The sequence below is a fragment of the Haemaphysalis longicornis genome, unplaced genomic scaffold (assembly GCF_048455015.1).
Source record: "Haemaphysalis longicornis isolate Haplotype H1 unplaced genomic scaffold, Haemaphysalis longicornis Haplotype H1 scaffold_3, whole genome shotgun sequence".
NCBI lineage: Eukaryota > Metazoa > Arthropoda > Arachnida > Ixodida > Ixodidae > Haemaphysalis > Haemaphysalis longicornis.
The window spans coordinates 120,417,259-120,489,096 of record NW_027526335.1 but is presented as its reverse complement, the minus strand read 5'-3'; the positions used below and the strand labels follow the sequence as shown (position 1 = coordinate 120,489,096).

Genomic DNA, 71,838 nt, shown 5'->3' with positions numbered 1-71,838 from the left:
CGTTAGCAGAGGTCATTAGTCCTGAACGCGCGAACTGGGCAATAGCTCCTGCTGTAATAGACTGCAGGCTACGAATTCGCTTAACGTGCTCCGGTGCCTCAAACAAACGGTCATTTCTAATTTTTTTCAATATTGAGAAAGTAAAAAAACACCAATAACTGGAATATAAAACGTCTGCTAATCAAGAGAATCCCGCACCAAAACTGCGATCTAAAATAAGTGGTAGCACCCACAACGCGAACAAAAAAAAATATAACGGAAGAAAAATGGCCGCCTCTTTTTTTCTCCGGCTGATTCTCATTTCTTTGCACTTTGTATTCTACAAAATTGTACCGGACCACAAAACACAAATGCTGCTTGTCTCAGTCGGCTGCTGTAGGCGGGAAGGCGCAGTGAACTTGAATGCAGCCAGCGCCGCCCGCCTTGTATCACTTTCTGATGGCGCGCACCCGTACCCTTTTTTTCCCTGCCCTCTTCTCGCGCCGTTTCCCTCGAAAGGAACGACCGGTTAGACGCCTTGACAGCGCAGCCGCACGAAGCGCTATCTTTACCTTGGTTGACCTTTGCGATCACATTGACGCTACGAGGAATGAGCCGTTCTACAGGATTGTACTCGGAGTAACAAAGCTTTCGCTGTAGAATATCTCTTTGGGAGCAAGAAAAGGTTTCCCCGTGTTCTTGCATGAGGCAGCTATCTTGGTTCTTGTGCGCGTTGTTGCCAAGCTGCACCACGATCTTGGAGTTGCGCATATTGCCGGGTTTCAGGTATCTGAATCAACACGCTTCATTACGCAGGGAGAAAGAATGCCACGACGGCTTAAACAACAAAAACTGGGGCTCCCTAAAAAACAAAGAAAGGTAGACGAAATAGCCACGGGAAGAACCCGTAGTGCACACTAACAAAAAGTGAAGGCGGATGTGCAATAGTCGTCCTTTACCCTAATCCTGATTTATAGCTTGCTGCCCCTGAGCAGAGTCCCTTGAAATCGTGTTAAGTACGTTCTGGCCAGCGCATAGGGGCCTTGGATGTCCGTATGGCGCATTTCCGGTGCGGAACCTCGACAATATATCACTTAAGTTTTCCATTACGGCGTCCTTGGTGGCTCTGTTCGTTTGTTTTTTTTTTCTCCGCACTGGCCTACACTTCTGTGAACCTTGGGTACTATGGAAGAATAAACCTTTCCCTTCGGGTACCCGAAAAGGTGCATTTCGGTTGTACTGAAAAGCGCAAGACAATTGGAAGTACGAGACATATTTCGGGTGGAGGTCGCACTGGCCCTTTCGGCTGTTCCAGACAAAAAAACAAGTGGTTTGTATTTTGAGTAAACGCTTTTCACGCGCAGACATTCCAATTTATATTTTTGGCCGGTGTTCGTTCCGCCATTTTAGTTTTCTACTGCATCAATGTTTTTTAGATCCGCTTGCCACAATTGCAGTGGTGGTACCTTGGACACTTCTTGTTAAGGCTTCACAAAGCGATGGGGTTCTATAATCCTAAATGTTACATGAAGAAACAGCCTACCGCGGGGACTAGAAAAACTGTGTTCAGAATTATTGCGCAGTGCTGTCTATCCTGACGGTTGACACAAATCAGAAGGGTGAATTTTAGGCACAAAACCGTAGAAGATCATAATGGGACTAATAGATATTCACAAATTTAAGCAAGCGAGTTTAACCCTCCTTCCATCCCTACTCGACACATATGTAAAGCTCTCGTTTTACGTGCCCTGTGCGCAACGGGGGGATTTCGCTTGCCTAGAATACGGTTCCTTGGCGGTTCCACCAGACCGGGAGACTGATTAACTAGTTTAACGAAAAATATTCTCCAAATGCTGAAAATTTTGCTACAGTTGTGTGGGTAAGCTGTAAACCAAAATAAGTCACATTTTCCCAATTGCTCAAACTTATTTTTATAATTTTTTATGACTAGCATTGAGACGCAAGAACGAATTTTATAAATATTTAGGCGTTATAGATACTGAGGGATCTTTAAAATATATTTCCACCTTTATCCTTGTAAAGATTAACGTCCCCAAATCATCCTTTAACTGCCATTGAGCCATCTATATGGGCAAAACTCCATAAGAAAACATCGCGAGGGTTTTGTATATTCTTTCAACCATCGGCTTTCGTGTGGGGAAACCACCATAAAATGCCCCGAAGTATCTGTTACATAATTGTTTGAGTAACCCTTTGAGATAATCACCAGCAATTTAACTTTTTCGTACCTTATTGAAAAGATTTGCTCATCCGCCCGTAGAAAATAAGAGTTACTATTGAACACCCCCAAAAGCTGTCCCCTCAAAACAAAGCTCCTCGCGTTTAACATAATAGTTCGGTGTTGTTTCGAACATGGGTGTAAGGTTTGGGATCCGCACATTGAAAAAGATATTAAAAATCTTGAAATGATCCAAAGATTAGCTGTTCGTTTGATTTTCAGTTACAGTCACACTCCGTGACAGAACTGAGGAATAATATTGAAATTCCAACTTTATAGTCCCGAAGAAAACTAGCACGGCACTTTTTTCTTTACCGATCAAAGAAAAAAAGTATTATCCACCCCTGACACGTCCTCACTCCGCTATCTTCGCGTCGTGCAAGAGGATACCATTCCTTCAACATCACACATATCTCTGCACGCACTAACACCTTTATACACTCTTTTACCCTCGCACAATAACACACTGGGGCAAACTGCCGCATCATAATTTTGAGTCTATAAATGCACTAAACTTTATTTTACTTTGAAGTGTGATTTGGATCTTGTGCCGTAATATGTTGTATGCATGTCTGCTGTATTGCCCGTCTGTACGATTGCGTATTTCTCCATATTATCATTGTAGCCCCTCCCACTCCTGCTTGGGCCATTTTTGTGGCCTGCAGTATTTCTTAAATGAGAAATAAATAAATCAGGTTCGGTTACTTTACGGGGTAAGGGGATGAGCGGTTGCTAAAGTGCTAGCTTCAGCTATAGGCTATTCATAATGATCCTTATCGTCAATTCTATGACATACGTGAATTCATTTGAGGCACATTTACCAGATATCTAGGGGTAAATAACAGAAATAAGATGCATTTAAAAAACTGTCATTTGCTACCAGTTGCCTTATTTGCTGTCATTAGCATATACTGCTTAAACTCATTACGAGTAAATCTTCTGGAAATCCGTCATTTCGTTTTTAGAGATTCTTGTGCGCATTCCATAGGCGTGAAAACCTACTTGAGAAATTCCGGATTTTTAAAGAACCCTGCAACACCTTTTCAACTTTCTTTCTATACCTGAAATCATTTCATAACGTAGTCAACCAACCTATCAAGTACTTGATTAGGTGGTCGCCAGGTACCTCAGCCAAAAATTGGTACTCCATGTCCATCAAATAACCGGGAAACCCGCTCAAAAGATTATCACAGTGGAGCTGTTAAAGCTCTTCGTTCCGCCGTACAGGATTACCACAAAACTACCACCATTGTGGAGAGCAGGAACCGGAGAGGGTGAAAATGCTAAGGCAAGAATTGTAAGGAAAAGTGGTAAGGAGGCAAGGAGCCCACGAGCAGGTGCTGGGAGTTCGCAACGCAAGAACAAAATGTGGTTAGGGAGGGCGCGGAAATAGTACCCGGGACCTTTACGGCGTGAAACCACCCGACAGGACAGCCAAGCGAGCCGCACTGCACCACGTCACCCACTGGGACCTGTTCCGGCGCCGCCTTGCCGAGCAGGACCTAGGGGAAGGAGCCGAGCTGTTCCGGGGCCTGGTTTGCTGCGCCAGACAAGCCACGCAGAGCTGCACAGTAGCAGAGGGGGCCACCACGCCGGACCTGAAGCTGCTGCAGCTGCGGGCGGTGCGCAACCGTGCGGAGAGGAAGGCCCAGCGCTCGGGGGAGCGGGCGGACTGGACAGCATACCGGCGAGTGGATGCGGCTTGCCGCCGTCACGCCAACCGCCTGAGCCGGCAGCGCTGGGCCGAGCTATGCGTCAGCTCGGAGGCCGACCCACGCTGCCGCCGCCTCTGGGGCATCGTCAACGCCGTCCTGAAGCCCCAGAGAAACCGCAACCCCCTGGCTGCCATGGCCATCCGCAAGCAGGCCAGCTTTGCGGAGTTGGCCAACCTCTTCGCTGCACACTTCCTGCCGCCACACCAGGCGGAACCAGGGCCCGCTGCTGCTGTTGCTGAGACGGGGGAGCTACTTCACCCCCTCAACAACGCCCCTATCACGGAGACTGAGCTCCGCAGTGCCCTCCGCAGCTGCAAGCGTAAGTCGGCGCCAGGGGCGGACGGCCTCACCTACCAGATGATGCGCAATCTGGATGAGGTGGGGTTCGGCCGGCTCCTGGCCGCCTACAACGTCATTTGGGACGCGGGCCGGCTGCCACCAGAGTGGCTGCTAGCCATCTTGCGGCCCATCCCAAAGCCAGGCAAGGGCCTTGTGGCAGTCACGGCGTACCGGCCTGTGGCCCTCACATCCTGTGGCTGCAAGCTGCTCGAACGGGTGGCACTGCGGAGGATGGAGGCCATCGCAGCGGAGGAAGAGGCCATCCCCGAGCAGCTGACGGGCTTCCGGAGGCACCGGGCAGCCACCGACTCCATCGCCGACGTCGTGGCGGCCCTTGAACACGCCATGGCCTCTAAGCAGGTGGCGGCCTTGGTGCTGCTGGACGTGAAGGGCGCCTTCGACAACCTGCAGCGTCATGCCATCTCCCTGGCCATGGAGGAGGCTGGCATTGGGGGCAAGCTGCGGGGCTTTGTCGAGGCGTTCCTGACGGGCCGCACGGCGCAGGTGCAGGTGGGAGACGCCCTGTCGGCCCCCCAGCCGGTGGACGTGGGCACCCCACAGGGCTCCGTCATCAGCCCCTTCCTCTTCAACCTGGTGATGGCCGCCCTGCCAGGCTGCCTGCCCAGAGGAGGGGGCCACCGAGTGTACATTTCGGTGTACGCCGACGACATCGCCCTGTGGGTGCTGGGGCCTAAGGGTCAGGGCCGAGCCATTGTGCGGCAGCTGCAGGCGGCCATGGATGCAGTCCGGGCCAAGCTGGCGGGCGTCGGCCTACAGCTGTCGGCGTCAAAGACAGACGCCATGCTGGTGCATCCAGACGCCGCCGCCCGTGCACGGACCCGGCGCCTGACCATCGATGGTGAGGAGCTCCAGTGGAAGACCAGGGTGCGGTACCTGGGACTCACCCTGGACCACCGGCTGAACTTCCGGCAGGCAGCCAAGGAGCTCCGAGCCAGGGCGCAGCTGGCCACCACGGCGGTGCACAAGATGGTGGCCCGGGACAGGGGTTGCTCACAGCGGACAGCTCTCCGGCTGTACAACGCCTCCGCTGTGGGTCTCCTCATGTATGCGCTGCCGCTGGTGAGCCTGCGGAAACCGACCTGGCGGCAGCTGGAAAGGGATCACCGCAAGGGGGTCCGCGCTTGCCTCGGCCTGCCCCAGAGCTCGTCGTGCGAGAAGACGCTGGCCGAGGCGGGGGCGTGGACCCTCGAGATGACGGCTGACCGGCGGGCGCTTGGCCAAATTGACCGGCTGCGGCGCGCCGAGGGGGGCGGCCCGCTGCTGCAGCGACTGAGGGGCCATCACCGCTCGCGCATGGGGCGCATGCTCGCGCTCTACGAAGAGGTGGTGGCCCCCGTGGATGCGCAACCTGGTGGCCCGGCTCCTGCTCTGACAGCTGAAGTGAGGCTGGACATCCCAGGTCTGCGCAGCAAGCGGCGGACACCCCCATGCGGACAACTGCAGCTGACACGGGGCGTCATCTGGGGCGACCTCGAAAGCCACACCCTTGTCTACACGGACGGCTCGGTGCGGCAGCAGCAGGGGTCGGCCGCAGCGGCAGCCGTGCTGGGAGAGGCCACCCGGCAGGCGCGGCTGCCCTATGCCTCATCTTCGGCCACTGCCGAGCTGGTGGGTGTCGGACTGGGCCTGGACCTGCTGCTGGAGGTGGAGCCCTTGCCCGAGCGCTGTGCCCTGCTGTGCGACTCCCGGGTGGCCCTGGCGCGTCTACGGGACGGCGACTCGCACTCCCTGTTGGTGCGGGGCATCCGGAAGAAAGCGGCGCAGCTGGCGGACCGGGGCACTCGGCTGTGCCTTCAGTGGGTCCCCGCCCACATCGGCCTGGACGGAAACGAGCGGGCAGACGAGCTGGCCGCCGGGGCTCACGCGCTGCCTCCCTCGGACATGTTGGCCCAGGCGGCAGCGGACGACGCCCGCCTGCTCATCCAGCGACACCTCCGCACCGGGCATCCAGACCCGCGGCTGCGTGTCGGAGGGGGTCTGCCGCCTGTGCGGGCATCACGCCTGCCTCGTCGACTGCGCTCGGCCGTCCTGCGCCTCCGCGTGGGGGCCGCATGGACGTCAGAGCGGAAGCACCGACTGGGGCGGGTGACCAGTCCCGCCTGCACGCACTGCCGAGCGCCCGTGCAGTCCCTGCCGCATGTACTGTACGAGTGCCCCAAGTTTGCGGCAGGGCGGGCGGAGCTTCTGGCCGTGCTCCGAGGGGTGCGGCCGCTCGAGGAACTTCTTTGGCCCCCAGGAAATGCCAGGGAGCGGGACAAAGTGCTCGAGGCCCTGGGAGCATACCTGGGGGCCTCGGGGCTCCACAATGCACTAAGCTACAACTCTACGTAACTGCCCGGGTCGCAGTGGAGTGTAGCTGTTAGGGTAGAATTCCCGTGTGTGTGTGGGTGTGTGAGTGGGTGTGTGTAAGTGTGCAGGTGTCCTACTCCTTCGTGTCCTGTATTTTGATATTTCTTTATTTGTCTGGTGTTTCGGTTTTTTTTTTTTACTCTTTCACCTAACGTTGTATATAGGTTATTCTTGCCCATGTTTTATATATTTATGTTAGCCCTCTACCCTGTCCCCCTATGCCTATGTACTCTTTCCTCCCTATCCCACCTCCCCCACACCAGCAGGCGTTCCGGTGTCCGCCCCTAGGCGAGACAATTAACGCCTGTTGGTGGACCTTCCTTTCTTGTTTTTGTGCAATAAATACATACATACATACATACCGGCAACCTAATCCCTGGGCCACCCCAAACACCCGAGGGGTACGGGTTTAGCAGCGGTGAGGGGCAATAACATGCGTAGCCAATTGGGAAAAGAAAGCTGTGTTGGCACGCAGTATGCAACATCTACAAGGAAAAAAGGCAAGATGGGAGTTTCTGCAAATATTACAGCCAAACGGGTTCATTTTGGAGCGAATAACAACTAAAACTAACGAGGAATATCGGCGCCCATAGCACGCAAAAGCCATTCCTTCTCGCCTTTCCAGGGCGCCTCATTACGAAACGGGAAGGCCAAAGCACACGTGGGTTTGGGGGGGCTATAAATAAATAATAAAAGAACAAAAAAGCGATAACTTAAGCTCCCTAATTAAGCACAACAGAAAGCAAATAAAACACCGCCGCCGCATGGAACAAAGAGGCGAACGAGGGGAAAAAACTCTCCCTGTGGTCGGATTCTAACATGGGTTTCTCACGTTATGAAACCGGCTTCAATGCGACTGCCTTCGTGGCGGGATATCGCGCGTCCTGTTCTCCTCGACAGTTCATGTGCGTTCGCGCCTGAAGTAGGGAGTGCAGACGCCGAGTTTGTGAAGCCGGTTGGCGTGGGTTCTAACGCGTGTAAGGCGGTCACCTTTGGGAGAAATGTGAAGTCCTGTGGACAAAACGATCCGGGCCCGCCAGTCATGAGGACCTTTCAGCGGCGAGTTGGGAAATTGTGTGCGGTGCAACAGCCGGGTCTCTGATGAAGGGGGAGGAGCGACTATCTCTGCTATTTCTCGGCCTTGCGCCCCTAGTGCGAGCTGCGGCAATTTTTTTTCTGTTTATGCCGTGTCTTGGCTTTCTTTGAGTGCTCGAATTACATCATTACAGCAACGTAGCGGCTTCTGGCCGCTTACTTTTTCTTGCAACAATGAACGCATCCGACAGCTACTGTAGAACAAAGCTCCAAAGCAAAACAGAAACGGAAGGTGGAAAGTTCTGCTGCGACGATTAAATCAGGCAATGTCGCTCCGTATTGCTGATAGCTGTTGCTTTGACAATGCTTCAAGTGGCCATGAAAATAGTGAAGCAATTTATCAGAAGGGTTACGTAGTCCCTTTCGGTAGCTCTCTATGTTGTTTTTGGACAATAGGATGCGACGTACTTCCACAGAAAACAGATGCGATAAATTTACGTGTTTAATATATATGTTGTCACGTAGCCAAAAACAACGCAGCTATCTTGAAGGAAAACAAGGTTATTGGAGCGAACTTGTGATCCCCTAACAACTCAAAGAATACACGGGCGGCGAAGCGGCAGTCAAGAAAGTGACATGCGCAGGCGGGTGTCGGGGAATCGAGTGCCGCGGCGTCTGCTCTTGCGCGCATTTATCTCTAGGCGCGGGTGTTTCTCGAACCGTCGATTTACATCGAAAACACTGTAGATAAAAGAAAAATATTCTAGGCTTGTCGCATTAGGGCGAAACATTCTCCCTATCAAATGAGTAGACCCGTGCGTGCGGCATAAGAAAGAATGAAAGGAACATGCGCTTCACTAAAGGCGGTAAAAGGGACAATATAAACAAATCCAATGCATGACTCGGGGCAATACACTGTTAGAGTGCAAAATTGTAGTTACCAAAATTGTAGGAGAAATTTTCGAAATTATTTTCCGATATTCGCTTTGGGCAATCTGAGGGCGCAGGAACTAATGACGTGACACAACGAGCTAAATTATTTTACGTATATTTCTGAAAGCAGGTTGGAGAACTGATTCTTTCAGGCTCAACTTCAAAAAAAGATCGCCTCATTTACCGATGTCACGGCGAGAAGTACATTGCAAATTTCAAGTCTCCCTCTCCACTGGTGTAGAATTGATTAATGAGTGAGTGAGTGAGTGAGTGAGTGAGTGAGTGAGTGAGTGAGTGAGTGAGTGAGTGAGTGAGTGAGTGAGTGAGTGAGTGAGTGAGTGAGTGAGTGAGTGAGTGAGTGAGTGAGTGAGTGAGTGATGGAAGTAGAGAGAGAATTGATTCGGTCGGCCGGTTGGTAACTTGGTCGGTTGGCTGGTTGGTCAGTCAGTCAGTCAGTCCGCGAGTTAAGGAATTTACCATACTAGCGCACGTTAACACAGTGAAAAAGTTAAAGAGCAGACGAAATACAGCGCGTGTTTCGTCTTCTCTTTAGCTTTGTCCTTGTGTTAATGTTCATTAGTACGACGAAGTCCTTAGTAACCAACTGGCTCAACTTAGCACTATTGTAGTTTCCGATCCTTCCCATTGCCATCATTCCAGTAGCCTTCTGGGAATTGATGAGGTGTTGGAGTAGCGAGTAGGCTTTGCCGTCTGTTTGTTCTCCTTTATCCGCGTTTCTGAATGTTCTGTGTAACCGAACCTTCGGCGTCTTCAGCCTAGGACGCGAATGTCGCGTGATACGTCACTTCTGGTAGCAGTGCCATCGCCTATCAGTCCTGCGCTAATTGACTACGACTTCTAGAGCATTAATGAAGGCCTGCCATTTATTGCAGAAACTAATAGTTCAGGTTGGCTACCTAAACGGAAACTTTCAGCCACTCCACCTTGTGAAGACACCAGCAACGCAGCTGTAAACTACACAGGTGGTACTTCTTAGAGGAACTACAAATACGAAATGTAAATAAAATACAAAACACCCAGTCTGTTTATGTATTTTGGTACTTTGCCTCATCACTGAGTAGTAACTATGATGCCTTATAATCGCTGTTATACGCACTATTTTAACACCATACATATGTACACTGTTCCGACGTCTTTCGGAAAGATAAAGCCTGTGCGCCTATGCTGCACCATGGTGGGTGGTGTCGGTTCACTGCAGCAGCGGCACCCTACTTTGCGCTACATCAACTGCGCGAAAAAACGTCTGCCCAATCAACATTACAGTCTGCCTACTCAATAGTCTGGGTGATATCAGCATTTGAGCTCTCGACCACGACGTCAACCGCAGTATCGTCCCGCGCGACGCACAAGAGGTGCGCGCGCGGAAACCTCCCGACAGCTCCAGATGCGGCCTGGGGCGGTATGCACATGGGTACTTTCTCCACTAAGGGTCAAACAGCATATGTCTTAGCAGGTTTGCTCTGCCTCCCCATACAGGGCGCTAGAAGGGTTCAGGCGCGTACATAAAAAATCTCTGGGAGTGTAAACGAACACAGCGTCTCTGTAAAAGCCGATGGGAAATCTACCCCTAAATTTGGTGATACGTTCCAGGGTTTGTGGACACGGCGCTACCCTATTTTTTCCGCCTGTAAAATTAATCATTGGACGGATGAAAATCGGCCCCATTCAGAGTGAAAAAATGAAGGAGCCCATCACCCACCTGCCTTTTATAGGACCAGGCAACATTCAGCAGCATTGACCACTACTATAATGGTTCCACATCATTACTACGCCGCCTGAACTTTTTCACTCTTCTTGTTTCCCTTCCAGTTCTTGGGTGTTTCCTGGTTGGTTCTTGGGTCTCTTGACAGTTTTAGCGTGTCTCGGCTCGATGCCAAGAGGCAGGCTTAGTTGGCCATCGCATCTGATCGCAGGCCAGTATCGCTTTCATACACCACCACCTAGTATTAATGCGCTGCATTTTTTGCGGAGTCACCCACAGCCAGGACCATGTAAAGCCCCGCATGTCCGCAAAAATGCTGATATCGCGAAAATTTCCCCTGTCATCATTATAATACCGTCCATTTAGATAATTATATGAACTAAATTTTGAAAAACTAAAAAAATAAGAGAAATATAAAAATTACGGAAAACGGCGAACTGTGTAACGCCCTGCATTTCCACAAAAATGCATATTTCACCAAATTTCTTTCTGTAATCGTTGTAATAGCGTAAATGTAGATAATTTTCGAACAGAATTGTGAACAACTAAAAACAATATGAAAAGTAAGAGAAAAATTTGAGAAATGGCCACCCGTGTAACGCCGTGCATTTCCATCATAATGCATATTTCACCAAAGTTCAATAGTTTTAATAGCCCAAATGAAGATAACTGTTCGAAGGCAATTTTGAAAAACAAAAAAAATACGGAAAATTTAAAAATTACGGTAAATGGGGAATCGTGTAACGCCCCCCCCCCCCCCCCCCACCCCCCCATTTCCACTAAAATGCTGATATCGCGGAAGTTCCCCGGTAATTGTTATATTAGCGTCAATAGAGATGACTGGTCGAACAGAATTTCGAAAATCTAGAAAAAATACGGAAACTGTGGAACCGTGTTACGCCCTACACTTCCAAAATAATGCAGATTTCGCGGAGGTTCTCTGTAGTCGGTATAGTAGCGTAAATGGGGCAAATTCGAACAGCATTTTGCAGAAGGAAGCAGGAAAGAAAAGTATTTAAAAAAATATGGAAAATCTCGAACTGTGTAACGTATTTCCTTTACAGAAAATGGACGTTTGGCGCAAATAACACCTGTAATCGTTATAATAGCGTAAATGGAGATAATTGATCCGGCAGGATTTAGAAAAACCGAAACATTTGGCTGGAAATATCTTACACTCAAGACATACGTGTTGCGATTCAGCGCGCCGCTATAGTTTTCGCGCATACGGCTTGCTTCATGCAGTGCTTACGTGCTTTGTGTCAGAGCCTGCAACTACGTGTGCCTGGTGAGTGGGTGCCTCCTTGGCGGTGATTCAAGCTGTTGCAGCAACAGCCGACGGTTCAAATTGAAACTTGTTCCGGCGGGGTGGACGCCGCGGCAGAGTTCTCTTTTGCCCCTCCCTCAGACTCAATGAGCACCACTACTGCTGGCTCCTCACGAACTAGGAAAGAATGTCGCGTGTGTCTGTACTATTTGCGTGCCATCTGCAGAAAAAGCGCGGGAAAAGGCGCGCAGACGTTACGGACTATTGTGCCGCCCTCTGGGCGGATAGTTCGCAGTCATTTTGCAGCACCGAATTCACGCTGTCGCTCTGTTCGAGTATGCTGCAAGCTTAACCGGAATGTTGTTGTTCCTGTTTTGCTTCGGCTCATTTCTTGCCATATAGTAAACTAGTTGAGTTTGCCTACGGCTTCTTGTCGTCATCACCAAGGCAGCAACCTTTGCTGGCCGCTCACCACCGAGCTACCATGCGCATGACGGAGGCTGCATAGCCCGGTTCGGAGACGTCTCCCCATCGGTAACAACCGATTGCCAGTGGTGGGATGGCAAATGCGTAACAAGCGGCATAAGAATGGTACGCTTCAGTAGACAGTTCTCTCCATTTCTGCAGGTTTGTTACGTCACTTGGACACCTGCGATGGCATCTACTGCACCACCATGGCAGCTCTATAATTCCGGGACTGCGCTGTTGAAAACTGCGAGATGCAACTGAGTAATCCTTAAAGCGTCAACCTGACAACTATCACTTTAACATTGAGGAAACCAACCAGTGAAGGCACGACCGTGCTGTGACTAACTAGCCGCGGCCATGTGTGTGCTGCCACTTGGGCGTGAAACAATGAGTAGTTATAGGGAAAACATGAATGGGTTGATGGTAAACGGTTGTCCCGAGGTTTTCTGTTAAAGTATCTTGAGTAAGTGGGTAAGGGGCTGTCCGCGTGGTTCTCTCTGACAGAGCTGTGCTAATCAGATTCCAAAAGATCTGCATTTACGGGTCAACCGTTACAAATATTGCAAAGCAGACAACAAGAAAAGAGCGGATGATGACCCGTAAACCAAGTCAATTATGAACCAACTACCTCAGATTGTGCCTATCCAAAGGATATCCTGGGTGAATTGTCAAGTAAGCTAGTGTGATTCGACATTAATACAAAAGCTTGTATAGGGTGCCATGCTAGGAATAATGTTCAACATCCAAGCCATTTCCACAGTATTCCGTATCAATGCCCTCGATGGGGGGTGTGAAAGTTACGAAACTGAAGGTCCTCATGAGTCACATGCAACTGACTGATACGTAGAATAGACGTATTTTGTGTTTCCCTGCACGTTGGTCGAGAGAAGCGGGACCTGGTTGTTGGGGGGTTTCCCGCTAAACTATTCAACCGCGTTAAAGCTAGGCACTTGTGTAAGGATGGCCCCCAATTTTTGACGACTGTTGAAGAGGTAGGTTAACACTTAAATGAGAACAAACGGGTGTCTTAAAACACCTTAATGCTATAGGACACATGTACAGCTTAGTACTGGGCCTTGTATCTATGTGAACAGGTCACGTGCCTCTAATGAAACGAAATAGATAGTGGCGTAAAGCGGCTTGAACAGCTGGATGCATTTATAATGAGGGCGAAACAGTGAGGGACCTCGAAGAGAAAGCGTTTTCAACAGAAAATATTCGAAAATAACTGCAGGTATACGAGCAGTATTTCATAAAAGATAAACTTGGACGCGCAATTCGAACGCAAATCAACGAAAGTGCTACTATACAAGATTGTCAAATTTGAGCTGACAATGTCAAGGAGGCAGCAGTGGGAGCTTATGTTGTCCAACACTTTGACAGTGAACACACGATAAAAACTTTAGTGCTTTGGAACCTGGGAATGTACACGTCCGCAGAAATAATTCCTGCCTCAATCAGTGACCTTTAAGGAAGCGGTTGTGATACGTTTCGTCATGGTAAGGCTTTTCTTGTTTCCTTTTGAAAAGCCTTTGTCTACTTTTTCGCCAAGTCATAATGGTGAGTGTCCTTCAATTGTGAGGCAGTTTTTTCAAAAGTAAGCTTATGTTTGGTTTCTTCTGGTTTGGTTGGAAAAAGACAGCCCGTGTACTTGATCTTGACGGAGGATACTAACTTATCCTTCAGACAAAAAAAAAGCACATAAAAATGTATTTCTAATCAAAGTCCACGCTACATGTACGTCAGTCACAACGGATTACTATCGGTTAATCGAGTGGCACTCCTTAACTGCGAATTTCACCTAAATCCAGGTTTCTGTTGCGGAATGCCATTACCTTAAGGATCCCTTGCGCGGAAGGCGTTGGAAGAATATAGCTGGTGACATTTAAAATTACAGGAGCGTACCCATGGCTTCGGTTTCTTTCTCCTATGTGGCATGCACCTGCCTCAATTTGAGTTCGGCTTCAGAAGACTTTTTTGAGCCGTATCCGCACACTTTCTTTCTTTCGATTATTCCTAGAACAGCGTCTTTCTATTGCAATATGGAAGAAGACTTATATTTTGTTTGTATTTTAACTAGCGCCTAGAAAACCGCTAACACTTTTACCTCCCTATTCATAATTTTTTCCTTCAAAGCGTACAAGCGCAGCGACCTGTCGAATACTGAAGCAAAGTTTCAGTATTTAAGGCGATGTGGCGAAGAGGAGTAGCCTTTCCGGAACAGAGAATGGCTTATGGTGTCTTTATCCTTTATAGTGAATAATTAATTTACAAATAGCCAAACGCGGATTACTTGTGTTATCAGGCCAGGATAAAGGCACGTTTAGGGCGCCTTTCTCTTCAGGATACTAATATCCGAAATACTCTTCGTGGAATAGATGGACTTTAGTGCAGCGCACAAAATTCATTTCGAGAACTTTGAGTATTTCTATATTTTTTTACAGCCTTGAAGGTTCCCAATATCGAAATGCGAAGCATATGTTAAGCGTAATTTGTAGTTTTTGATTTTTATGTTCCAACGAGTAATTTCCTCGCGAGAAGAACGGAACACTCTTATTATTGCAATGCAATGTACATGCCGCAGGTGACGTAATAACTAAGGGGGAGCGGAACAGAGGTGTGCAAGTGTGGAATGTACAACTTACAATGGACCTTTTACCACTATCCCTCTTGCGGCGGCCACCCGAACCGCAGTTGGGGGATTATGGAAGCACGCGCCCCCACCCTTTTTTTCTCCTGCCCCGTGTGGTTGAGGAAGCCGTCCCCAGCGCCACCCATGGTTTTTGCGGCAGAGAAATTTTTATATGGCAGCCGTAGCGCCTATTTGTTGGCCCATTTCAGGCCTCGGAGAACGGAGCAGCACTTAGCTGGCTCGGCGTTCGCAACTGACTAATCCAATACGGCGCCGTTTTGTTAGCGTTTTGCCCTTCAATAATGGCGGATCAGTCGCTGGGAGCCAGAGTAGCGCATGCGCAGAGCGCTACTGGAAAAAGGTCCATTGACGAAACCTGTAAGCATGGCAGACTCAGCCTAAAAATTTTGCGGTACAAACTGGCAGTACCAGCGCTGTAACGCAAGCTCTTGGTCCCAGCCCGCCCGTGCGCTACTCTCTTAGCGGAGTTCATGCCGCTACGCGGCGCCTCGCCGCGGGAAACCGTCGGAAGAAGGCGCAAACTGTGCGGGGCTCCCGCTGGCAGCCCGCGCCCTTATCGCCCCTTCACGCTACATTATTTTCTTCCCGATTTTCCCCCATCACGGCCGGCTCAATTTTCTCACCGCCGCAGCAGCAGCAGTTTCAAAGCACGCGCAGTCGAGTCTGACTGCGCACTTTATCGCTTCCCCCGCTTTCAAACGCCCTCCACTCCCGTGCCACGCAAGCATTATGGACGACTCCCTGCCTGACGCGTCGAGAATCAAGATCGCGGCAGGTGTCTGTCAGCGGGATCACCAAAGAACGAGGAACAAGGCTTACCTCACAGCCACCCAAACGCACGTACGCGCAGGAAGCTGTGCTTTATCTTAGTTTTTATTGAGACGAAAAAAAAATAGCCGATGATTTATGGCGGCCTTCAGGCTGTGTGAGCTTTTGTTGCTGTTTGAGGGAAGACTGTTCCGAATTGCCAGATCGCGAATGATTGTTTAGCGTTTTAGGAACATTGTACTGTTAGCTATCAGCGCAGAGCCCAGTCTTGCTTGTCTGAAACATCGTTTACTTGAGCGTTCGAGTTGAAGTTGTTGAGAAAATTACGCCATCTTCCCGTGGGGAACCATGAGGAGGATGCGAAGCATCATGGGGGTTCCATGTAGGTTTCATTGTGTTGCCTTTATGTTGTTTCATTTATCAGAGAACGAATGGAAGCGTAGTGTTAACCCCCATGTAGAGATACAGAAATGTAGAGAAATGTAGAGACAACGAAGAGACCGCCACCCGCGTTACTTGATAGAACACCTCCTGGTTCTCGTCTTTCTTTATTGCGTGCTCATGCTCCTACCCCGCTGCCCGCCCTCTTCGTCCTCTTCGCTGGTTGAGCTGCAAGGCGCGTGGCGCTTCTCGCCACATCTTTCCCGCAGGAAATTCAACATCCTCCTCTAAAGTTTTCTGTTCGTCATTTCCGTTGACGTTCAGCTTCGCGTGCCTTCGTTGTATCAGTAACTTCTTGACGTAGTTTTAATGAGTGAAGGACATAAGGCGCGTTCGTAGCACATGCTCCCGTTTCGATTTGTAGCGCAGTGGGATGAGCGCCACGTTGCTCCCGTTGCGGCCAGAGAGTCATGGGATCGAAACCGAGCGCCGCCTAACTATTTCTTTTTATAGTGGACTGAGCTGACTTCAGCCCAAACGCTGACGGGGCTGAAGAGAGGCGCATGCGCAGTAGAGTGCGAACGGCGGACAACAACAAGGGAGGGAGGGACACAGGCCCGAGCATGAGATTCTTTGCATCTAAACAGTTGTCCGCACATAATGTGAAAGCGTGTTTTGGAATGAGCACCCCCTAAGCAACCGAACAACGCTGCATTAATTGCACGATCTTCTCTGATCAAATCAATTCTCAGTCAACTCCAGCGTGAATATGTGGGTCAGAGGACGCGGCGGTTAACCATTCTCAACTGTAGATGCCGTCAACCACCCAAACAACAAAATATTGGCCTAGCAGTTTCAGTAACGAAAGCCAGTGTTGTGATCGCAACATAGTGGTGGGGGCCGTAATCATTTCGTTTCTCGCCTGAATGAACACGGGTGGCTTCTCGGCGAAGAGGTGAGGAGAAAAGGTTCCATACGGCGAAAAGCACTTTGGGACGACGAAATGGGAACAGCATGCAATTGATTCACGTTGATTCTAGCCTACCCGTGGTATTCGTCAATTTTTGGTTCATCGCCGTCACCGCTGGGCATGGGCACCCACAAAACGTATTTTGCGTTGCTTCTTATCAGGTGAGGCTAACTTTACGAGTAATTATAAGTTTTTTCTTCCATCCTGTTGACTTAATAACAGACTCTAAGGCTCATGTACAGAAGTACGAGGGCACCCAAGGCCTCCTTTCAATGTAGCGCTTCCGAAAGCGTGAGTTTCCATTGGAAGGCCCTGCACATGTCCTCTAATTATAATCATCATTCTTTACCTTTTTGTATTTGCCTTTTTTGGATGCTATTTCTGAAAACATAGCCGCATTCACTTATCCAAGAACTGATGAATTTGGCAGGAACATGCTCTGGTACTCGTCCATTTCTAGTGGTATATTAAGCATGTTCGCGTGATGCTGCACCACGGAGCGGGCTGCACCGTGTGCGTTTCATCCAGCGGCCACGCACAGGCCCGTGAACGTCGCTCACTACGCGAAGCTAAGACCTCATGCAAAAATTCGCGTTTTTGTACGGCGTAAGCATTATTTTTAAAGCGAAGCTTGCAGCCTTTCACTGATGTCGTTCGAAGTCCACCCAAGACGCACTGCACGAAAGCCAACTTAGTCTGATGATGATGAATGTGAGTGAGGGAAAGGAATATTAAAACGCTTCCCCTGGCTGGAGTCTAACCTGGGTTCCTGACGTTATGAAGCCGACGTCTATGCGATTGCTCCATGCCGACATGGTCGGAATAGTTTGGATTTGGAGAGAGGTGCATGGAAGTGCAAAATTACACAGAAAATTCACTCCTCCGTCTAAGGACGACGATGGTTGAACTCCACAGAAAGCAATAGAATGCCCGTATTAGTAAAACACTCGAGGGCACATTTGCACTGCAGTTACCCTCCCCGGTAAAAAAACAGGTTCTCGCATAAAGTGCGGCGAGTCTTAACATCTTACTCTCGAGCAACATCATCTGCTTTTTTTCGTTGCGTGTTAGAATTCAATTTGGAGAGCTGCATGCTGCCCCATCGTTGTCGGTTCGAAAGACAGCCAGTTGAAATGATTAGACGACAGTCTTTCTTGCGCTCTTTAAACAAAAAAAATGTTGCTCTGTTTCTCTTTATGTTCCTCGATTCAGCCTCCTGGGAAAGGATAAAAAAATTCCTAAACAAAACATTCATATTGCCGAAAATTTTCCAGAAACTACATCTAATGACATACTTCATACTTTTAAACATTGTTGAGCAAAAGAAAAAATCGCGGGCCATCTCCACTAACGTGAAACCTGGAGGGTGACGAAGAATGCAGTGTATACGGTGTTGTGCCAACGGAAATGAAACCGTTGGGGGGTAGAGGTATACAGATTTGCCGCAAGTATCGCGTCTTTGAAACACGACGCGTTCTAGCGCGAGGCGTAAACGAGTGTCCTGATGTTTTTTTGGTACGTGCTACGAAGCGTTCCAGCGTGAGGCGTAAACGAGTGTCCCGGTGTTTTAGATCCGTGACTACATCAGACGACAATGACGACGACGACATTAGACGCCGACAGCCGGAGCCCCTAAAGGGCTTCGCTCGTAAAAGAAATAGGCGTGTTTGAGTGAAGATGTCCATGGACAACTGGTGGCAGGCTGTGTTCTTTTGATTAAAAATAGATTTGCGCTTGATATTTTCGATAGAAAATGAAAAAAAAAATGGATGGCGGTTAGCATACTCCCTAATGCAATATTTGGATGCAGCTGTTTAGCTGGTTTGACTGCGTAAAATATGTTGATGCAAATAATTTCAGAGGGATATATTTGTATGGTTACAGAACACCATGTATTTGCAGTAGCCGACGAAGCACATACGCCGGTTGCCTCGCTCGTTGTTCAGCGCTCACTCGGGGTTCTGGAGTCGGCGGCGCTGAGCCTCCGCTCTGGAGGTTCGTTTAGCTGCAGCAGGAGACGAAGCGCACGAGCAGTTGCACCACTCACAGTTCATCCCTCACTCTTGATGGCTCCAGTGCGCTGAGGCAGCACTCACTCGTGGGTTCTCTCGACAGCAGCTATTGTGAGCCTCTGTGGTTGCGGCTCGAAGTGCGTCTCAGGAAAGGACCGGGAACTGCGCCTTAGGAAGCGAACGCACATCATCGTAACGCGCACGCCCCGGCCCCTCACGTTTTCGCCCAAAGTCGCGCGATCGAGCGTCTCGTGCGGGAACAGCACACTTCCCCCTCTCCCCCGCACACTTTCGGAGAAGCGTCTCGCGCCGCCGCGGCGAACCACCCTCCCCTCCCAATTTCTCGACAAGTCTCCTCCTGAGCTTTCTTTCACTCTTCGGACTTAACATCGTTCGCTCATGACAACGACGGCGACGATCTTAGGGCAGCGGCCGACAGATACCCCTTGCAAGCAATATTTTGACTCAACAATATGAAAACACTCCTGCCCGAGCTGCTAACTCGCAAGGGCTTCCAAGTTGAACGTTGACGAAAAGCTCCAATAGAAGGCGCGCAAACAGTAGAGTACGGGAAAATTGAATTGTCCTAAAGAAATCTACACCGAGCATATAGTGGGAGGAGCGAGAAGGTTGGCGGGTAAGCAAGTGAGCAGATAAGAAACCATTTCTTTGGTTTTTAAATTGCGACTAAAACGCGCTTCTAGCCTACGCAGCTTAACGAAAAAATGCTCCTAGATTGTTATCGCGGCAGAAGGGGATGTCAAGTGATTTAGAGGAAGAGTTGGTGAACGATGGTTCTGGCCATTTGATGTTATTATGCACGAACACATTCACTTGATCTCCAGCTGGTCGGGCAAGCCCGTCGTCGCTTCAGTCACCCATCAGTGGTGGAATAGCTCTGACGTTTTATCCAATTGGTTCCCTTGCGCCAGTTAGCCTCTGCCGTAACCGGACATACAACCGCCGCAACGTGTCTTTGTTCATCGCCGAGAGAAGACTTATGTCGAATGATCTACCGTTGAACATCCGCTTGCGCTGCAATTTCCGTCCAATGGCAGGCCTCATTTGGGTATGCGCACTCTACAGCCGTAATCGCCGGGCATAATGGTACACCATGAACGGCACGCGCATAGATGTTAAAGTGAAGTAAGATTAGTTTTGAGTACTGGCTAAGCTGTATGAGCAGTACGTGAGAGATGGTAATATGGCATTTGGGATGGACAATGCTTCAAGCCCTTAGAATGAGCGTTATTGGCCCGTATACACCAACTTTTCCCAGAGCTACCGCCTCATCTCGGCGCCTTAGTGCTTTCGCATACCCTTGCGCTGCACGGAAAAGCGGGCGGCACGTTTCGTCGTCTGTCACACGACTCATTTCCACCGCATTGGTCGCAGTGTCGCACCAGCGGTGCTGTCAGCAGCCAGAGGCGGAATTATGAGTTTCGTCCCCTTCCACTAAGCCTCCCACGGTCTGACGCAACTCTTCTTTGCCGTCTCTGGATGGGGGTTGCAATCACAAATGCCTACTCATACTTAATAGGAATGGGAGCAAATGAGGAGTGCGAAACATGCGGCACGCAGGAGACGATACGCCACGTTCTGTGCGAGTGCCCAAGCTACTCGCCTGAAAGAAAGAAGCTGTCGTCAGCACTGAGGAACCTCGACACTCGGCGGCCAGTTTCGGAGGAGGAGATTCTGTGTCACTGGCCTTCTCTGCCATCCGCTCACAAGGAGATTAAGGAACTCTTACGCTTTCTACGGGCGACGAATTTAAACTCCAGACTATAGAATGGAAGTCTTCAGGGGCCATCATTAAACTTTAGCGTATAGTGATCCAGCGCTAGGCATACCTGCCTGCTGCAATTTTTATTCATTCTTTCCTTTCTCTTTTCGGCCTTGTTCCCTTTGCCACGTGCAGGATAGCAAACTAGGCTCTACCCAGGCTACTTTTCTTGCTTTCCTTCTGCATCCTTTCTTCCTTCCATTGTGGGTAGAAAAGGCGTCCCTTTTGCGTCCCTTTCAAGTCGTTCCCTAGTTCCCATACCTCGACCTCTGACGTATGCATAGCTGTTGATGCTCAGCAAAGTGATTATTGTGATTTTTCGTGGGCAATATGGAGTTCAACACGTCCTAAACTTGTGTCTTTCACTGTTGTTTTCCAGTTACCTTGAGTGGTCAAGAACGATGGTAAGCTTGGCGTTCTTGTATGCGTTGCTGTGAATGCCGTCGATGTTGAACGAACTGTTCACTCCAACTCAGTGGGAACCTCAAGAGAGTGTGGGGTGGGTGAATGGTCCGTAAACTGCTCCGGACAAGCAATTGAATGCCATTTCAATGGGTTATGAGAAGAGTTTCGAAACGGAACAGAATCGATCTGTAAACCGGAACCAAACCGGCAATTTTTCCAGAACTGAGCCTGAACCCGAATGATTATTTTTTGAACCCGCTGAACCTGAACTGGAACTGAACCTAAAAAATAAATAACGGTTACCTGTGCACCATGAAACGATTCGGCCACCCATTGATGATAATTGGTCATTTAATATCATTCAGGTTTTTCTTTTTCACGTAAGATAAACTTCGTAACTTCTCACGAACTTTTCTCCTTCGGAGCAATCAGAATACTCGATACATGGTCGCCACTTGGGGAAAGTTACAGGCAGCGATGTTGCAAAGATATTGTCGCGTAGCCAAAGACGACGCAGCGAACTTGTGCTCACATAACAACTCAAAGAATACACAGGCGGCAAAGCAGCAGTCAACAAAGTGACGTGCGCAGGCGAGTGTCGGCGAATCGAATACTGAGGCGTCCGCTCTGCGGGCATTTATCGCCTGGCGCGAGTGTTCTCGAACCTCCGAATTACATCCAGCCCACGGTAGACCGAAGAAGATTATTCTAGGCTGGTGACGTTAGTTCAAAACACTCTCCCTATCAAAGGAGCTGACACGTGTGGTATAAAAAATAAAGAATGAACACGCGCTTCACTTGGCCCACGGATAAGACAGATAACACAGCACGGCTGAGCCGGTGGCCATAAACAAAACAAATAAACAAACCCATTGCAAGGTTCCTGGCAATATATTGCTGTTGGGGGTGCGTGTAGAATGCAAAGCTGATTGAAACGAAACTGACACGAAATTTGTCATTCTGGAGGCGATATGGGGATGAAAATTTTACTTGCTTTTGCTCATTGCGACTGAAAAGGAGCACTCAGGCTGCAAGAGTGCGGCACTCGGCAATAGCGAAGGCGGCCGACACTCACGCTAAATGTGTCTCCTTGTGGCATTTCATGAATTGCCAAAAAAGGTCGCACACCTGGAAAGTTTAAATACCTGAGAAGGGCTATCCCTAGGAGTGGTTCAATCACTGTGCCGCTGGAAAGGTTTCAGGTGCGCCCAATGCCCTGGAGGCTGTTTTTCTGCTGCAGACGAAAAAGGAAAACGCTTATGCGTCGACAATTCGACGTTCGTTAAACATTCCCACGTAATGAAAATTTTTCTGCCACCGTGCAATATACAGTGCACTCCATATATACACAGGCATATACCGAAGAATCAGACGAGACAATATTGTAGTTTTTATTAACCAACGTACGTTTTTGTGCAAGAAAGCACTGAAGATTGCTATAATATATAACGGGAAATTTATGGGCAGAGCTAACTGCAGCCCTCTCGGTCATGATGCATATCTTCTCCGCTTGTGAAAGTGATCACGTAATAAGAGAACGCAGGCCGCGCGCGTTACCCTGCTGTTATCTCGCAGCGCAGCGCTGCCGCCGAGTATGTTCTTAGAAATTGTCTTTGAACCACCCGCGCCAATGTCACGTGGTTCGGATGAGTGGCGAATGGAGGAACATTGGTGACAATGTGATAGGGAGGCAGTGACAGACATCACACCATACCAGCACCGGTCGCTCTCCCCCTCACACTTTCGCCACTTCCTCCTCTCCATTTTCTTTCTGTCCTCGCTGCCTCGTTCGCTCTCTCGCTTATGCGGATATCGACGCCGCTGCCGCTACCGCCGCTGTCGTCAAACCCCTGAACCCCGCCCCAAAATGTTGAGCACTAAAAGAAGAAAAATCTTACCTGTGGAGAAGTTATTTCAGCCTAAAGATTGGTTTTTCTTTTAGCTGGCGCCCACGTCGGCGTCCGCACAGAATGTGTGCGTTTGGCCGTCTCCGAAATTTCGCAATTGGCTTCAGTTTCAAAAATAAAACGCGCTACCGCAACACCGGACCCACAACACCTAAATCGCACGGAAATTCGTCCCACATAGCGCCGTTGCTTGTGTTTTCTCGATCTTCAGCCGGAAATGAAGTGATAGAAACTCGCCCGACTTACAAGTTTGCTTATAGCATATTTCCACTCAGCGCGGCACAAGAGCACGTGGGACATTGTGTTCAAAGGAAGACATATTTTCGAACGTTTTTCCCAACGCGCCTTACAGAGAGGTCCGCGCGGGACCGTCTCATCGGTTACCACGACTTTACTACCTGTTACCTTCTCTCCCGCCGGATCTACCCTCAGGCAGCAAATTCTTTCACATTAGAACAAAGTCCCGTCTAGCGCCAACTCCAGACGGGAGTCTTCCCCAATCCCGCAATTTCCACCCCATCCTTTACCCAACCTTGGCGTGCTCCTTATATGGCGCCCATGCCAACCTGGCTCACATCATCTGGGCATGTTGGCAGACGATTAGCCTAGCTATCTCCCTTTTCGTTTGAGTCGAAACGCTCACACTGTGTTACGCGCTCGCAAAACACGCACCTGCTTTATCCGGCGCCGCCACAATCACAAGCGAGTGAGGTGACCTGCACTACAGCACGCACCGCACTGGTAGGAAATCGGAAGCATCTGCGTCGTTGGCGGCCGCAACATCGGCCCTAGCGAAGGGGGGCCATCTACGCCAATACACCACAGGTACCTCACCGCAAAACTCGAACGCAGTACTTCCAGTGCAACACTGCGAGGAGTACTTTAACGGTATACGATTGGACGTTATCGCTTCCGCATTCACAACTCATCAGAAGTGTGCAGGTGCCATTGGAGTTTTCATGGGGAAGAGTGATTTACTCCAGCTTGAGATTGCTTGAACGTTGGCTGAGGTGACGTTCCATATATCCGTAGAATTTATTTTGGCTTGGGACCAGATCAGTTCATTGTAAGCTCGCCGTTGCGACAGAAAAAATAGGTAATAAAACGAGATCTAGGCATAGGAGACTAGGAGGAAAAGACGCCTGGCCGTACACTGCCCTCTCCCTATACGAGGTCCTGCTTACACTTTGGACAAAGTGTTGGAATGAAATTTTTACAAACAAGCCCGTTTGTCCTAACTTGAACAGCGCAAAAAATCGTTCAAGTTTCGCTGTTGATTTCTATTTCATCCTAACTCGCGATAAGGTCCGAGAAAGGTTCGATTAAACCTGATTCTGAATTGAATCTTATATCATATCAGTTCGACTCTCACATCAGTTCGAGGAAGTTTGTTTAGGTGGTCATCGAAGGCTTCACGCTTTTTCAGCCTCTACTTTTTTTCCTCTCTAAGGAAGAAGCACGGTGTCGTATATAACAGCGGTTTCATTCTTGTGTTCTTTCTCAGAACTACAATGCCAGTAAAATTTGGCCTTTAACTGGAAAGAGAACAGTATAGTCGACGATTAAGTATGCCGAAATTCAGAGGCTGAAGTCGGTGCGTTGAGTGTGGATTCTCCGATTACGACAATCGCAGTGCAACCAGTGCCACGAAAACTTCCTGGAAGGGAATGCTCCCAAGCTTCGTTGGGGGATGAAATGTGCCTCAGCTGTTTACGATGCCGCACGCCGACGTAGGCGGAAAAATGCATAAGGTTGTCAAGCGACTCCTTTCGGAGGCACTCAACGAGAGTCAGGAATGGGATTGGCGAGAAGCGGGCAAGCGCTTCCTGAGAATGAGCACCCATTGGGGCTGCGTATTTGCCCGCTTCTGCTCTTTTTTCTTCTAAGCAACTTCAGGCTCTACTTGATCTCAATACCTCGGCTTAGACTTGCTTGGGCGTCTTGTGTAAACACGGGGCACCACGGCGTAGATGTCTGGGGTGCGTGTCGATGCTGCATGTTTAAATTGAGCTAAGTGTGAAATTCGCGCGCGGTCTGCGTCTATTTCCGGGACAATTCGATATGCATTATGACATGTTCGCGTATTTTCTTGATGTCCTTGATTTTTTTCTTTGAGATTCTAAGCATTTTGCAACAAAACAGTTTTGATGGGTGTAGTTTTCCAGTAGGCAAGGTACATCTACTGTAAAAATGAACACTTGCGCGAGACAGGAGTGCTTAAAAAAGCTGAATAATGCGGAACCCCAGCAATCAACTGCATCAGCTTTGTTATTAAGGACATGGCTCTCAAGCAATTATTACGGTTGCTTCAAGCTAGTGCTCAACATCCTCTAGAAACATGTGGCCCTCGTTAATGCCGTTGTACCATGAATTTTATTCTGAACCTCTCACATCAATTCTGCACAAGAGAGGGCAGCGAATTGTAGACACTGTTGCGTTCTTGAGCGTTGCCCGGGAATTTGACTTGGCTATCCATGCACCATATCTCCCGTCCAGTCTTCAGTACCCTAGAGTACACGGTATCTGTTCTGCTGCAAAGTAGATATTTTTCATAATCTGTACATATTTTTCGGCAAGTTCCAGGTTTTAGAACAATTCTCATGTATCGTGTTCTTCTGTCACGAGATCCTGAAGTAGGCAATGTCAGCTCAATTTTGTTATTGTTTTTCATAGGGTCTTCGCCGTCCCACGTTTTCTGCAGAAATTTCATTTATGCTCACAATATTTGCTGTTGGGCAGTGCTGTACGCAACGGCGTTCCTGGAACTTGTTCCTTTTTTGAGGAACGGAGGAACGCCACCGTTACATTAAGGGTCGGTGGAACTGTCACGGTAACTGTTTGGGTTTTTGAAGGAATGGCAGGAACGCCGTTCCTTCTGCAAACGCAATTGTCTGTTCGAGTACAAAAGGCTCGACTACAAAAATCCACAAGTTACTACTGTGTCTCTCTTCAGCTGGCCAATTTGCCCGCCCTTCAGCGGAACGTGCTTCCGCGAAGGTCAAAAGCAGAAGAATAACCACGCAGCGGGCCGCAGCTTGTGCTCGCTTCCATGCCGGGTGAGATTACCCGGCGTGCGACAGGTGAATAGCGCAGCCTCGAGAATTCTGTTCACCTTTCATCGTTTGCCTGGGGAGCCCAGGATGCTCTGGCCGATAGTATTGTTCCTTGCCGGGGAAAGGTTGTCGAAGTTCGAGCGGCGCTGCGCGGTCCCTTGTGAAACCACAGTATATTGTCAGGGGTAATTACAGCTTTAGTGAGCGCGAGCCGCGGGTACCTTGTTGTCGAGGGAGTTGCTCTCACTGTGAGGTAATTCGAAGGGTGACCGTGAATTGCTCAGGATTGTAGGTTTTGACCCCTCAAAAGAAAGCGCGAGCTCGTTGTCGCCAGTTGCTTAATCCCAAGGTTCACGCTATCATGGATCCCCTGCAGTTCTATGCGAGAGAAGGCGACCAACGACATAAAGGTAGAGCTGGCTTCGGTGATTGAGCCATCCAGCGCAAAATTTGCCACCTCATCAGCAGCCGGAGATATCTTTTCTTTTGGGCAGCAAACCCTTCCAGCCGAGGCAGAGGATGAGCTGTCGCGGTACCTGCTGGTACCAAATGTCTACCGGCTGTCGCAAATGAAGAACTTCGAGGGAATGAAACAACTTTTCTTCAAGACCAACGCGTCAGTACCCTCAAGCGCTCCCGTGGAACGGCTCTTCAACATTACCAACGAAGCGTTGACGAAACGGGTTCGTCTGCCTGACTCCAACATCGAGATGCAACTCTTGCTGAGTTCAAAAACGGACTCTACTTAGTTGCGAATATGCATTCGGGAATTTTTTTCCACTATTTGTTCTCGCATTTTTTACATTAATTCTACTTTTTTTATCCCTTCTGCCATATCTTGCATCTTTGTTATGCCCTTAACTTTCTTTCTGCTTGAAGAACCAAAAAATCTGTCGTGCTGTACCACGGCACGTGTTTTCTTGTTTTCTCCTTACTTTTAATTTATGTATGGTTGTTTCTTTTCATTTATACTGTCGCACTGTGTGTACGACTATATTTTTATAGTTTAAATGTGTTTCACACCCTTGATTAGGCTCCTTGTTAGCTCCTGTGCTTTTGCATTATGCGTATTTCTAACCACCGCAACTAATTTGTGCGTCGCGTCGACATACTTGGCTATCTTTCCTGTATCTACTACCTTGATTGTGGTCGACATACTTTGTAATTCTTGTGCGTAAATTTGGTGTGTGACCACGCTGTTGGCTTTTTTTTTAAAGACGATAGTCCTTCTTGGGCTACTTAAACCCAGAAATTTTGATCTGTCTGTATGTCTGTCTGTCTGTAGGAGACTCGATTCAGCCACCCGGCCAAAGTAAAATATATATTGCGCAATATTCTTATATACTCACAGCCAAATGTAACCGTTTAAGCCCGGTTTATATGTTCGTACTTGTCAACTTTGTTGAACAAGAAGAAGACATTTCGCATTTCGCAAATATACGACAGGAAATTCGTCCACAAGGGATATTTACGGTGTTCCATTATTGAAAAATTCATGGATGCTTGGTTTTTCGATAGCAAATGATCTTCTACATCTACTGCAGAAAGCCGCCGCCCGCTTTTGGCCGCGCCACCTCCTGCCAGCATGTTTAAAATCACGCGGCAACAGCAACGAAAGGTTCCACTTGCTAAGTTCCACGTTCTGCTTGGAACGCACGTGGAGCACGACCACGCGGTTCTATAAACATTCAAGTAGACCACCTCGATACACGCGCGTCTCCGCCGTACTGCAGCGCTGGCACCGAGAAACCCGGCCTGTAGGAGTGGAACGCGGTGAATTCAAATTGCCTTGAGCAAACCTTTAGTGTATTTACCTTAGGATGAGAGCGACGGTACAGAAACAGCATGAGACGTGAGGGGGAAAGCAAAGGGGGGCATTTCCTTGGCAAATTTCTACAAAGTCTGTCGTCTTTTGACGACATTTGCAACGAAAGGAGCAGATACGCGGCCAATTTTTTCTTGTGATCATGTTCCGACCTAAACTTGGATTGCGAACCTCGTAGTCATTAGTTGTGCTGCTGTGTTTTCTTATTCGCAAATTTGCTCAGTTTATATGATCCGCAAAGGTTCACTTTTGTAAACCCCTTACTAAATTCTCTGCAAAGGGGCCTTTGAGGTATTTTAAATAAACTGTAATATTAAATCAGCATTCAGTAAAGGCCTAAGTATCCTTCCTTTCTACGCGGTTTCTAATATGAAAGATATTGAATCACGTTCCTACATGTGAGTAACTTTCTATCCGCATATCTGAAGCGCAGAAACCTTACTACGCAATTGGAAGACCGGAGTGGGAAGTGTCATACGTGTCGCTGCACCTATAATAGACCAGGACCGAAATCACAGTTTGACATGTCTGGAGTTTGACCGGTGCTCCCAGAAAAAAAAATCGTCTAGGAGCGCTTCTATGGATTATTTTTATCTCCAGATAAAATACTGCCGGTGGTGTTCATAATCCTATAATATACGTACTTCTAAGTGAGTTTTAAATTTCTAACTTTATTTTTCTCGTGAATACACCATATTTTAATTTAAAAACAGAAATGTAACGTTAATCTAAAGACACGGTCGAATGTTCGATGTGGAACTGGAACGCGTTCCTTCCGCAATAAAGGAAATTGTAACGGGAACTCGTTTCAAAATTGGGAAGTGATGAGGAACGAGCTTTCGTTCCGGCCCGGTTTTAAAGTAACGTGTACAACACTGCTGTTGAGTTCCGAAGGAGGGTGAACTGAAGAGCAAAATCCTTCCGGCAGAGGGTTCACGTGACGACGTCAATTTAAATACAGTTTCATGCACGTAGCCGTAGAAAAAGTAGCCTTTTTTCCACTACCCTGGTTTCTAATTTCATCTTTTTCCATGTCTACAAAAACGCTCCATGCCTATAAACCGCATCCACCGCTTCCTTCGCAGATATTTAGGGTTTCATGAAACTAACAATGTTTTATGCAATCTGCGGCATGGTTTCCGAAGGGGATTTAACACTTTGCCCTGCTGACGGAATTTACCCATGACATTTCTTCGTCTTGATTCCCGCCACCAGGTCGACGTAATATTAATTGACTTCGCAGAAGATTTCGACACAGTTCCTCCCTCTATTTGCTTATTCAGCTCGGTGCCATCCTAAAAATTCCAGTCAAGTACACCTAATTGCTAATTTTCTGTTGTGTCACTACCAGTACGTTAGCTTTCACTCGGGCAAATCACCTTTAGTTAAAGTGACATCGGGGGTACCACAAGGGTACGTTCTTGGTCCTTCGTTGTTTCTGGTTTTTGTTAACGACTTGCCACAATCCATTAACTGTAAACTAGACCTCTACACCGATGACTGTATTTTATATAACACCATTACCTCCGTTCGAGATCACCACCTTCTTATTAACTCGTTTAGTGCCTTTTGCTCTTCGTGTGATACATAGCAGATGAATGTCAATTTCTGTAAAACAGTCTCAATGCCCTTCATCACCAAAACGCAGACTTCCGTTTTCAATTACCCTTTTAATGACGTGATGCTCCAAAGGGTTTCAGATTATAAATATCTTGGCGTAATTTTCACTACTAACATGTCCTGATCAATGCATATCAATTCAGTCTGCACCAAATCTCTTAAAAACTTGGCTACCTAAGAGGCACTCTCAGAGCATGCCCACAGGAATATAAAGTACTAATGCACAAAACACTAATATTCAGGATCTTGATTATGCCTCGATCGTATGGTGTCCGTATAAAAAAGGAGAATTCAAACAAATTGAATCCGTGCAAAAAAAAAGCAATCCGTTTCATTTGTCGCTGCTACGACCGTAATATTTCGCCTACATCCGCCCGTACAACTTTAAAGCTCGCCTCACTTTCTACGCGACGCGCTATCGATTCGCTAAAATTGTTGCACGGTATCGCTCAACCACCTTTCCGAGAACATCTGCCTTACGTATGCTATGCCAAACACAACTCGAAATAATCATGTCCTAAACCTCATCCCATTTCATGTCCACACCAATGCATATAAATTTAGTTTTTTTTTTCAAGAATGACAGAACAGTGGAACTTACTGCCGGCTGAGGTTAGGACCGCATCGATAAATCAATTTCAGCTGTTTCTCAAAATTTGTAATTAATCAATCGTTCTTTGCTTTCTTGTGTTGGTATGTGCGCCCCGTCCCGCAGTGTTTTTCATTGGCCGTATAATGGTCAATCTATGTACATTGGTATCTACAGGATCGGGCTTTTGTTCTGAACGGAGCTGCAATGTGTATATTGTCTTTGTCGCTCCCTGAAGGAATGCACTTTTAATCGCCGCTGTGTATTTCAACCACTCCTGCTGTAGCCCTTAAAGGGCTGCAGTACGTGCAAATGGACAAATAAATGTCTCTGTCTTAGTGCGAGCACATCCTGTCAATTCAGGAATGGGTCAAGCAAGCCGGGAACTTGCTTCCCTGTGTACCTGGCTCAAGGTTAGAAGCTACATGAGGCTCATCTAAAATTGGATATATCGCTGGTAGATATTCGTTGCGTATTCTTTGCTGTTGATGCATAGATTATCAAATCATAATCAAGAACGCCTTCGTCACATGTAGCCTCACAGCCATAAAATTTGCATATGGTTCCCAGCTCAACTTCGGGCCTTTTATTTAAACATTGAAGCCTTGTTCTAAGGTTGGCAACAGGACATCCGCAAGACCCGCTTCCTGAGAAAGTGCAACAAATGCCAGGTGCGGGTTTGAATTTAGTCAGCGACGTAAATGTTTGTTGCTGGTACTATTTGTAGTAGGAGTAACAGACAATTATTGTGGAGTAGTTTTGGCTTCTAGACGAAGGTATCAACCATAGCAATTGCATACCCCTTCATTGGCGTTGCTATCTCTGTAATTGTCAACAAATCACGTCTAAACGAGTTTAAAGCAAATGAATCAACTCTCTTGGCAATGCACCCACTTCACACTCACTTCACAGCACTCGTCATAGATGGCCCTTCAGCCAATCTGCTCCAGCACCCGTTTTTAAGTTTTTGTACACTGTATTAACCGCACTTCTGCGGTTACCATCGATAACAGTGTAGAACTGTTTAACATTACGGAAGCATGTAGATACTTTTCTTATGGCGAAACCTTAAGTTGTTTCGTAATATATTGGCTAGAAAGCAACTCGAAACTTTCTCTTACTCACACTTTCACGGCAAAACAGTTGTCGAATATGAGGTCGAGCCTCAAAAAATTTGACTGGGGTGCCTGTGGGTGCACAGCAGGTTTGCTGTAATTGTAGGCTTGATCACACCTTCCTCCAGGAAGGGAGGTAGCAGAAACTTCGTGGCTTTTTAGCACACCTTGTCAGTCGTGACAGTCATCCCTCATTCACCGCCTCACGTATAACAGGTTCTTCATAAACAGCAGACACATGTGAATAAACCACCGATTTGATGGCGCCACAAAAGATGCACACCTGTACTTAAAAGCCAATAGGTAACTAAACTTGTTAAGCAAGAAAGAGAGAGAGAGAGAGAGAGTTGCTTTATTGGAAGAGGAAGGAACGTCGACTCAGCCGATAACTGCCTCTAGGGTTGAGGGCACATTAACCAAGACCGAGTCTAGGAGGAGGCTACACAGAAAAAAGGATAGGACGGGAGAAGAAGATGTTGGCAAACAAGGCGCGCAGGATGTAATGCACTGGCAGCATTATAGCCGGTCCGAGAGTCCAGCGGCCTTTATAAAGTCCAACAGGGCACGGAACACTTGTTCGCAATTTCAAAATTCCCCGCATTTCCCCGTGGGGAAGAATGTGAAAGTGCGAATGCACGAGTTGAATTTGCGCGATTCGGTAATGTTCGCGAAAGAGAGATCACACACACACACACAACTACAAAGAAAGAAAGATGCATTTATTCACAGACACCTATTTGTGTTGTCGTTGTACTTGATTGCTAGAGCGGATCTCAGCTTTGAAATTTCGTGTCAGTACTCCTTTAAGCGGGTGCATTAGCCCTTCTCACGCCCGATTAGGGGCCAATCCCCCACGTGGGTATGTGCCATGTCAGCGGCCAGGCAGCGCGCGCCCATCTCCCCCGTTGCCAAGGAAGACGAGGAGATTCCTGGCCAATCCCCCACGTGGGTATGTTATGCGGACATCGCCGGTGGACGCAGGTTCAGGGTCGCTTAAGAAGTGCATTCGCACTTAATAATAATATTCGGGGAACAACAACTATGAAGAAGTGCATGAAGGTCGTCCCAGTTTCGCAGATGACGCTATAACGCTGATCCAGCCTGCGGGTATTTCGGACAGGCGCACAGTGTATGCGCGAGTGTTTTGCAGGGCAGTGTGGGCAGGTGGGTGAACTAGCGGTGCCAAGCCTGTGGCTTCTTTCTGCGCAGCGGTGACAGCCGATTCCCAGCCGAAGGAGGAGAGCACGGTCAGCTTGAATCAGTCCCCTCAAAGGAAGCGGGTGAGGTGGCTTGCCGTAAGCAATTCGGGGGTCAGGGTGTATCGCTTGAAGGTCCCTTCGGATAAGGTACCCCACAATGTCCAGGAGCCTGATTTCCTCACTCATCGAAATGGATGGACGATGCGCTCCTCTTGCCAGGCGATCAGCCTTTTCATTTCCCTTTATGCTTGCGTTGGCAGGAACGCACTGAAGATGGATGCTACGGCCTTTGGCGCTGAGGCTGTGCAGTTTGCTGGCGGCGAGACTTTGTTCAGCGAGACAGCTGAGGTGGACCCGGTGGAGCCTCAGGTAGCAGCCTTCGAATCTGATAGAATTGCTACTTTCTGGTTGACGACATTCTGCTCGCACTCCTTAATGATATCAACAGCCAAGTGAAGGTACGCGATTTCGGTCGTTGTGAAGCTGCTGGCCACTGGCAGGCGGGATTGCCTGGCTGAAGCGAAGACAGGCGTGATGGATGCTGCAGCCGCTGCCCCCTTGCGTGGAAGCACGGACCCATCGGTGGATCTCAGCACGTCTCCCTGAAGGTTCTCCAAGCCGGCCGCTGCCTAATGACTTAATTCGTACAGCAGAGTTGTCTTTTTTGAGGTAACGTTCAGCAGAGTTGCACTAATGGTGACCTCAGTCGTTAGGTGGGGTGGAGGAGGCATTATGGGACGTCGAGAGATAGCAAAGGAAAGCAAAGGGGAGGATGTAGTACGTCAAGATCCAAATTCTTTATCTTGACGTACTACATCCTCCCCTTTGCTTTCCGAGGTTGTCTTGACTGCCAATTCTTATTTCTGTCTTATTTCACCGAGCCCCTCCTTTGCTATTTCTGATTCACTACATGCTTAGCGAGGGCCTCTGTTCTGGCAGTCTTGGTGCCAAGGTTAGCTTAAGAGGGTTCAACGCTGGTCGACCGATATCGACATGACGTAGACGCTCGAGTCACGGCCCGGGGGTTAAAAAGAAGGTCCCCTTCACCCCGAGTAGTCCGAGTGGCACTGGCTACCACCCCCAAGCGCAGGAAACAAAAACACGTGAACATAAATACCCCAGAAAGTGGAGGCTAAAGTAGCCCCGCCGGTAGCGTAGTGGTTATCGCACCAGACCTGTATTCTGGAGGTCGTGGGTTCGGATCCCACCTGGCGGGCATTTTTTCTCCACTTCCTTATTTTCCAAATTCTTTATCTTGACGTACTACATCCTCCCCTTTGCTTTCCGAGGTTGTCTTGACTGCCAATTCTTATTTCTGTCTTATTTCAACGAGCCCCTCATTTCCTATTCTGATTCGCTATATATATATATATATATATATATATATATATATATATATATATATATATATATATATATATATATATATATATATATATATATATATATATATATATACACACAGAAATAAGGGTAGGCAGTCAAGAAAACCGAGGGAACCAAAGGGGAAAGTGTGGTAGGTCAGATATATTTTTGAAAGAAAGAAAGTGGAGAAAAAAATGCTCGCTGGGTGGGATCCGAACCCACAACCTCCGGAATACGCGTCTCGTCTGTTGCGATGACGACCTCCGACTGCTCGGGGTGAAGGGGACCTTCTCTTTAACTCCGGGGCCGTGACTCGAGCATCTACGACGTGTCGGGAGCGGTCGACTATCGTTAAACCCTCTTAAGCTACCTATTGCACCAAGACCGCCAAAACAGAGACCCTCGCTATGCATATAGCAAACTAGAATGGGAAATGAGGGGCTCGTTGAATGAAGACAGAAACAAGGGTGGACAGTGAAGAAATCCAAGGAAACCAAAGGGGAAATGTGGTAGGTGAGATATACTTATTTGAAAGTAAGTGAAGAAGAAATGCCCGCCGGGTGGAATGAGAACCCACGACCTCCAGCATGCGCGTCTGGTGCGATGACCACCACGCTACCGGTGGGGCTATTTCCCTTCCACTTTCTTGGGTATTTAACTCAAGGTAACTTTTTTCTCTGCATGGGGATGGTAGCCAGCACCAATCCGACTGCTCGGGATGAAGAGGACCTTCTTTTAACCCCGGGCCATGACTCGAGCGCCTGCGACGTGTCGGGAGAAGTCGACCAACGTTTAACTCTCTTAAGCTAGCTATTGTACCAAGACTGACAGAACGGATACCCTCGCTATGCATACAGCGAATTGGAATGGGAAATGAGGGGCTCGTTGAATGAAGACAGAACTAAAGGTAGGCAGTCAAGAAAGCCAAGGCAACCAAAGGGGAAAATGTGGTAGATCAGATATAGTTTTTTGAAAATAAGAAAAGCGGAGAAAAAATGAATTCGGATCACCGTGGTTTGGGATCCCACCAGGCGGGAATTTTTCTTCACTTTCTTTCTTTCAAATAAATTATTCTGACCTACCACAATTTCCCCTTTCATTTCCTTGGCTTTCTTGACTGCCTACCCTTACTACTGTCTTCATTCAAAGTGCCCCTCATTTCCCATTGTGAGAGAGAGAGAACAGTCTTTAATGAAAACTGGCGATGTCAGCCCAGCTAAGATGCCTGGCTTGCTACGCCAGATGAATGCGATGACGATGATAATTATAATGATGAAGAGGAATACATATGATTTTAACTAATTACAAAGTCTGATCAAGACTTGTGTCTTTTAGGTATGCCAATAAGGCTTTCGTTGCACGAGCGACACGTTTGGAAGAGTTCCAAGGACCTAATACGTCCCTCAGTTCTAGTTTTGCGGACAGCGGCCGGCCCAGGGACACTGCAAGAGACACTCTTTGTGTAGTAAAGCGCACACAGTCACATATTAGGTGTTGGAGGTCTTCACGCACACCACACTGTGGGCACAGAGGCGAGGAGGACTGATTGATTTTGTAGCAGTAGTATCGCATGTAGGCGACGTTCAACCGCATGCGGTGCAGTACTGCTTCATCATGCTTGGATAGTCCCGGTGGCATCTTAAAATTACAATGCGGGTCGATAGAGTAGAGGGACGCGTAATGGCGGGATGCGTCTGCCCAAAACGATCGCTGCATGCTCCATGCCACACTAGATGCAAGGGCTGAAGCATCTTTGCGAGAAAATGGCACCGGTATTTTTGATCCGCGTTGGTCCAGCGCTTTGGATGCTGCAACATCCGCCTTCACATTTCCAGTTATCCCGCAATGGGCAGGGAGCCACTGAAGTGCTATTTGATGGTGCGCTTGCAGAGCTTGAAGATGTAAAGCTTGTACATCGAGCACAAGCTGATCTTTGGGGAAAGACGCCAGACATTGCAGTGCAGCCCGAGAGTCCGTGAAGATGGCCCACGTGCGTGCCGGCTGCTCGATGATGTGAGCCAAGGCCATCCGCAGAGCTGCAAGTTCGGCGGCCGTAGATGATGTTTTGTGGCTGAGCATGGCACTGAGGGTGGTGCGGGACGAAGGTATCCACACTGCGACAGTGGATGATGTGGATGACACCGATCCATCAGTGTACAGATGTGTATGACCTCCGTATGTGTTGTACATATATTCAAGAGCAAAAAACCGTAGAGCGGCAGGTGGAAAATGCTCCTTGCGTGTAATTCCGGGCACCGTGGTCACTATTTTCATGGGCGGGAACATCCAGGGCGGGTGGAGATGAAGTGATGGCGGCTGGTAATGCTGCGGCAGGAAGTCGCACACTTCAGGGACTGAACTTGGCGCTAAAGGGTGGTCGCATTGCCTGGCCACAATACGCAGTCGCACACGGAGAAGCTCCTGCTTGCCGAGAGCCAAGGGTGACAGACGTCGGCATTCCGTCAATGTTCCAACAGTAGATGTAGTTTTCGGAACACCAATGCAAGTCCTCAAGATCTGTGCTTGCATGGACTCTAGAGCCTTGATAGTTCCTTTAGAAAGCGGGACCAAAATGGCGATGCTGTAGCGTATGAGGCCAACGCACAGCGCTTCATAGAGCCGAAGGAGAGAGTTAACGGAGCAACCGCCGCTTCGAGCGAAGTGGCGAGCGGAGGCGTCACCGATTGGCCGCGACCGAGCGGCGAGTCAGGCGGTCAATTTGGTGGGTTAACAAGCTGGTATTCCCATGGCGATTTTCTCGAGCCGGTCATGCTCGATTTCCCCCATCCGACTTAAGAAAAACGGTCCAAATGCGTGGTAGGGTGATTGAATTTTGTTCCTACACATTCGTCGATGGCGTGGACACGACGGTGCGCGAACACTTGAAGCGTAGAATTAGAAGTGTTGCCGAAAGCGGGGCACCGAAAACGCGTTTTGCAAACTTCATGGCAGCACACCTAGAGAACAGCAATCGTGCAAAGCTCCTAGAGCAGAACAGCTCAGTTTTCATGACGGAGCTGTGTACACACAATGAGCGGTTAATTGTTTTTTGAGCTCAACAAATCCAACCTCAGATTTGAGCCATGTGATTTGCGGTGCTTTCAAGCGCGAAACTGTCGTAGCCATCCGTGGCGCCCCCCCCCCCCCCCTCCCCCTATAAAAGTGGCCCCTGCCTTCCCCTCCCCTTTCACTCTGCAGTCTTCGAGGCGTTCGGACGCCAGTCACTGCTTGGTCAAATTGTAGAGGGAGTTGCTCACGCACTGCAACAACAATGACAGCCGAAGCTTACTGCTTTTTTGCTCCTGAATAAAGCTTTGCTTCACTGAATGCATTGGGTTTTGATTCCTCGCAGTTGTGGCGCAATTAAAGCTCAAGTACTTTAGTTTTCTCGACTGGTCCCTTATATCAAAATACTGCTTATAGCAAACTTTTTTGCCTTCCCGCTTACTGTTATAACGAGGGATTACTGTATATATATATATGCATATATTATAATGAGGTTTATTAGCAGGGCTTGCAAGAGGTACCAACAAGGTCTGGCCGTTTCAGAGTCCAAACGAGGTCTGGCGTCCGCGCACAGGTCTCACGCCGAAGAACTGTCGATGGAGCTGCCGCTGTGTCGCTACGGGCGATATATACCCGCCGGGGGATTGATGCCACTCGGAAGGTCAGCCTCCGCTTTAGCCGAACACATACCCGCTCGGGGAGATCTTTGTTACAATATATATACGCCCTTTCTATGTTTGTCAACAAAACCGTCTGCGCGCTGATTGGTTGCCCCTAGCGGACTTCCGCCGAAACTACTTCCGGCTCCTCTAGTCAGTGCGTTTGCCGGGCTATTTACATGTTCGTGCTTTCGTTTCTTCACCGATAAAGAAGTGTTTTTACACAGTTGAGTGTTTCTCCGGACGGTTATGTGGAGTTATTTTGAAGGTTTAGAGCCCGATGGGCAGCTTCGCTACCATGAGAAGCTATCTTTTAAACGCGACGAGCTGCCTGATCCCCTCGACGGCGATGCTATGCGGTTTTCGTACACACATGGCCAGAAGAACCTTCGTTCTGTTACAGTTACTGACGTTTTTTTTTGCATCTCGTGGAAGGCGTGTGTTTTTACACGAAAGAACAATTCAAGAACTACAAGATGAGCGACGCCTACAACGCTTTTCTGAGCGGCAAAGTGCAGCAAGTTGTGTCATTCAAGGCTGGCAGCCGTAGTGAAGGCGTCGTAGTTTTTTCAGCTACAGTGGAGGCCCGTCAAGCGCTTGACAAAGCATACACGCCGTGGTCTGTCATCAGATATAATGGAAGTGTAGTCAGTGGTCACTGTACATGCATGGGTGGGTAAGTAGCACTTTTTTCGTAGTAATGGAAGTTACGGCCTAGCCGTCAGCGCATACCCACTCGCAACGGTAGCGAAACGTCTTTTGTTAATGAGCTCTACTTTTCGGCTTAGATTCTTTCCAAAATTGCTACCATGCTTTAACAATGTAACTGCAGCACAAATTAAAGAAACAGCTGAGCTAGCGGGCTTTCCATCCTTCGTGCGACGTGAGCTTTTGGTGACATGTGTGGTTCTAGAACACACTGTAGACGAATGCGCAATAATTGCCAGTTCGTTGTAGTACCGTCACTTGTTTACTTGTCACCCAAAGCGCGTGCCACACGAATGAAAACAGTACATGCGGTGAAACTTCCAGCGTATGTCATTGGCTGTGTGTTGTTTTTTACAGAACTTGGCGCTCTTATTTCTCAGTATTTTAAAGCGGAAAAAATATATTCACAATTGTTAATGGAACTGCTACGGCAACGATTACTAGTTACCTTTGTTAAACTGTTGCAATCTAACAATATTGAAAGTGTCATCAGCATAAACAATTCAAAGATACCCAATGTACCTGAATTTAAATTTTTTGTTTAAAATATTCTCGTGGTACCTAAAATTTATCTTTTTGGTGTGCTTTGTTGACATCCGGCGTTTTCTTAGCATTCTATGTTCCAGGCTTGGGGAATGCTGCGCTCATGTGGCTGCCCTTCTTTAGAAGGATCAACATTTGGGCGAGTTGGTACTGGTTATGTATCATCTTGACGAAACAGCGTAAAAAACGGGGACACTAGGAGGGAAAGACGACAGGACGACGCTGTACTCACAACTATTTTTTAATAAACTGCACCACGCATATATATACTATGTCCCCAAAACCCACGTGCGCTCACAACATGACGCACATCGAGATTATCACTACAAAGTAATGATAGTGACAAAGTAGTGATAATCTCGATGTGCGTCATGTTGTGAGCGCACGTGGGTTTTGGGGACATAATATATATATGCGTGGTGCAGTTTATTAAAAAATAGTTGTGAGTACAGCGTCGTCCTGTCGTCTTTCCCTCCTAGTGTCCCCGTTTTTTACACTGTTTCGTCAAGATGATACATAAGCTGCCCTTCTTTTCTACGTTCAAGCAAGTGCAGTGCATGGGCTGAACACGGAGTCGCCAAATTAGAAAGCATGCTGGTGGATTGAAGTGCCGAAAACAAGCAGACTAAGGTACTGACGGCATCAGGATTTCGTTTTCGTTGTTATTGTCTACATCAAAACTAATTTGAAAATTGTATGCAGGAACCACCAACCAGCGACATGATTTTCTTCAAGCCAAAGGTTGGACAGCCAGTCCCCGAACAAGTTGCTAGGCCTCAAGAGACGATTCCAGAATTGTCGGGCGATCAAGTTAGAAGCTTTTTTGCGTCACGTCAAGACAAGTTTCTTTAGAGTTCTTTTTCTTTCAGAAGTTGTCAATTGTCCCTTAGTTTTAAAAGTTTTCCTGGTGATCAGGAGCAACTTTACGGGCTAGTTGTTACCAGGAAGTGCGTGAGCATTTAGTGTGGGACACGGTACGTTGGCAGTCTATTTTTTTACTTGTGTTCTTCCAAGTAACTGCCCCAAACACACTTCTTCTGAGCTCGATCATGGACAGTGAAGAGACGGATTCTGCACCAGAAGCAGCTGCTGAGCAACCCCAGCGACAAGAACAGCCTCCGGAGTTTTCTCCTCTGCGACTTGGTATTTACGCAAACGTCAGCTTGGAAGCAAAAAAGGAAGTTCAACTTACTTCTGAACAATATGACAAAATTGAGTTAAACACCAGGGGGCAGTCTAGCTCACCCAGATGACAGCAAGAACGCCAAGGAAGAATAACAACGTCAGTGCTCCACCTTGTAGCTGCATGCCGAACTGGTGCTGATGGGCTCGTAGCAGAAATTATGGGCTACATAAAGACGCCTCGTCTCGCGAACCTTCGGTACGCCTCTGAAATGGAGCCAAATGCAAAGGCCGCATTCATTGCCAGCGAATCTAAAAGATAGAGAGGTTTGCAGATGAATGGCTGCGGTTTCTTTGTTATGGAAAGGCAACCTTTTCTTGCTGCATCTCCAGATGCCATTGTTTTTTGCGAATGCTGTGCAAAGGCAGTGCTAGAAATCAAATGTCCTGCATCGGTGATACGAGTTTGCCTCACTAACACTACAAAGCATCCAGCCTACCTTAACGACAGCTTACAGCTTAAGCGTGAACACTCGTACTACACCCAGGTGCAGGCACAAATGGCCGTAACTGGCCTCCGTCGGTCATACTTCGCCGCGTTTACCGGAGTGTCTCTCACAGTTTAGCTCATAGCCTTCGATGAAGTTTTTTGGGCAGCAGTTGAAGTGAAAGCAGAACGTTTCTTCTTCAGCTGCATATTTCACGAATTGCAGTCTTCACGTAATGTAAAGCAAATGGAATGTGCACGAACAACCTGCCACTGCCATGGTGCTCGGACGGGCAGAGTTGTTGAGTGCTCGTCGTGTCTTGCCACATTTCATTTATTATGCATCAAGCTCAAACGCATGCCTAAGTCGGGGTTGTGCACTGCATGCCAGGTTGCCGGCCAGGCTAATATGTATTCAAGTTTTGCCAAATATTGAGAGGCAAATAAAAAGAATGCACCACTCAGCCTGCACAACTAAGTACAGCACGCTAATAATTTTGCTGGTTTGATGGTGGACTGATTGAGCAATAAAATGTCTTCTTGCCCAACAAAGCAGTTTCAGATGAATACGCCTATTTCAGGGGGAAATTGATGACTGTTCTTCCCATAATTGTGAAGGCGAATGAAAAAAACACTTTGAAATAAATGCAGAAATTACAAAAACTGCTACATACCCACACAAATTGCTCAGCACTGAACAGACAAGAAAAAACCATTGCATCAACCTTTAAGTACATGCGTGTGATAAAAATGCACAACCATATCAATGCACACAGGAATTGCGAAACGGAAATAAAACGCCCAACAAGCAGCAAAAAATTAGGGCAGAGACAGCAAGAGAGTTCTTCGTACCTACGCTAAAAATGTCGAAAGCTCACATGTGGCATAAATGCACATCCTCCAAAACACTACAGGCAATACCTAAAAAACCTAGCCTGTTAAGCAGACATTTAACAATAAAAAGAGAAGCTTTACGTGCCAAACAGCAAAACATTTCTCCTTGTGCAAAACATTGCAACAGCCTTTAAATAGATGATTGTGACAAACATGGGCAACCAGTAGCGATGCAAACAGGAATTGCCTAAATAAAGTAAAACACCCATCAAGCTGTCAATAAGAAATGAATACTCGGGCAGAAGATAGCAAAACAATTCTTTCTAGCTACACTAAAGAAGACAAAACTGGCAGGTGACGTAAACGCACAACCTGTAAAAACTACAGGCGATACAGAAAAAAAGGCCTATTAAGCACACATGACTTATCAATAACTGAATAACCTTTGCGTGCCAACTAGCGCAACATTTATTCTTGTGCCACAAAAAATGTGCAAACACTATTCATGCACCGGCAAAAATGTTTCACTCTTTAGAGCACCACGCACAGCCAACTCTGCTGAGTTCACTGCTCATCATTTATGATGGGTGCTTGCAAGTTCACCAGCCCACTGCACACCACCACCAGCTTGTCAATAGTTGCACAATTTCCATCACCGGGTCTCCTAATGAAGCTGATGGGCAACACAGTCTTGAAGATTATGAATACTTTGAGCCTCTGTGTGGCTCTCTTAACGTGTATTCTGACACTCGACAGGTTCCTTGAAGCAGTTACTTCCTCACCTGGCAGTTGTTTGCGCTTTTTCGTCATGGACAGCATTAGAAGTACTGCACCACGAGCTCCAAACATCTCTTCACATCTGAAGCCTCGGTCAACCAAAAACACATTTCCTTCTTCGACCTTGTTGAGCAGCTCACTGTGCAAGGTCAGCTTCTTGTCTGACACTCTGCCACCCCAAGCCTTTGACACAAACGAAATTGCTCCTGATGGTGATATAACAACCAGCAGCTTCACGGTGTTATGATGCTTGTAGTTGGAGTACGTTGGGCTTCTGGCTGTCATGTATGTGGGCCTTTGAATAAATATCTCGGTGGAGTCAATAATTCCTCTGACCTTCTCAAACAATGGGTCTTGAGGCGCTTTTCGCTAGTGAGACCGAAGTGCCGTCCGAGATGGCCAAATGACAAATTTTTTCATGCTTAACGCCAGGACATCAACTCACGCATCAAAAACTTTACTTGCACTGCCTGCCGAAATGCCAAATCGCCCCGCCAAATCCTTCGTAAGCAGGCCGAGACGCAGCCTCATCAGCACCATTATAAATTGCTGCTGTGGGTTCAGGCGTGTCTTTGCAGTGGGTGTCCAGATAGACAGCACTAACTGAAGCAACGTAGTGAACATTACTTTGGAAACCAGCCCCGTGAAAAAATTGACAGTCTTGGGAGACTTCATCACGATGTCCTCAGTTACCTTCGGAAGATGAATGGGCTCTTCCTCTCTGGTTTCAAGTATGGCAATTTTGTGGTTGGCCGCTGCTAGCTCCTGCTCCAATTTAACGATGCGCTTCTGAAGCATTTCATTTTCTGCAAGCGCTTGTCCTGGATATCTTGCATGGAAAGAGTCGCTTCTGTGACAGCATCAGACGTTCTCTTCGTGGTTTCCTGGTCAGCGCTGCCATCGGGAGGTGATCCGGGGACACCCAGAGCAGGTTCGAGCCGCTGCTTTTTTGTGCACGCTTGAATCTCGTCAGCTTTCTACCAAGTTGCCATGCACCCTGTACGGGAACACACTTGGAATGTGATCTGGGTGTGTAGGGTCCGAGGATGGCTGGCCTGAAAATAGATACCCATCAAACTTGTTAAGTCTATCAGCACTGAATATTTTGACAACCACAATTTGACTTATGAAAATAAAAAGGCAGAAACAAAGTAAATACGGGCGTGAGTGCTAACATCATTGCGGTATTTTCCGTCTTTAGGCACATGCGGCAAAGCTAGAGACTAAAATTAGCAGTGAAAAGTCAAGAATCGATTTTTTTCTGAAGTTCCAGCTGAGTGACCGCGCACACAAAGACTCGTTGCAAAAGACGGATTGATTGCGGTGTTTAACACGCCGAAACTACACAGGTTATGAGGCATGCCGAAGTGAAGGGCTCCGGATTAATTCAAAGGATAGGAAGATAGAAAGAGAGGGAAGAAAGAGGTGAGTGGGGTACAGTCTATGTAGCGTTCGTCTCGTCCAAGGCTCGACGGCAACAAACGATGCACATGTCCTGTAACAACCAGGAAGTTCAGGAGGTGCTGAAAGACCTCCCATCGGAAGGCGTCCGGACCCGTTGGGAAAAGCAAGTCTTTCAGCTTGTGGCTTGGTTCACGCTGGATGGCGGCCCGGAGTTCCTCCCTTGCGATGTCATGCTGGTGGCAAGAGCACAGTAAGTGCTCCAGCGTCTCGGGCTCTGGGGAGTCGGAGCAGGGGGGGGGGGGGTGCTTTCAGCCTGGGTGGTGCAGGCGAGCTCCCACGTTGCAGCAATTAAGCCGAAGGCGAAGCAGGAGCGACCGGGCGTCTCTGCTGATGCGTCCGGGTAGGACTCGCTGGGTTCGACTACTGACCACTCGGGTATCTGGATGCAGGGCCTCCACCACCCGGGCCAGAATAGTACTTGCAGCGTCCAATGGCACCACGTCCCTGGAGGCTGGAACTCCTGCCTGGTGAGCAGGACCCACCCTTGGCCAGGGCGTCTGCTACCTCGTTGCCCACGATGTCCACGTGCGATGGCAGCCCGTGTAGTCGCAGTGGACACCCCTGAGCCTCCACCGCATGACGCTTGGCCGCCAGCGAGCGCTCTACGTAGCCGCTGGAGCTTCCTGGCTGGTCACTAGCTCGCAGACGGAGGAGGGCAGACCGGGAGTCGGTCAGGATTATCCCCCTGGCCTGGGGGCCCTGCTTGAGAAGAAGATCCGCGGCCAAGTGGAGTCCAGCCAGCACTGCGTGGGTGGATGAGGCCGGGAAGGGCAGGCTGCACACCTGGCTGGTGCCAAGTTCTAGGGCCGTGCAGGTGGCTCCGGCTCTGCCCGTCGATTTTTGCACGGAGCCATCCCTGTACACCTGCAGACGTCCGGCAGTGTCGTCCTGCAGCAGGGCGGCCAACTCCTGGTAGGTGGCCTGGGGTGGAGTGGACCTTTAGCTACGGACCCCCGGCAATGTGGTGGCGATGCGTAGCGTCTGCCCCGTGCCTGGGGTGGTGGCTCCAGGCGGGGCCGCTGCGGCAACGCGATGTGGCTTTCGTACGTACTGAGCAGCATGCCCATCCGATCTGTCGACGCTGCCTTTTCGCCACGAGTGGTTCAGTGTCGCCGCTCTCGCCTCTCGCGGGCTTCTCAGATTTGCCGCGCTTTTCAGGTTGCACAGACAGGGCGGGAAGTTTTGACAGTCTAAATAGGAACTAACGGCAAAGAGGATTAGAACCATCATTCACTGGAACTAGTCATACCTAGCGTCTCAACCACGTTTTTTTATTGTAGGTTTCACGTTCTAAAGAATTCAAAGCCCCTTGGTCTAACGACAAAGATGTTTGAAACACGAAGAATTCTTCCGCCGCATACCGACCCCAATAAAAGGCCTGTCACGTGAGGGATTCGTCGGCGTCGTCTGTCCATGACGGCAGCCGGCTATGCACTGATTGACCTTGAACCGCTTGAACCGCCGAGTCTTTCTGGAAAGCGCGTCGCGCGCGTTTACCGGCACCTTGCGACAGAGGGCGCGCCGATGCCGTACCCGGCGCCGGGACTTTACTGCACCGCAGGAGCAAGTCCTGTTGCGCCATTTCAATAATTGTTGCTCCGTGGCTACAGGTGTTGTCTGCAATCATGCACCTTCCATTCACACCGAAGTACTGAGGGCGCCAGACCAATATTTCGTAACATTTACAGCTTCGCTATAAACTAGATAATTGTGCCAACTAATAATGCTTGGAGTAATGATGGAGGCGTCTCAGCGGTCAATCATGATGAATTTTTGTTGGGAAGGTTTTGATCAAAAAAGAGTTAAAGGCGTTTTCTGTAACCAGGCTCCTTCAGTTGATGCACAAGAATTGTCAGCAGAAACGAATTACATCACTGTTACAACTTCGCTGTGAACTAACTAGTAATGACATGTAAAGAAACTTCTGTGCAACAATAGAGTCGTTGAAGTGGCCAACTGTGAAGTAGGTTTTGTTGCGAAAGTTTTGGTAAAATTAGTCACAACCATTTTTGCCCTTAGAGTCCATGGTAATGTCGGCTTTGCTGCAAGGCGGGTTCGCTCACGCGCAAAAGCAATGCACAAAACCCTATTTATAAAAGCCGTACCTAAATAAACAATGCCAAAATATCTACCCAATATACCGGGCAAACAAGGAACATTGCCATAAGCTCAAGCAGATGTCCAGGAGCGCTTGAACAGTGCAGATGTCGGTCAGGTAATTTCAACTACTGCAGTTGGCGAGGTGTTACGGCGGCTGCTCGCAGGCACGAAGGGTACGCAGTCAGTGAACAAGTGAACACGGTCCACCTTCAGACCCATAGTACCAGGCATGGGGAGTCAAGTATACCACACGGCCGGAGACCAATCCGTTCCTCGCCGGCCCACCATATGTGACGAAGAGAAGCATAAGGGCGCAGTGTAAGGCGAAATTTTTAAAAAAGGAGACTTTTTTCGTCTTCAAAATTACTGAAGTTCATCTCGATTTATCCGCATTTTCCATATTCACACTTCTTTTGGAAAGTCGTATTTGTGGGTGAAAAACAGTTTTTCCGTAAGCAAGAAGTAAGTGACCACTTCCCGTTTTAGAAGGTGCATCGTGTTTATTGTCATTTTTTTATCGAGAAACTTCCACCTCCAGAGCAAAACGCTTGTCTGTAACCAGCTGTATAAAGAGATTGTTCGGCAACCATGGCACAGCTGATTTTCAGCGAAGGTAATGCAATGACGCTGTGCACGTCTTTTCCACATTTGTGCTTCGGAGCCCCTCGCGCCAAAAAATGTCTTTGTTTGGTTTATCATTCTCAACATTGCAACAATGGATGGTGTTCTTTCATTCCATTATTTTAGCATCGTACGAGCGAACATTTTGAAATCATTCGGGTTGAACCCTGGCCGTTACACGACCATCAAGTGGCTCAAAGAGGGTGACCGCAATCAAAGATACTTTACGAACGGAGCTGCACGACAGCTCACAAAATATGAAGGGCGGACAGACGACACCCTGAAAAGCGGAAAACTGACTTCGACAGTGATTACACCGCCGGTGCTTACTAATTAAATGACTCCAGTGCAGGTTGTGAAAAAAAGTATTATTTTGGACCTCTTTACTTAAATTAAGCTCAATTATCCAAACACAACATTTTTATTGCATAGGTACCATTACTCCCTATATTTTCTAGGATAACCAGCCGATATTTTTCCTGCCATCTACATACGTTGTCACATCTACTGTGCCAGAATTGAAAATAGGCACTTAACGGTTTGTTTTACATTGCACAAGTTTCAATACGCAAATAAATTCCCACTGTAGGTACTGGCGGAAAGAGTAAGAAGAAAAGTAACTTGATTAACGGCAGTTTGATTTTATTAGTTGTGGAACAACTAAAAGAGACGAAAATTTTAAAGAAAACGATGTATGCCTTACGTAGGTACCTTTTGTAGATGCCGAGAAAAATGCACCTCCAGATGGCCAAAAATGCATTGAAAGTAGAGGGCTTACCTGGGCCATTAAGCAGCCCTTGTGGCGAACTAGGAAGCGCCACTTTTTCGGACCTCGCTGTAGGCGGGAAAGTTCGCACTCCTTCGTTGCTCAAGAGAGGAGTGTCAGCGGCATGACTTCCAGACCACGATCGCACGCCACTGGGAGCGGCAGCAGCTGCAGACGACGTCTACTTGCGGGAAAGGCTTCGCCAGCAGTACGCATACCTCGGCGCCCGCCAGAGCGACGGACGGACTGGGAGGGCAAACTCGGCAGCACGCTGCGGTGACGCTGCGGGCATTGGGCTTCTCTTAGGGGTCGGCAACCGCTAGCATGTACCAGCAGTACTTAATTTTGATCGTTTGTAATTTCTTCAAATTTCAACGCTGCCTATAAATCAAAGAGCGCTTAAAGAACAAAAGGAAACCATGCTTCACTGATTCGTGGTTAAAAATACCGTCCTAACAAAACCCACAGTTCAACTAAACTATTCTTATAGAATTGATTTGATTCATTTGTGGGGTTTCACGCGCCCACGAAACGAAGGCGATGAGGCGCGCCGTAGTGGAGGGCTCCGGATTAATTTTGACCACCTGGGGATCATTAACGTGCGCCGAAATCTCGAACACACGGGTGTTTTTGCTTTTCGCCTCCATCAGAAAAGCGGCCGCCGCGACCGCGAATCGAACCCCCGACCTCGTGCTCAGCAGCGGAACACCTTAGCCACTGAGCCACCACGGCGGGTATTCTTATATAATTCGCAGTCCGTGGCGCTCGACTACAGATTATATTGGTTGTTTGCTGGTTCCCAATTATGAAGCGCTGTCCAGGGCGAATAATTTTGTATTATTATTTCTAAATGTTTCCAGCGTTTTATTAATGGCCGTGCTCGGTTTATCAATCCCAACAGCTCAACACTGATCAATTCCTTGCCGTTCCATGCTGGGTGTTAGAACTGTGCGCGGACCTTCCGTCCAGTCGTGGAGAGAGACCACAGAGGGACGACAGAACGGCCGGGCGCAGGAAAGGAAAAGCCATTAAGAGGCGCCTCTGGCAGTAACGGGACACCACGACTGGAGGGAGGGGCCGCTCGCGGAATTCGGGGAAGCGAGGGAGCGGCCGGGCTCTTGATGACCGCGAAAGCGGAAAGCAAGGAGAACGACTCGGAGGGGCCCACGGACGAGCATCGTTTCGGCGATTGCTCGAATTGGCTCCAACGAGAAGTGAATAAACAGTTTGACGAACGAAATATCGAAGTGCTTCTTCTGGGTTAATTCAAAAACCTGCAACGACAGGAGAAGTATATCTCTTACAACACATTTTGGTGCCGAAACCCGGGAACGGATTACCACATCGACCGGACCCCACCGACTCCACTTCAAGCACCGACATGGAGATTCAACGAAAGAAACGACGGGCCATCCGATCACAGGTAACCCGCATCGTTAAAGAAATCGACGAATGCCTTGCGGCCAGCGCCAAGCCGACCGTCGACGCATTGAAGGCGATGCTACAGCGCCTTGAAACAACCAGCCTCAAGCTGTCAGAAGTGGACGCGGCGATCGAGCGGTGCCTGACAGATGAGGACGCTGACGAAGAGTTCGAGCAGGTCTTGGAATATTCGGACAAGATCGCCAATTCCTTGGGCAGGCTCAAGCACAAGATCGAGACGCAACGTCTTTGTCGTCAGGTACAGACTACAAGCACGAGCAGCAACGAGCCTCAGCCGCAGAAAACTTCAGCCCCAAAAACGAAGCTGCCAAAATTAGAACTCATTCGGTTTGACGGCAAGCGGAAAAATTGGCAACCGTTTTGGGAACAATTCGAGCAATCAGTGCACAAGAATGCGGACTTGACTGCAAGCGACCGATTCCACTACCTGAGGTCCCTGCTCACCGGAGATGCTGCGGCTGCTATTGCAGGACTCCCAGCGACTGCCCAGTGCTACAGCGACGCCGTAGATCTTCTACAGCAGCGTTTCGGCAGCCCAGCGGCGTTGATACAAGAGCACATGCAAGGCCTCATCGACGCGCAGCCGTTGACGTCGTCAAAGAATGTGCCCGCCCTGCGGCGTCTTTACGACAGGCTACAGGTGCACATGCGAGGACTCAAGTCGTTAGGTGTGGCGGACGAGTCGTACAGCGCAATGCTCTACCCCGTGCTGCTACGTGTGCTTCCAGCGGACATGATTTTGGATTATCACCGCCGGCAAGCCGAGGATAGTGACGGGACAAGCAGTGCAGCATCAGCGAATGGCGACTCTGCATCAACCGGCTCATCAGCATCATCTCAAGGGTCTCCACTCCGATCTCTCCTCCACTTCTACCGACGAGAGCTGGAGAGCCGTGAGAGGGCAGCGGAAAGCCGACCCGACGACAACCACGGTAAGCCCCCGCCTCCTTTTCGCAAGCATCACGCGGCATCAGACAAGGGCCCCCCTAGAACCCCAACGGTAGCGGCCTTGCACGGGACGTCGTCCGACACACAGTGCTTACTTTGTCAATCGAAGGCACACGACACTCCCGACTGCAACGCAAAAATAGACCTGAGGGAAAAGAAGGCCATACTAACATCGAAAGGCAGGTGCTTCCGCTGCACCAAGCGCGGACACCTTGCAAGGCGTTGTAGGGCAAGCATCGAATGCAAAGCTTGCAAACGACGACACGCAACGACGATGTGCGACCCGGAGTTCTTGAGAAAAATGCATGCGCATGGCGAAGAAACGAAGGTGAAGGAGGTGTTTAACGCTCCCATCTCTCTGCATGCATCCGAGAACACAACCGATCGCCCCTCCGTACTCATGCCGACTGTGACAGCGTGGAGCAGTGGACAGAGCTCTAAGAGTATCACAAGAATCCTTTTCGACAGCGGCAGCCAACGATCGTTTATTACGGAGGAGCTGTCTAAGAGACTCGGCTGTCGGCCTCTCCACACGGAGAAACTCTCGATTGGAGTGTTTGGAGGGCAAAGCGACGCACGAACATTCCGGGTGGTTGAGGTTCGCCTCATCAGCAGGCATAATGCAAACACGGAAAGGGTAATTGAGGCGCTGGAAACACCCTCAATCTGCGAGCAACAAATTCCCTGCCCTGATGACGAAATTTGCAAGTCGCTAGAAGAACTTCGCTGCCCACTGGGTGACGACACAACACTGCTAACGAACGCGAGCACCGGAATCCTTGTTGGCTCTGATTATTATTGGGAGTGCATTACGGGCTCTGTAAGAAAGCTGAAAAACAAACTCATGGCAGTGGAGACAAGATTCGGTTGGGCAGTTCAGGGTCAGACTTCGACAACATGTCAGCTGGTTAACTGTGCCCACGCGATCGTCCTACGTACGACAATAGCCGACCAAGAAACAGCGCCAATTTTGAGGCAGTTTTGGGAGCTAGAGGGCGTCGGTGTGTCGGAAACAACACAAAACCCCTCGAACTGTCAGGTTAAGGACGAATTCAAGAACAACATCGAGACAGTTAACGGCCGCTACCAGGTGAAGCTGCCGTGGAAGAATAACGTAAAGTTGGCAGACAACCGCGCAGTGGCAGAGAAACGATTTCGTTCCCTGACAAAAAGGCTCAACAGAGCCCCGGAACTCATGGAAAGGTACGACACCGAGATGCGGCGACTGATTGACGATGGCGTAGCAGAGGAAGCGCCCACTGATCCACACGACGGCAATCAGCGTATCTATTACATGCCGCACCAACCTGTTCTGCGAGACAACAGCACGACAACCAAGCTCAGAATCGTGTTCGACGCGTCATCGCACAGTACGGACGCAAACTCGCTGAACGACAACTTGGACAGTGGGCCAAATCTAAATCCAGACATCGTGCGCCTGCTTCTAAATTTCCGAAGCCACCCAGTCGCACTCGTCGCTGATGCGGAAAAGGCGTTTCTGCAGATAAGTGTCGCCCCTGAAGACCGCGATGCGCTTAGATTTTTGTGGTTTGCTCGTAAGCCCGAAAATGACAAGCCCTTGCCGGAAATCGCTGCATACAGGATGACTCGAGTGCCGTTCGGGACAACGTCAAGCCCTTTCCTTTTGGCGGCAACGCTGCAGTGCCACCTTGAGAAAATGGAGCAGCAATACCCAGAAACAGCGAAGATGCTGAAAAACTGCATCTACGTCGATGACGTGCTGTGCGGCGCCTCCAGCGAAGAGGAAGCGGTAAAGGTGTACGGCGAGGTTAGCCGCATTTTCGCTGCAGCATCGATGCGCCTGCACAAGTGGGGGTCTAACAGTGGCCAAATGAGAGAACTTTTCGCGCAGGACAGCCTCAACGAAGTACCTCTTGGTCAACCCGCCAACCTGCTAAAGGTTCTCGGCCTTACGTGGTTACCTAACGAAGACCTCCTAACCTTTGCTCCAGATCCTGTCATCAAATTTTCTGCGGAGCAAAGAAACACGAAGCGCTTCGTCCTACAGACAAGCGCTCGGCTGTACGACCCACTTGGTTTCCTGTCAGCTTTCACAGTGAGGGCAAAAACACTCTTCCAGGAAATTTGGAAGGCAAACATCGCCTGGGATGATCCCTTACCCGACCATCTACTGAACGAATGGACGAAGTGGTGCCAGGAGCTACCTTTGCTCAGTGAGATGAGCATTCCCCGAACGTACGAGGGAAATATCGGAGGGAACCCTGTGCACCGCACACTACACGTGTTTTGCGACGCCAGCCTGAAGGCGTACGGTGCGGCTGCATACCTGTGCACAGAGAGCAGCACAGGAGAACGAACCTGCACCCTGATCATGGCCAAATGCCGCGTGGCACCAGTGAAGCCCATCACATTGGCAAGGCTGGAGCTGATGGGAGCCTTGATGGCATCTCGACTTTGCCAATTCATCGGGTCAAGCCTCAAGCTTCATATCGACAGCATCCACTTGTGGACGGACTCGATGATCACCCTTCACTGGATCCGAGGTGACGCGGCAAGGTGGAAGGAGTTCGTAAAGAACCGGGTTGCAGAGATCCAACAAAACACGGACGTCGCACAGTGGCGGCATTTCCCAGGCAAAATTAATCCCGCCGACCTCATGACGAGGGGCTTGACCGCGGCTAGCCTAAAATCGAGCGACATGTGGTGGCACGGTCCATCATGGATAAGACAACAGGAGGAAGTATGGCCGTCCGAGGAGCGTCCGTCTAGTTTCACGCCTGAAGAGTTGGAAACGAAAAAGGAAGTGAATGTAGCGACAACGACTTGCGAGGAACAACCCGATCTCCTGAAGTTGACGCGTTTCAGTTCGGCGACAAAGGTGAATCGCGTGACGGGTTGGGTTATGCGCTTTCTGCATAACCTGCGAAGCAAGGAAAAGACGTCCGGTCCATTGACGGCAGCCGAGATTGAACGAGCCGAAGAGTACTGGCTGAAGAAAGCTCAACAAACGGCCTTTTCGGACGAAATACGCCGCACGACACAGCGTATGAAGCTTTCAAACGACTCTTCGTTGAAGGACTTTAACTTGTTTGCAGACGAAAAGGGCCTGCTCAGAATACGCGGCCGCCTCTGCTCTGCGAACAAGACGAGGGATGAGCGCCAGCCGATCGTGATGCCCAAGGAGCACCGATATACAGTCCTGCTGGTAAATCGAGCACATTTGCAACTCCTACACGCGGGCGCCAGAGACACACTCGTGCAGCTGCGCGAACGATACTGGATTGTGCGTGGACGCCAACTCGTGAAAAGTGTGGTGCGATCTTGTGCTGTGTGCCGGCGGTACAGTGCTTCCCACATCGAGGCAGACACCGGACTCCTTCCCCCCGAACGGACCACCAAAGCAGAGCCCTTTGAGGTTGTCGGCATTGACTTTGCCGGCCCCCTTTTTGTGAACGAGAAGGACAAGATGGTGAAAGTGTATATAGTGTTGTTTACCTGTGCCGTGACGCGTGCAGTGCATTTGGAACTCGTTACGGACATGAGCACAGGAACTTTCATCCATGCCTTTCGTCGCTTTGTGTCACGCAGGGGGTTATGCCGAGTAGTTTACTCGGACAATGCCTTGACTTTCAAACGCGCCTCTAAAGACATGGGCAATCTTTGGAAGGCCCTGCGGCACCCCGATTCCCAGAGCTACTTCTCCAACTCGGGCATTGAGTGGAAGTTTATTGCTGAACGAGCGCCGTGGTGGGGAGGGTTCTATGAGAGAATGGTTCGAAGTGTAAAATTGGCCCTAAAGAAGACCATCGGCCGGCAGACCCTTGGCTTTGTCGAGCTGTCAACGGTGCTCGCCGAGGTCGAAGCAGTCATAAATTCTAGGCCCCTCACTTACACTTACGACGACCCTAACGATGGTGCCCCCCTCACACCAGCCTGCTTCTTGGCCGGAAGACGCCTAACCACACTGCCACTGCACGAGGAAAAATTCGTGGAAAGCTCTGCGACCTCGCTCCGACTGCTCTGGCAAAAACGAAAGCAGATCCTGCATCTGTTCTGGAATGTGTGGCGAAAAGAGTACTTGGGGCAGCTTCGTTCGGCCTACGCCTCGAAGAAAACGAAAGGAGGGGTCCCTGGGGTCGGCGACGTGGTGTTAATACGGGAGGACGGCCCGCGGCTGCTCTGGAAGACCGGCATCGTGACAGCAGTGTTTCCCGGCCGAGACGGCAAAATCCGCTCTTGTGAGGTCAGGGTGCCGCAGGGAAAAACAGTAAAGCGACCGGTTCAGCTCCTGTTCCCATTGGAAACAACATAACGTAGAATGAGCCCTGTCTCATTGCGGGGGGGAGTGTTAGAACTGTGCGCGGACCTTCCGTCCAGTCGTGGAGAGAGACCACAGAGGGACGACAGAACGGCCGGGCGCAGGAAAGGAAAAGCCATTAAGAGGCGCCTCTGGCAGTAACGGGACACCACGACTGGAGGGAGGGGCCGCTCGCGGAATTCGGGGAAGCGAGGGAGCGGCCGGGCTCTTGGTGACCGCGAAAGCGGAAAGCAAGGAGAACGACTCGGAGGGGCCCACGGACGAGCATCGTTTCGGCGATTGCTCGAATTGGCTCCAACGAGAAGTGAATAAACAGTTTGACGAACGAAATATCGAAGTGCTTCTTCTGGGTTAATTCAAAAACCTGCAACGACAGGAGAAGTATATCTCTTACAACACTGGGCGTCGTCCATTCTTCACATGTAATCGGCAGGGCCGTAAAAGTTTCTGGTAAAATTGCGTAGTATCATCATTTTGCTTTCTGCTCTATAATACAACAGAAAACTATTGGACACACAATGAACTTATTGTAGCAGCCAGGACATATCAGTGCACGCAACTGCGAGCACGAGTCGTAACACCTAAAGAGTAAGGTCCGCTTCCTATGCTGAATGATAGCTTGTGTCGCCTCCATGAATAGCTTGCATAAAAATGCAACGCTTAGAGTGCAAAACGCGAAAACGCCCGTGAGTTCATGGTTTCGGCGCACGTTAAAGATCCCCAGGTGGTCAAAAGTAATCTGGAGCCCTCCACTAGCGCGAGCCTCGTAACGGGTAGTGTAGTTTCGGCGCGTTAAACAGCATAATGAATCAATCGGGACCTAAGGTTTTGGACACGCAGAAAGAAAATGCAGAGAACCATATCCAATAAGAGATTCGCTGTTAGATAAGCCGCTAGGACTACAGGAAATTACGCATTCGCGAACGCACAACCAAAGAAATTTATTCTGCTTCCTCACAAAGAAAACGTCGCTTCTGGAAGAGTCGTATCACAAGTACGGCATGGAAATAAACGCTCGTTGGCTGCGGCCGTAAACATCGGATAGACTCTAAAAAAAGCCGGCAAAGACAGGCTCAGTACTGGGAACGCGCGTTAAGACTCCAGACAGAAGACCCTAAAAGAAAAAAAAGAAAACGACATGGCGACACGTTCCGATCTATGCGAAAAAGAGTCCCATACATCGCCGGCAACCAGCCTACTCCCGGAATTGTGCCGATAAGCGCTACTTCGCGCCTTTAGGAAGAGGAAGATTGGCTGCTGTTTGTTAAATGCACATAAAGAAATTGATGGGTCTTCAGGGGAAAGGAGGGAGGGGGGAAGGACGGAGCTGGCTGAGATTTTTGTAACCGGAGCCTTCATTGCAATTCAACGAATACAATCGTGACGATAATAACGAAGCCTTGGTTTTCGATGCTTCGCTCGTAAATGTTGGCGATAAGCTGCGCTTGCACATTCGTTCTGTGAAGAGATTTCTTCTGTCGGCCGAGCCAAAAGACGATTCAGGGCCAGTAGGACAAATCATGATTATATGTAACCGAAGGGTAGGTGCATGATTTCATATTGTAGTCAGAGCTTTCAATAAAATAAGTATTTGATTCAGTTTCCGCTACGGTGGGCAGGCCGGAGAAAACTATGATTTGGTGTCATTTAGCTATACAAAAGCATCTTTCATTTTTATGCAATTCTCTTTCATTCGGCTGGTAGCTCTGCACGTCTCGTATTTTCATCTTGCATCTTTTTGTTGCATCCATCGATTCCCGCCTTTAAAAAAAGGGAAGAATTTTGTATTGTGAGCACACTACAAATGGTGTGTTTCTATTTACAGAGTGTTCATTTGAAGGGGGCTCGAAATTCATGGTGTCTTCTATTTTAAGGCCGGAATGTCTTTAGCGTGTGTTGAACAACAAAAGTCGTGTATTAATAGACGAATAATTTTTTGCTCTAACGACAAGGGCTAAAATACCGGCGTATTTCTGTTGAGATAGCACTAAAAGGCGATTTTACCACAACAACTAACTCCCTGGGCCCACCAGAACCTCTTTGAGAACTACAGAGAATTGGGAATGGAATTCGGTTGTCACTAGGCCTTTGAAAAAGGGCTAATAGAAGTGTCCTTGGTCTAATAAACAGTTGGTCTAATGAGCATGGTATGTGTAATGAAATCCCTATATATTTTGCTTGCCGTTATCACTGAAAAACGGTGAGAAGCACCGCGTTGAGAAATTGCAATATTAGCGTAAAGCGCACAAAACCACTTGCGTTTTGGCCCTAAAAATATCAATGAGCTTAGCCTGTAAGCCCGAGTAGGACGTACAGCGCTGCAGAAAAAAAATATCTTTCGAGGTCGCTAAAGGTAACCAAAAGAGCAGAAATACAAAGAATATTACCAGATGAGAGCTTCTTGCCGGTCTTCCAATCATGGTCATTCTGCTTCCATGGTGGACCAGCTAAGGCCGCATAAAGCACACACATTTCCCCATTTACAAACCACAATTGAGCGTTGTGGACAATCTTGGAATGTCAATTCCTTGCTATATACGTTTAGAAAACTATTTTCTCGAAGTTCATGCCCACATATGATCAGGAAGAGCATGTCCAGGGTGTGAGTTACTGAAAATGTAGCATCTTGCATCCCGTGCCATAAACTACCTAAATATTTGCTTGTTTCCAAATTCGTGGAGGCATTTCGAGGTTTTGTAATTCAAGAATCTGCCCGCGGCGGCTAGTTCGTAATCCGTTATTCCGATAGCGTAAAACTGTACCCGGAGTATAAAAAATTCCGTCGAAACTTCGTAATGGAGAATTAGCATATAGTGCGTTTCGCCTGCAGTTGAACCGTAGCTATGGCAGTTTCTTTATAGCCTTTCTTTTGTTTTTCGCTAACAGAGTAAGGCCGCTCAATTAAATATATATTTGCCATTGTGCAAGTTACATTCACTTGGTATTTATATATTTCATTTTCTTTGACACTTTAGTTCGTTATCTGCATGGCATTCACAGCTAACTTTCAACTTAAAATTGGTTCAGCTGCGATACCAGCCAAAGAAGAGCGGAGGGTGTTCGGATTTGTGATCCACCAATCTGGTTTTGGTATTCCCTGGCTCCGAATGGCACGCAGAGACTTTTCGACAACCTTGCACCTGATCCGCCGGATTGCAGGACGTAGTTGATGCGCCCGCACGGAGTTGGCTCGCCGACTCGTACGCCCTCTTCTCCAGCCGCGCATAGTGTACCATGCACAGTTTGAGACTTACCGTGTAACAATGGGGGAAACTTGAGAATATAAACAAAGAGGCGCTGCGCACCATCACGGCACTTCTTCGCCTTACTCCGATTCCAATCTTACAGGAACAAGCCCAACCAATACCATAACGGAGCTTATAACCCAGCGCGAAGAAGCAGGAAAGCTCAAGCGTTTTTACATCACATGGCCGCGGCGCTTCAGTCACATTTTTGTAATGAGCCTCCCGTGGCTTCAACCTTAGAAGATCGTCCACCATGGCGGTACACAACAATAACAACCAATAAGACAACGAAGCATCGTCGCCATGACCAGCCAGCGCCAACCTCCGATACCACAGTCCCTGAAGGTCACTGCGTATTGTACACAGACGCAGTTCTTCTGCCGGACGGAGGACGTACTGCTTTCCTCAGTGCCACACACCCGGAAATTAAAGGCGCGCGCTGTTACACCACCGAAACTCCACACCCGATACTACTGGAGTTCCAGGCTGTACATGGCGCAATCAATGCTGCAAGTGCACTCCGTAACATCACGGAGATGCATATATACACAGACTCACTCAGCGCTGGGAAACATCTGAAGCAAGTGAAGAAGACACATCTGATCTGACAGGAGATCAACAGCCTCCACAAATTTCGCAGCTAATGATTCGTGTACATTGGGTACAGGGGCATGGCCAGAATATACTGAACCGATTAGCGGACCATCTTTCCCACTTTTCTTCCGCACCTGAATCTTGCCCTAACCACCTTCCTTGTGATCCGCGCTCCCGTGTTTCAGCTCGGAAATCTCTTGTGAGAAGGGACACACGTGCCCTAATTCCTCCTTGTGTCTGCTCCCTCCCCCCGTAATTTTTCCCAGGTGGAGGAAGTTTCTCTCAGGAGGCTTCGGGCTGGGGTGGCCCTCACACCTTCAGTCACTTGGACTTGGGGGCACCCACAAAACTACCCAGGAACGTTTCCCAAGCTGATGCCGAACATCTTTTGTGGACATGTGCTGGAAGAAGGACAGCTCGAGACGACGCGCTCATAAATGTTGGTCTCCGGTGGGATACACCGGACGACTACAACCGCTGGGGGCTGGAAGATAGATACTGCAGGTCGCTGGTGGACTTTTGCCCGTAACTGGACTTTATCCATACCTGTAGACTCGATATCTTATCGGTTTTGTGACCATCTGTGCTTTTTTGCAGCCCTTCTCTATCGCATTACTACTTTTCTCGCTTCCTCTTGCTGTCCTACTTTCTTCGCTCTGCCTTTCTTTAAGCCTCCTGTCATATGCCGTGCGGCAAAAACAGGATGCGAAAAAAGAAGAAGCAGACCAAGTAGCCAGCGCAAGGTACGAAAGCCCCTTTTTGGTCGGCGTCGTGACTGGGATTTGGCCATGGCGCTGTGCGGTATTGCCCACCTGTGTGTTCCATGATGATATATTTAAGAAACTGCACGCAGCAGTAGCGATTCGTACTCCCCGATTCGACAAGGCGTATGGATAATCAGAGATAACGTACGATCCTTGTTAATGTGCACGAGCAAATGCGCAAACTTCAGCGGGAGCAACGGAACTGAGCAAAAAGGCGCAGTCGGAGAGTCATAATGAAAATACTATGGCAGGTCGTTGTGAAGGCGAGCTACGTTGTTTGCTGCACGTTGGAAAAGGTACGTACATTGGCGTATATTATTCAATGCAACATACACGCAACATAACGAAAGGTAATAATTTTGGGTTATTTTGGAATAAAAAACGCTCTTAACATTTCAGTTGCGTCAAACAGGGACCGCAACAAATCGCATGACTCAAGGGAAGCACCTGAACTGCCGTACAAGGATGTGGGATGCTACGGCCGCGTGAAAACGAAGTAGCATAACAGAGCGCCGCCGTGGGGGAGTACTGCCAAATACTGATACGTTTAATACGCCAAGGCCTCGGAAACGAACTACTTCTTCCACTAAACGCAATTCACCCATCCCAACCATTTCGCCATTGTGATACGTGAATGCGTAAAAATATGCGGCCCTTTTTCCAAGGAGCACAGGCACTCACAATTTGCGCTTTTGGAGCAGCCTATATATTCAGAAATGTGGCAAGCAAGCCAATTATGTGCACCAGCAACTACGAGTCTACGACAGTATATAGCTAATGCTTGCTAATGCTCCCATCGCAGCACGCAGCGGTAGTAAAGTGCATCCGCTTTGTTGCGACGACGTTACCAACGCGAATCCCGACACAGAACGCTACTAGCCCGAAACATCGTTCAGTGTTAGTGTGCGCCACAGTCCCTCCATGAGTCGTGACATGACGAAGTATGAGCATTGTGGCGTCAGGTGTCCATCCAAATTGTATTCCTGAATAAACACGCCACCCGAGAGGTAATTGCACGGTGCTCCATAACAGGAGCGCAGTGACGACATATTCCCGAAGCTAAGTGCAATCGTGCCTTTAACTAGTGGTTGAGCGTACGATAGCACCAGCAGCAACCATCACAGTGAGCGGATCCTGCCAGGAATAGTCAATCGCGAGTACAAGCATGCTCAACGCGGTGACCTCCGCAAATCCCTCAAGTAGCCCGTGTGCACTCGCCACAGTAGCGAACGTCACTCAGCACTCGCGAGTGGTGAGTGCACTCGCAATCGCGAGTGGTCAGAGGGGCAAAGCGGAAGTGGCGCCCGGACTCGCGAGTGCTGAGCGGCACTCTCCGCGAGTTGCGCTCACACTCGCGAGTGGTGAGCAGGGCTCACTGCGAGTGGCGCGTGCACTCAGGAGTGCTGTGCTGGGATTGCCACAAGAGCCGCTCGCGCTCGCAAGTGGTGAGCGCGGCACACCGCGAGTGGCGCTCGCACTCACTCGCACTCCCATTTGCTCGAAACGATGGTGAGGCTCATTCACCACTCACTTGTGAGTGGCGAGGGGGGGGGGGGGTTGAACCTATGGTCCTGCAACAGGTGGGATGTAGGACACAGCTCCAAAGAGTACTTCGCGTCTAACTAATGCGTTTTAGCTCGGTGAGAAAGAACAGTGCTGCTGCTGCCCGCATAGATGTTACCGCACAACAGCGCTACTACGGCGCTCACTTTGCAGCCTTTGAGCTCGACCAATTTCTACTCGCTCGTAAGGAAGTTGGGGTTAAATCGCTGCCAAAGTTGTCACACCGATGAATGGAACAGTCACTCTGTTCGCGTAACCAACGTTAACGCGTCACACCCAAGAATTGTGGCCGTTGGCGCTGAGAAGAGCCGGTAAATACGACCGCACCATAGCAACGGGTAGACAGAGAAAAAACTTCTTTATTAGCAGGAAATGTGAAGTGGTGTCCTCATTTCAGGACCCCATTCGTGGTGCCAGCTGCGACGGCTTTTAAATGCGAATGCATTTCTTAGTCGGGGGTTGTCTTGCGTCCCTTGGCCGGCGTCCGCACGCAGGTGTTATCTCTCCGCGCGCGCTCCTCCTCGCCCCTAGCAACAGCTACGGCGCGCCTAGCAAGCGGAGCAGTTGGTGAGCGGCGGAGGGTAAGGGACAGGAGGAGCGCGCGCGGGCGTGTGAGGGCGCTCGCATCGCGGAGCAGCGGAGGGTAAGGAGAGGAGGAGTGTGCCGGTCGGGTGAGGGCGCTCGCATCGCGGAGCAGCGGAGGGTAAGGGCAGGAGGAGTGTGCCCGGTCGGGTGAGGGTGCTCGCATCGCGGAGCTCGCTCGGGTGGAGAGAGATCTCGGGCGCTCCTCCTCTTCGCGCTCGGACTATATATAAATGCAGGGCGCGCGAGCGTATGCTTCTCAAAGACCCTTTGACCGTGCACTTTAGCGACCACAAGGCGGTCGTTGTGGCCGTCAGGTACAACGATAACACAAACAGGTGCTGATGAATGAATAAATGGGTACGTTCACACTCACGGCTCTCTTCATTAATTACGCCATTAATAATAATTACTCGCACCGCACTCATCGGTGCAATGCATTCGCATTTCTACACGATCCCCTTCGGGGAGGTGCGGGGGAATTTTTTTTTAACCAACCAAAGCTGGTCTTCAGCGGGGACGGGCAGCATAGGCATGGCGGCGCACAAACATGGTTGCCGGAATGCGCGGCACGACAGTGAATACAACCTAATACTTGTAGGAGGGTATGAGGAAACCTTTGAGAAATGGCAACGCACCGCGTGCCTGAGAGCGAAACCGCATCGCCGGATGTAGCTATGCTGGTGCCACGAGTGCAGTACGAGCCGCCGTGTCACGTGAAGATACCGATCGGGCGAGAGGAGGCATGTGGCGATAACGAGCGAGCGGAACGCTTCAAAGTGTGTTTTCCGGGGGCTCGCCTAGTGGTGGTATGCACATCCGCCAATTGCAGCAATAGCTTTAACAGCGGATAAACAGAAGGTCCAACAGGGCTTTCGCCTTCACATTCTTAGAAAGTTGTACACATTCTTTTAGATGCGACGCATCTCTTTCACTCACCTTGTCCCTCAGGAGTCGTCCGGCGTAGTCCGCATCTCTCCCCCATTTTCCTCGCCGCGCCAGCTGCGCGCTAGCACCGCTCTCACCGCAGTGCCATCTGCGTGTTAGCGCTCGCTGGCGCTCGCTCCGTCGTCGTGCCAGCTGTGCGTGGGTGCGGGTTAGCGCGTAGCTTGCGCTCGGTTAACACATGCGCATGCGCTGCTATGCTCTGCTCTCTCTCATTCCGCTGCATATAAACGCGGTAACTGCGTCGCTCCGCTCAGTTGTTCCGCCGCCGCTCCGCCGGTGACATCCTGCGATGACCACCGATGATTTGAATGGAGACTAACAGGCCTGCTATCGCGATGGTCGGGAAACCGTAACAAGCACCGGCCACCCCGATAAAAATTTACACCATCTTCCCGCGAGGGGAACCATGGGGTAGATGCCACGCATCGGGGGTGAACATGCTGCGTAAAATATGGACACACAACAACAATGGACACGCTAACATAACGGAAACGCAACGGAAACCCCCGATGCGTCGCATCTACCCCATGGTTCCTCTCGCGGGGAAGATGGTGTAAATTGTTTTACAGTAGTCTTCCCCAACTCAGTCTGGTGAAATCACGGGCGCTGACCAAACTGTTAAGCACGATAACACGAAGTGAACTGCGCGTCACAATTGCGCACCTGCCACACTGTTCAACCAGGAAACACGTCACTGTGGGCCGACAGACATGAGCCGGAAAGGACGGAAACCACTAAAAAGTCCCCCTAACCACAGCAGTCCCTTCTTAACCTTCCATGCTGTCGGGTCGGGAATCCTATTGTGTCACCCCTCCTCAAGTTGGAAAAGTATGCCATCAGGCTTGTTGGGAGACCACCCCTCATTCCGCTGAGAATTAAATATTTGGCCAGTCACCTTTGTGGGCCATCGGAGACAGACAGATTTAATCAAACAAAATGAAAGGGACGCTTCCGCTCCAAAGCTGCTGTGCGTCGTTAAACAAACGGCGTTGGGAAGTTGGCGGGCGCCGCCCGTCGCCTAGGCATCTGGGGCGGCCCCTCCAGCGCCTCGCCGGTGCCTGAAAGAGGTGCGCTAAGTCAACAGCACCAGGCACTTGTACTGAAGCTGGCTGGAAGCATTTGCCGGCCTACATAACTCAGTCTAGCATCTCGCCGGAATTCCCCTGCCACCGGCAAGGAGGAACGAAAGTTCGTTGAGTCGATGGAGGTTTTCGACAAGATAATCATACTACTTTACTACGGCGTAGATCATGAGCTGTATGCGCATTTGTTTCAGTGTTCACACTCTAGTTCAGATCCGCTATATATATATTCCACTGTATTTTGGTTATTTCGTATGCGTATGTTTCTGCACTACTCCTGGTTCACAGGCTTACATTGCCCTTTCTAAGTGCATATTGTTTCGCTGTCTGGTACTGCTGTAGTTAAATCTCCCCTTTTCTTTTTGGGATGATATTACAGAACAGATGCATCAATCTTTCAATTTTTAAACAAAAACCTCACGTTTCTCTATATAGCACCATGCAAGTTTTCCTTCCCTTTAACAGTGGTTCTCAACCATGAGTATGCAAGGACACATTGTTAACTTACAAAAGAGATCGAGGACCACAGAATGATAACTATTCGTCCGTGCAATAAAACGATTTGCGCATGCAGCTTAAAACGCCCACACATATAAAATGTCCGCCTTTTGATGTGGCTGTTATGCTGATGCTTGCCATATTGTCGAACGATTTGCTCTTGTAGCTGATAGTCGCACAAACACTAATGTGCTAGCTTTTGTTTGTCTGTTTTTTCTGCGTAGCTGAGGTGTCGGGCAAAACGCCAACGCTAACGAATGTGCTGCCCGGAGGCAAGAGACACTAAAATTTTATTTAGTTGTCAACTTCCCAGGCGCCCGCCAGAAGCCCCTGGGCTCTGTACATTTTGTGCAGCAAAGTCGCATCTGCGCATTGTTAAAAAGGTTCGGCAAGAAAGGAGAAATGAATGGAGGGAGGGATGGTTTCGCGAATCTTCGTAGACTCCCAAAACTGCTTTCGAGACCCCCAATTGAGAACCACTGCTTAGAGGTTCAGGTAAAATGATAGTTTAACGGCCAAATTACTCGACCCGTTTGCCTTTTTTTGCCCAACATCTACACCAGTCTTGTATGCATCGTGTTGAGTACATGCAGCTAAACACTGTTTTTATTTTGCTTCTGGCCCGTCATTCACATGTCAGGAATAGGATTACTTGGAATCGACGCGCTTCACTAAACATAGAGGTCTGCCAGGCTCAAATACCTAATAAGCGTTCACATCCAATTAATGCGGACCAGTTCATTTCTAGTGGATAGATAAGGCACGCACTTGGTGCAAGGCATTTTTTTGGGATCAGATGCCACTGTTTCTGAGAAGGAATTCGAAATTGAGCCACCACAGTTTCGTATATCTTCCTGCCTTTTTCAGTGTTGAAGACTTTTTTTTTTTCTGAGAGATGCTTCTTCATACAGAAAGTGAGATTTCGTTACAAAAATTTAAACTTTCGCACTACGCTCCAGTAACACATTAGACTTTCGCGCGTGCCAATAGACAGCACTTTGGTCAGCCGCCCTCTTGGGAATCGCCAATGTCACGGATCCGCGCCATCTTTTATCCTTCTGTCTTATCCTTTTAGTACCTATCCATCTTTCAAGATGACTAAGAAACAGCATATTTCTGCTGTGCTGTTCTTATTATTGTTTCACAGCAGCAGGTCACCACACAATACTTAATACAGCTCGCTCTCATCTTTCCCCGCCGCGGATTTAAGAGCGGCTCTAAAATTTCAATACGGGGTGTCCACTGCGCTACACAACACTCTCTTCGGAAGAGCTGCCACTACTGAAAAGGTGGGCCAAACTGCCTGAAAGTCTCACCAGCCTTTCATAAAAACGAGCTTGTTGCAACAGACAAAGTGGCCGAATAACTCAACGACAATCACTGCTCGTGCGACCTTACCACCAGAGACATTATCTATAACCATAAACCACCCTATCTGTAAACGCCGACGCAGCCGGGACCATGTCGAAAAGTGGGGCCGCATTCATAGTTTTGCAGTCGGTTCAAGAAAAATTCTCTTGCGGCATTTATGCACTGGTGCATAAAAGGTAGGTACATGTCGATTGAACATGCGCTTGAAAACGCTGAAAAGTTTAGGACGAGCAATTTATAACTGTTTCCCTCAGGGTGTCTAACGCGAACCGAATCCGTACCCGAACCGAAAACCGGAACCGAACCGGTATTTTTGTCGGAAGTGAGCCCGAACGCGAACTTATTTTTTTAGCACGCTGTATCCGACCCTGTGCTCAACCAAAAAAAAAAATAAATAACGGTTACCGGTTCCCGAAGAAACGGTCCTACCATACATTGTTGATACTGCACAGTCAATGCCATCCAAGCCTTTTTCTTTCACCTACTATCAACGTTGTATCTTCTTAGGCACTTTCTCTCCAGACTAATCAAAACACTATCAGCGCTCTCGCTGTAGTCACAACCGGGAAAAGGAATGCGCACCAATGTCGCAATGGTATGTTGCTGCTGGTACCGCGGGCACAGTGCAAGGCTGAACAAACGAAATGTCATTCTCTCCAGTCACCGATCAGGACACGAAATAGCAGGAACTCATCCTGAGGCAACTACAGACCTACACATACCCACACCGAACAATACTACACGCCATTCATCCTAGTCTCTATGATCACCCCTGTATCCCTACCAAGCCCAGGCAACCCATTCTATTTTGTGTGGGAATGTCCAGATCTTCCCCCATTCCCAACCCCTTACGCAAGCAGTACCAGTGTACGCTGGTCATATCCTGTCCTGTAACGCAGCTCTTGCTATCGGAAAAGGGGAAGACAGCTGGCGCAGTCTTGTTATGAAGACGCCGATCCCAAATATGCTCACCTGAACTCTGATAAAAGCTTCCCTCCCTCCCTCCCTCCCTCCCTCCTTTCCCTCTCTCTCTATGCAGCTTGCGACTTCATAGGAGCCATGCGTTCTCGGGAAGCCTTCATGCTGCACCGAGAGGCCTTTAGGCTGCTCCTCTCGTACCTCGACGAGTCGGGCCTCAACAACCGCCCATGAACTGTCGAAGCCAGGCACCACCCCCCATCCACCCCTGTTATCCTTTTGCGTGGGTGTGTAAGTATATGTGGGTGCGTTAGTATGTAAATAGTCACTATATAACCTGCGTGTGTATGTATATAGTCTTCACATAGTCTTTACATAACCTGTTATCATATTTAATTTTCCATTTCCCTTTCACTGTGTTTTTTTTTTCTTTCTTCGATGTTATTTTCTCTCCCAACGACACGTGTACCCTCTGTCGAGAAGCAAAACTTCGCCTTGTATATATTTTCAGTATAATAAACAATTTATCTCTCTCAGGCTTTAGGAGGGCTCCACTGCGCAAGGGCCAATTTGTTTAAAAATGTTACACCTAGAAAGCGTAAACACTTAAGAAGTAGGACCACCAGGAGCTGCTCAATGGCTAAGTCGTTGCTGCTGACCACAGCGGGGATGCGGTTTCGATCGCCGTCCCCGCAACCACTTTTGTAATGTAGACCGGACAACTAGGACGTCCATGAGTCGAGATTTCGACGCACGTTAAATATCACAAAGTGGTTAAATTCGCCCGGCCGCCTCGCAACATAAGCTGCGCCCATATTTTGAAGAAGTGAATTTTCATGGGAAAGAAATAAAAAGGTAACGGCACCTCACCTGGTTTTAAATTATTAAGCGCGAAATAGCAAAATCGAGTAAGCGAAGCACCGAGAGTTGGATATGACTGTATCCACATCCCTTCCTTTGCCCGACCTTTCACGAACAAACGTGCCGTCAATATAAAAAAAAAAGCGAATGCCGTAGTTCCTGCAATAATCGCCAGCTTTTCAGGATGGTTGAGCGCGCAAGCTCGCTTGTTTAAACAGATACAAAAATATTAGATATAGCAGTGCGAAATGTTAGCGTGAGGTGCACGCAGCAGGCATCCCTCGACCTTGAAAGCTCTACGTATTTTGTCATGAAAAAAAGACAGCACTAAAGGAGATAACACATGCATGAAAGGCAGGCCGGTCCCAAACTGCCCCATTGACCCCGCAGTCGTCCTTTCTGCTTTCCTGAAGTTTTCAGCTCTGATTTGTTTTGAGGGTGCACTCTTACTAACTGCTCAACTTGCTACTGAGTAGCGTTACGGTTACTCGTTCCGCAGGGGTTGTAGTGATTGGAACGAAGTAAAGAGCGTCTCTGCAAAAAAGTTCCGACTCTGGCTTCGCTCGTCAAATTACCCTTTCAGTTTGTAATGGCATAATCAGCTGCAAGATTCCGCAATGTAGCGGACAGAATGATGGATGGGTCAGTAGGAACGATGACATCTTCACTGTGAAACACAATGCCGTGATTGCTATGGCACAATATATTCAAGCGATCAGAGCAATACAGACAAAACACGATCTAAGTTAACCCGATTTAACGAAAGTTCCAATTAACGAAGATATCCCGATTCCCTCTCGAACGTCCATAGAACCAAATGCTTTGGCTCACTCGAAATAAAGAAACCAATATCATGATCGGTGCCGGTTTAACGAACCTTTACTAAAAAAATGCAGCTCATTGAGATCAATTTTGGTGCAATTTGTAAATAACGCTTCAAAATTGATCCATAGCGCACCACAGATAATATTGCGGAGCACCTTTGTCCGGCTTTTAAAGAACTGTGCGCCGCGAATCCGGGTGTGTAAATTTGAGCTAAATTCAACCGATGGCGCAAGCGGTAAAAAATAGTTTGGTTCGCATGTCAAAAAGAAAAAGAAAACTAGCGCTGTTCGAATTCGGTCTTCGGCAGTCGGATCCTTGAGGGAGTGCTTCGCGTTGTTCGTTCCCTATCGCCCTGGGGGAAGTTCCCGTGCTTTTCCCCTTCTTTTGCTTTCCCCTTTCTTTTACATCGTTCACTGTTAGAACTCGTGTTGTTTTTGTGAAGTTAAAGTTTTTAAGCCTACAGTCCGTCTAGCATTGCTACTTGTGTGCGCGGAAGTGGTGTGTGCAAGCAAGCGCACCGCTGAACATAGTGAGAAACCGGTCAGAAATGGAGCCCGATAAGAAAGTAAAGATGTTGATTTTGGACGAGAAAGTAGACATAAAAGGTGAAGTAATAAGTGGACAAAAGATATGTGACGTTGCTGCATCACACGGCATTCCAGCCAGCCCTCTTTCTACGATATTCATAGGGAAGGACGGCATCCTCAGAGCCACTTCGTCGAGGCACCCGTCACGCAAGAAAGAGCTGAATTATAAGTGGCGGCTGAAGACTCTCACAAGGACTTTGAAGACATCGAAGCTTCTCTGCCTATACTGGTTCAAGTACTGGAGACCCTTAATCGGCTGCGGTTGTTTACCAGAACGCACGAGAATTCGGAACGTGGATTGGACGCAATAGAAACTTACGAGAAATGTGTGCGGCCGTTGCCTACAAACCGCACGACTTCTTTTGTGAGAACCGCACGAATTCTTCCACAACCGCACGACTTGCACAAACCGCATGACTTCTATCACCGGCGTCTTGGTTGAACACTAAATCTGCAGTCCCCGGGCCGTTATTGTTCAGGTAGCAATTTTTGTGGTCTCTTTCCAGGCTGGTCGCCATTTCTTTTTCAGGGCATTTACACTTCGAAAATACGACGCCGCATACGCTTGCTGGATGCCGCTACAAAATGCAATCGAATGTACAAAATTAAGTAACCAGGAAATGCTTAACTCTATTTACAGAAGTTGTAGATTTAACGAGATTATTCACGGTTCCCCCAATTTCATTAGAATAAGTTTTGACTGTAATGAAGTGACTGCGTGCTAACTAAAGTTTCGCTTCGCCAAAATTGTGCGCTGCACCCTCGAGGATGTGGCAGCGAACGAATTATTCTAGGTGACCACATAATCGAAATCATTCGTAGTATTTATGCCGCTGCTGTCGGATTCCCTTCTTATGCTATGCTGCCGGTATTAGACGCTCACATTCAAACAAGTCACTACACTGACCTAACTCTAGGGTTTCATGGTTAGCGTGATAGACGATTTAATAGCAAAGATTTTGATTTCAACAAAAAAGAAAAATATAGGAAACATATCCTGCCGTCCTGTCTCTTCGCGGTGGCTTTATGTGTCTGTAGGAATAACATTAGGTATGGGCGGGAAGGTAGCTCGTAAATTCTCAGTACTTCGTCTTTTTTCCTGATATCTCGCGCTATTGCCTAAAGTTTGCAATAAAATTATAAAATTGCACCTCGGCTATGGGGTAACAAGAAAATTTGTAATTTTAGTGGCGAAGCCTCTTAGGGGCTGGGTCTGTTAGCGTCTCCTGTCGTCGTTGTCGTCCTCGTGATTGTCGTCTCATGTAGTCACGGTGCTAAAACACCAGGATACTCGTTTACGCCATGCGCTGAAATGCTTCATAACCCGCACTAAAAAAACACTGGAACACTCGTTTACGCCTCGCGCTAGAAGACTTCAAAGAGAACAGACTTTCACAGCAAAGCTGTATACTTCCACCCCAATGGTTTCATCTTCGTTGGCAAAAACGGCAAGGGCCAAGAAGACACTTATACAATGCATGCTTCCCCCCTCCCTAGGTTTCACAATAGTGGAGATGGCCCGGGAATTTTTTTGTTTGTATTCTTTCTGTGTTGTCGTTTTGAATTACAAAATCTTTTTCTCACTTTGCTTTTTTTCCAGAAATAGTGCCCTACGGCATAAGAAAAGCTTTTCATATGTACAACACTGCACCCGTAAGGCGCAAAAATTCAAGAAGAGACCGGTGCTGGGTGCCCCCATATCCAGCGCTTGAGATCTGGGGGTCTGCCAGGATGGAGCCCTGTGCCTCGGAGGTGTTGCGTTTGGGCGTCTCCAAGGCCTGAGCGATTCCACAGCAAATCTTCAACGTCAGCTTCTGACGCAGGAAGCACACAGAAGGAGCAAGTGTCCGCAAACGGCGCGTGATAGCGGGCAGGTCAAGCGTGAGTAACTGCTGTGGATAACTCCACCCCAACTTGAAGCCGCTGCAGCACGGTCTCCTCCCAACGAGCGAGCCCACTGGGGAGGTCAGTTTCACGCTGTGGATCTGAGTTAGCTGATGCATCCAACCGGTTCGCGAACCGCTTAGGTACGTGATTTAGTCGAAGCGGAAGTGGAAAGCAACGAAATAAATTTGTCAGAACCCCAACCGTAACTGAACTGGTATATTTTTCAGTTCGGCACACTGGTTTGGTGTATTTATATATAACGGCTTCTTGTCTTGGCTTGTATTGGCACAAATATACGGCGAGGGAAACTGAGCGAGAGAAGCGCGAGTGTGCTCGCAGAGAAAGTAGACACAAACACGCGCCTGGAGGCACATCGCAAAATATGCGCCGTATTCCCGCGTACTTTTTCCCTTAAAGCGACCACTGCCCACGTCGCCAAGAGTTGCGTGGAGTGTGTCGACGCCGTTCAGGTGAAGCAGCCATTAAGGTATGCTGAATTACACGCTTTCTCGTTGCAAATATTGAGATATAGCCTATTCTATAATGGTCATCATCATCATATAAATCATAATGATAATGAAAATAATAACAATAGTATATTCACAGTCATCATAATCAACACCGTCACCAGCATCATCATCAGTCTGTTTTTAATCAGTGGAGTAGGAAGGCCTCTCCCAATGGTTTCTAGCCAAATCTTTCCATCCGAGTCCATTCTCTGCCGCCGAAGTTTCGCGGTTCTTCCATCCATCGAGTCCCTAGTCGTTTAAGGGTCATTAGCATCCGCTCCGTTAAACGGGTCGTTCACCAGTTGTTGATAATATCAATGATTACTCCTATTCAAACACCCTTCATCGTTTAGTTTGATCTAGAATGTCGTCTAGACGAGTTGGTTCCTGGAGTCCGCACTGCTGTTTTGTCATATCGAAGTGTTAACCCTGGCGTTCTGTCTATGCCGTGTTCGCGCGCAGAATATAAAGCTTTAGGAGGGGGTGGAATTAGAGTCCACATATTTTGTCATGGCAGAAACATTGTGGTAACGCAGGTTATCGAGTTATTCCTACATTGAATGAGGGTCCGTTCTGCATACTCCATACGAATTCCCGATAGCCGCGCAACTGGTCCAAGCGGACGCCACGCTCTTCTTCTACTTGCGGGAGTTCGCGGTACGAACACCCCTGCGATCATACGCACCCACAACAAAAACTTCCTCTATTTGTAACTTTTCTTCTTGGGTGTCGCTCAACGAACGATTATTCACACACGCAACCGCTTGGGGGGAGGGGGGGGGGGAGAGGGCAAGCTTCCAGTTGAGCGATTAATGCAGTGTGATCGATATGGTCATTACCCGAAGAGACTCCAAAGCGCAGGCCATCAAACCATTTAAACTGCGGCATATACCTCCACATGCCCAAGTTCCAACGGTCTGAACGGAAGCACCTTGCACGCTTACCTTGCCCGCAATTCACACAAACGATCGCCGAGTGCCCTTCATTCTTAAAAGCTACTTGAAGGGTATTCCATGGCGGAGGCCGGAACAGCTTGTCCGGAGCAGTGCCGGAGGCCGAATTCACCTAATGAGTCTTTGATGGCCCTTATCGCGAGCCCCAAACTCGGTATGCTTAATTAGGCTAAACTGCCCGGGATACCATTGTCGACGTACGTTTGTAGGGAAAATGGCTTGGCTAGAGTTGTCCCTTGGTTCCCTAATGAGCGCAGTAGAGAATTTCAGACTGGGCACACAGGAGACAGAACATCATCAATGCAGATGTTAAATGGGGATCTAGGGGTCGGACCTGTTCGTCTCAATTATCTCTACATATCCTCTGCCCGAGAAGTGCTCTAACTGGTTCTGCGTCCGAAAAATACGTATATAATTTGCATGAAACCTGTAGGATTGCTATGAATTAGGCAGTAAAAAAGGTAACAATGTTTTTCACTTATTTATTTATTTATTATTTATTTATTTATTTATTTAATGATTTAAATAAGTTAAGAGCCCAGAAGGCATTACATAAGGGGGGATACATACAGGAGGTTACTACAGCATCAGCAAAACAACATGTCTGGCGTTTCGAACACCCATTGAGCTGTATAGTAATGGAATGTGTAATTACGCCTCGAATCAACCAAACCAAGTACGTGCAAACTAATTTCTCCGTTTGAACGAATTCTATTCGTAAAAATGTTAGTAGAAAGAAAATCCGAGGCTACAACGCCAATAAAAGCTGCTTTTTGTGATATCTACGTTAACCTCTATCTACAGGGTCATCATGTGTACCCCTTGTGCAGGTACCGCGCTCCGTTAGCGGATATACAACGGCCGCGTTGCTTAAGATGACAGGGTCACCTGAGCAGCGCGTTTCACAGGACCGCTCTTCCTTGCTGGCGTTGCATTTTTTAAAGCAAAGCTTTGTACCTTTACACCCAACCGTTTCGTCGTGGCGTGCGCAACAAGAAACTCCCATTCAGGCTAATTAAAGCTATTCGCACCACCAAGGATCAAACCTAGACTCTAAGCTGGGTAACCTTTAGTAGAGGTGCACATTTTAGAATTTTTGTAACCTATAATTTATAAGGTACAAATGTAACCTATATTTTGGTAACCTTTATATACGTATA

General features: G+C 48.7%; 2 protein-coding genes and 1 pseudogene across 2 annotated transcripts; 2 read left to right on the top strand and 1 right to left on the bottom strand.

Moving 5' to 3' along the window:
• The first annotated feature begins 40,110 nt into the window (after nt 1–40,110).
• On the top strand, nt 40,111–40,674 carry LOC144175405 (uncharacterized). Its single transcript, XM_077704485.1, has 2 exons — nt 40,111–40,206; nt 40,465–40,674. The coding sequence occupies exons 1-2, from the start codon at nt 40,111–40,113 to the stop codon at nt 40,672–40,674; spliced, it is 306 nt and encodes a 101-aa protein (XP_077560611.1).
• A 962-nt stretch (nt 40,675–41,636) lies between these two features.
• LOC144175404 (uncharacterized) lies at nt 41,637–48,183 on the bottom strand (annotated as a pseudogene).
• LOC144175403 (uncharacterized) lies at nt 48,182–65,290 on the top strand. Its single transcript, XM_077704484.1, has 3 exons — nt 48,182–49,243; nt 50,231–53,411; nt 65,178–65,290. The coding sequence occupies exons 1-3, from the start codon at nt 48,182–48,184 to the stop codon at nt 65,288–65,290; spliced, it is 4,356 nt and encodes a 1,451-aa protein (XP_077560610.1).
• The last annotated feature ends 6,548 nt before the right edge of the window (nt 65,291–71,838 follow it).

Coding starts and splice junctions, on each gene's coding strand:
- LOC144175405 (XM_077704485.1), top strand. CDS start 40,111: ATGGAAAGGCAACCTTTTCTTGCTGCATCTCCAGATGCCATTGTTTTT. Junction 40,207..40,464: donor AAATCAAATGTCCTGCATCG/GTGATACGAGTT, acceptor CACGAATTGCAG/TCTTCACGTAATGTAAAGCA.
- LOC144175403 (XM_077704484.1), top strand. CDS start 48,182: ATGGAGATTCAACGAAAGAAACGACGGGCCATCCGATCACAGGTAACC. Junction 49,244..50,230: donor GCCCCCCTAGAACCCCAACG/GTAGCGGCCTTG, acceptor TCGAACTGTCAG/GTTAAGGACGAATTCAAGAA. Junction 53,412..65,177: donor AGACGGCAAAATCCGCTCTT/GTGAGGTCAGGG, acceptor CTCTCTATGCAG/CTTGCGACTTCATAGGAGCC.